This window comes from Coregonus lavaretus, assembly GCF_964263955.1.
Source record: "Coregonus lavaretus genome assembly, contig: HAP1_SCAFFOLD_2733, whole genome shotgun sequence".
NCBI classification, from domain to species: Eukaryota; Metazoa; Chordata; class Actinopteri; order Salmoniformes; family Salmonidae; genus Coregonus; species Coregonus lavaretus.
Genome location: NW_028164354.1, coordinates 10,126 through 75,282, shown reverse-complemented (window position 1 = coordinate 75,282; position 65,157 = coordinate 10,126). Strand labels below are relative to the sequence as shown.

At 45.4% G+C, this 65,157-nt stretch overlaps 1 protein-coding gene across 1 annotated transcript; it reads left to right on the top strand.

Moving 5' to 3' along the window:
* The first annotated feature begins 14,304 nt into the window (after positions 1–14,304).
* Positions 14,305–44,137, top strand: LOC311117122 (E3 ubiquitin-protein ligase LNX-like). The gene is made up of 9 exons (XM_084192110.1): positions 14,305–15,108; positions 17,076–17,231; positions 24,564–24,769; positions 25,047–25,466; positions 29,933–30,067; positions 39,726–39,903; positions 41,364–41,622; positions 42,724–42,882; positions 43,108–44,137. The coding sequence occupies exons 1-9, from the start codon at positions 14,778–14,780 to the stop codon at positions 43,241–43,243; spliced, it is 1,980 nt and encodes a 659-aa protein (XP_084048236.1). The 5' UTR covers positions 14,305–14,777; the 3' UTR covers positions 43,244–44,137.
* The last annotated feature ends 21,020 nt before the right edge of the window (positions 44,138–65,157 follow it).

The following is a 65,157-nucleotide window of genomic DNA, read 5'->3' as shown; positions in this document are numbered from 1 at the left end:
CACGGTTAGGCTCAGAGAGGAGGAGGAGGTGGAGGAAGGGAAAGAGGAGGAGAGAGCTCCAGTGCAGAAGGAGAGAGGAAGAGGAAAGCGAGAAAGAGAGCGAGAGAGAGCTGACTGTGTATTGACTATGAAGGCTCTGCTGCTGCTGGTTCTACCCTGGCTCAGCCCAGCCAACTACACTGACAATGTGGGCAACTTGCACATCCTCTACTCTGAGCTGTGAGTACTGTACCACTGTACCACTCAGCATAGACCTGCTGCATCCATTCACCCCCATCACATCACCCCATCACTCCCCTCCAACATCAGCAACCCATGGCAGCCATGCAGTGTGTGTGTGTGTGTATCTGTGTGAGCATGCGATAGTGTATGTCTGTGTATGTGCATGTTTGTGCGTGTGTGTTTGTGTTTAATCTGGCTATAAAGAGAGTGTATGGCTCTATGGCCATTTGCTCTGTTATTAACTTGGATAAAGGTTTCTGTAGCAGTGGCCATTGGTTGCCTTTGCAGCGGGATGCGGTTGCTGTGGCAGGTATAGGGTTTTGTGCAGACAAGGTCTGTTTGGATGCTCCAGAGCAGCACTGCAGCATGGGAGCGCTCTCATCAGGACTGCGGGATGTGATGTGTGTGTGTGTGTTTACTGTTGCTGTGTGTGTGCGGTCTATTGATTTGTAACTAAATGTGAACCTGTGTACGGCTGTTGCTAAATGCTTTGATGGTCTCTGTATGTGTGCGATATTTAGTTATTCATGAGTTATTCAGATGTGGAGTACATACTTGGCCATACCTGTGTGAGAGTGCCTGTTTGATACTTCCTTCATTCTAGTAGGATTGTTTTATAGCAGGTCTCCAGTAGAGCACCTCTTGTACTTCTGCTTGTTCACTGTGTGTGAATAGTCATGTTCACAAGGAGCATTCCAACCAAAACAAAGAGCAAACACTTGCTATATCCACTCAGAGAAACATATTCATCGCTATAAACATCACAGCAACACAAAAACACAGACATTCACCAATCACCACTGCAACAATCATCCAGAAAGATACACAAGATGCACAGCAAACCACAACAACAACAACCATAACCCTTCGGAATAAAAAACATATCCACACACACACAGCTCATTCAGTCATAGTTAATGTGAAACGCACTCTTACTGAGGCACTTTGACACCATGGCAACAACCCCCTCATCTAGCCAGCTGAATTCATCATACTGAGGAATGGATGATGATCTCACTTCCTATTTAATTCCACTGGCTCAGGTTCTCATGTTTTAAAATAGACACCATCCTCCATAAAGTAAGCCTAAACAAGTGCTGCCATAGTTACTGTTGATTTTCATTATAGGTTTGCAAGTGTGGATAATTGCGTGTTGTATGTAGAGATTTGGGCTGTGCAGCTGAATCTTATTTGTGAATATAGGTTTGGGTCTGTGTGTGTGTTTCTAAGTGTGTCTATATCGGTATACTCTTTCTACGGTTTGACTATGTGGGCATTCATTCTCTTTGTATGCATATAGACTGAGTCTTTCTGGGAATAGTCTATATTGGCCCTCAGTGCTTTCTGTCTCTCTCAGTGATATTGGCTATACTCAGCAGACTTGTGAAACCTGGGGCTCACAGATCTCTAAGCTGGTATCCTTCTGTCCTCGCCAGTCCCCAGTCTGAAGGAAATGTCCCATTATGCTGCATGAATACAGGGAACAATGCAACGCTTTACCAATTCTCCTATTCCATTGTGAGGATCCTCTATTGAGTGGAGCTTTAGCTCCTGCAGACACTCAGATCCCCTATTGGACAGCTATGCATCCTAGAGAGATGGGGGAGAGGAGAGGGGAGAGGAGAGAGGAGAGAATAGGATTGGAGAGGAGACCAGGGAAAGAGATGGCAAGAGAACAGGTGGGGGAGGAGAGGTATCAGAAAGGGGAGAGATGGCGAGAGGGGGAAAGGAGAAAGAGGGGAGGAGAGGAGAGGATGTTAAAGGAGGAGAGAAGAGGTGCAATGAGAATAGAATAGAAATAGAAAGAAGGGTATAGAGGAGGAAGGAAAGAGGGGAGGAGAGAGTAGAGGATAAGGTCACTTCCTGGCCCTGCATCCCATCTGTCCATGCATACGGCTGCCATAGCAATGGGACCGTGAGGGGCCCGTTGGGAGCACGTTCAGCATGTGGGTCATTCCAATGAGGGATTGTTTGTAAATACCGTGAGTGCTTTCTCTCCTCTCCTCGTGTGTGTGTGTATCTGTGTGTGTTTCTGTGTGTCTGTGACAGGGGGCATTTGTTGATTATGACACGATAGATAGGGAAAAAAGGAGCAGACAAATGCAGACAGTGTTTTTCTGGCTGGCTGGAGAGCTGGCTGGAGAGCTGGCTGGAGAGCTGGCTGGAGATCTATGGCATACCATTAATCTTTATCCACAGCCCTGACAGCCAGGAGCAGCCTTCAGCTCTGCTCCCTCTGTGGGACCAGCATTTCATCTCTCTCATCCTCTTTAGCTCTCTTCCTCTCACTACGCTTTTCTCTGCCTCTCTCTCGGTTGTCTGCCCTGCATTTCTCTGTTTACCACTAAAGTGATTTAATTATATGAGAGAAATGATATTGTATTGTATGTTATCTTGCACACACATACACAGACAGTATACAGTACAGTAGAGAGAGGGAGAGGGAGAGAGAGAGAGAGAGAGAGAGAGAGAGAGAGAGAGAGAGAGAGAGAGAGAGAGAGAGAGAGAGAGAGAGAGAGAGAGAGAGAGAGAGAGAGAGAGAGAGAGAGAGAGAGAGAGAGAGAGAGAGAGAGAGAGAGAGAGAGAGAGAGATAGGTGTTGTTGTTCCGTATTGAAATCTTTAATAGAGTTACCACCATTGCTCTCTGTCAGCACCAGCCAATTGAAACGTAGCACTGGCACACACACACAAGAGCACCTATGACGTTTCTCTCCATGTGTCCCTGTACATATTGTACACGGGGGGCCAGTATGAAAAATGTATGCACTCACTAATTGGAAGTCACTCTGGATAAGAGCGTCTGCTAAATTACTAAAATGTAAATGTAAATGTACACACACACACGCGCACTAACGCACACACACACGCACAAACAAAAAAATCGCACAAAAGACATGAACGCTGCGTCCACTTACCACCCCTTTAGCAAACATATACATAATCCACTCAATTTTTCCATAACACACACACGCACACACTGCCACACACGTCTCACCCCTCCCCCAGCACACATGCCCTCTACTCCCCTGATAATCACATTGCAGTGCTATCGAGTGTTAATTATGAATCTGTGTTCATTTCTGGGGCCTGGGCTGGCTTGCCTTAAACACTATGATTGGTTTAGCGTCCGTCCTTTCAACCTGAATCTCCAAGGTGTTTGATCTCCCCTAAAGCTTGACGTAGAGAGAGCTGCGGCGTACTCCCAGTGCTCCCAGAGCCTTCCGCACTGACGTATCCTAACAGGATTAGCCGCCGCCTGGCCACAGAGTAGGGGATCTGAACGATAAGAGGCATTTGTTTATTCCAGGTCCATCCCATCCCCAGTCAAAGACATACCGTACCCTGACTACCATCCCGGCCCAGGCCCATCTTAGTCTTGTGGCTGGGTGGAGGGCTTGCTTCACTAATTACACTTTTGTTTGGATTAAATATAAATCATTTTTCTGCGGTCAGGCGGCTCTCCCTGTCTCAGCGCATCTGTCAGGCTGAGGTCAGAGGAATGGAGCAGAGGAGGGTATAGAGGCTATGATTAAATCAGGACAACAGACAAAATCTTATCCAACTGTACACGCAAATGTACTTTCTCACTGGAGACCATTCTGACCACCTGACTCCACATTGTTAGTGGTTGATGCTCACATACCATGCATAAAACGCACTTCCTGTAGCTATACTCTAACATAGGAACATACAGTGCCTTCGGAAAGTATTCAGACCCATTTACTTTTTCTACATTTTGTTAGGTTACAGCCTTATTCTAAAATGGATTAAATAGTTTTTTCCCCTCATCAATCTACACATAATAACCCATAATGACAAAGCAAAAACAGGTTTTTAGAAATGTTTGCTAATTTATAAAATAAAATAAAACTGAAATATAACATTTACATAAGTATTCAAACCCTTTACTCAGTGCTTTGTTGAAGCATCTTTGGCAGCGATTACAGACTTGAGTCTTCTTGGGTATGAAGCTACAAGCTTGGCACACCTGTATTTGGGGAGTTTCTCCCATTCTTCTCTGCAGATCCTCTCAAGCTCTGTCAGGTTGGATGGCGAGCGTTGCTGCACAGCTATTTTCAGGTCTCTCCAGAGATGTTCGATCAGGTTCAAGTCTGGGCTCTGGCTGGGCCACTCAAGGACATTCAGAGACTTGTCCCGAAGCCACTCCTGCGTTGTCTTGGCTGTGTGCTTAGGGCCATTGTCCTGTTGGAAGGTGAACCTTCGCCCCAGTCTAAGGTCCTGAGCGCTCTGGAGCAGGTTTTCATTAAGGATCTCTCTGTACTTTGCTCTGTTCATCTTTGCCTCAATCCTGACTAGTCTCCCTGCCGCTGAAAAACATCCCCACAGCATGATGCTGCCACCGCCATGCTTCACCGTAGGGATGGTGCCAGGTTTCCTCCAGACGTGACACTTGACATTCAGGCCAAAGAGTTCAAGCTTGGTTTCATCAGACCAGAGAATCTTGTTTCTCATGGCCTGAGAGTCTTTTGTGCCTTTTGGTAAACTCCAAGCGGGCTGTCATGTGCCTTTTACTGAGGAGTGGCTTCCGTCTGGCCACTCTACCATAAAGGCCTGATTGGTGGAGTGCTGCAGAGATGGTAGTCCTTCTGGAAGGTTCTCCCATCTCCACAGAGGAACTCTAGAGCTCAGTCAGAGTGACCATCGGGTTCTTGGTCACCTCCCTGACCAAGGCCCTTCTCCCCTGATTGCTCAGTTTGGAAGAGTCTTGGTAGTTCCAAACTTCTTCCATTTAAGAATGATGGAGGCCACTGTGTTTTTGGGGACCTTCAATGCTGCAGACATTTTTTGGTACCCTTCCCCAGATCTGTGCCTTGATACAATCCTGTCTTGGAGCTCTACCAATAATTCCTTCGACCTCATGGCTTGGTTTTTTCTCTGACATGCACTGTCAACTTTGGGACCTTATATAGACAGGTGTGTGCCTTTCCAAATCATGTCCAATCAATTGAATTTACCACAGGTGGACTCCAATCAAGTTGTAGAAACATCTCAAGGATGATCAATGGAAACAGGATGCACCTGAGCTCAATTTCGAGTCTCATAGCAAAGGGTCTGAAAACTTATTTAAATATTTATTTGTTATTAATTTGCACAAATTTATAAAAACCAGTTTTTCGCTTTGTCATTATTGGGTATTGCGTGTAGATTGCTGAGGATTTGTATTTATCTAATCCATTTTAGAATAAGGCTGTAACGTAACAAAATGTGGGAAAAGTCAAGGCGTCTGAATACTTTCCGAAGGTACTGTGCAATATGTATGGATGAACAGACAACTGTGATGTGTGATATCACTTCCACCCAAACATGAATGTAAAGGACACACTTAGAGAGAGAGAGATACTGTATCTGCACATACGCACGCACACGTGCACATAGACGCACACACACACACACACACACACACACACACACACACACACACACACACACACACACACAGAGGTACACATTATCACACGACCCATGCGTAGCCTACACATACACACACACAAAAGCAGTGATTAATTATTTCAGAAAATAATTAATGCATGAGAGAAAGAGAGCAGAGGGTAGTCTTTGTAACTTTGAGAGTCTTCTCCTCTAATGTCATACAGACATGTTGAGCATGGCCCGCGGGAGACTAGGTTAGCTTGGAGGACAAGGGGAGGCGATGAAGATTGGGTGGTTAGAGAGATGCAATGTCTATGCAAGGCAGAGTTCTATTAAATATACTGTGTTGATTGGGTGGGTATGAATGTTGCAGCACATATGTTTGTTTGTGCATGTATACTGTAGTACTGTAGTATTCTACTGCCTAACTGTAGCGTAAAATAATGACACATACTGAAGAATGACAAGGCATTCATACCATCCTGTTGAATAGGACTCTGGTCTGCCTGTATCAGTGTGTCTCTGGTCTGCCTGTATCAGTGTGTCTCTGGTCTGCCTGTATCAGTGTGTCTTTGGTCTACCTGTATCAGTGTGTCTTTGGTCTACCTGTATCAGTGTGTCTTTGGTCTACCTGTATCAGTGTGTCTCTGGTCTGCCTGTATCAGTGTGTCTTTGGTCTACCTGTATCAGTGTGTCTTTGGTCTACCTGTATCCGTGTGTATATTGAGCTGCAGCCTGTTCTACAAGGTGGATATCTCTCCTCTGCTGACTGTCTTATCGGCACGGTCACGTTCCTTATGAGTGGCCAGCACAGACAGTGGAGCACAGCTATCTCAGAGACAGAGAGAGAGAGGGAGAGAGAGCGAGACAGAGGAGAGAGGGAGGAGAGGAGATGAGAGGAAAGCAGGAGCTAGTCTAATCTGTCATGTCAGTGATGTGATGTGATGCCCTGGCTGCCTCGTACCACGCCCCCTGGCCACGCCCCAGGCCACACGTCACCCAGCGACCGTGGCGCGTAGCGGGAAACAAATAGGGCCCAGCGGAACTATGGTAAGGCACTGCAGGGATAGTTTCTGTGGTGACCTTGTTTCCATGGGGGGTGGACAGGCTGGTGGAGGCACGGGTTCCACGGCAACACGGCCCACCAGCCCGCTCTCTGACCATGTGACCATGTGATAAATGAGACCATAGAGAGCAGAGGCATGCAGAGTGGCACCTAGAGCACTGTGGGATACTAGCAGAAAGGGAACACATGACTCCACTTAGCAGGGGGTAATATTGGAGTGTTACCCATGACACACACACAGAAACACAATATTGCACATTCTGACAGAATACCAGATATGTGAAATGTTTTGTATGCTAGGCTACTCTGGCGCTATATTAGTAGCATGTTAGGGGAAAGTAAGCTAATCACTTTAACGAAATACAATACAAGTCTAAGTTAATAGGAGATTACAACAGAGATACATCTATTATTCATATATACTCTACTAGCACACTCACGTACATATAACTATACACCCACACCCACACACAGGCCTCTAAAGTCACAGTGAATAGAATATATAATTCACCAACAGGTCCTCTGGAGGCTGTCCTTGACTGCCTTTTAACATTAAAGGTTCTCACGCTCACACATACACACACGCATGTAAAGTGCACACACATACACACTCACAAAAACCTCCACATACTTTACCTAGTATGTGTGTTTCCCTTAGTGTGTTTCTCAAACACATCAAAGACTCTCACAGTGCTGGAAAAGAATGATACAGACATAATTCCCACTGCAGTCATTCTTGCCTGCCATGGTATTGGCCTTATAGACTTACATTGAAGCACTGACAATTCCCAGAATTTCAATGAAAGATACCTTTGTTATGTAGTGGAGACATGGCTGTTATTGTAGCGAGCTCAGAGCCAGCTACTCTCCCGAGCCGAGGAGGAGAGAATAAATCAGCTCTGTACTTGCTGTGCTGTTCTCCTCTGACAGAGAAAAAGAGAGAGAGAGAGTTACAAGGTGGAGGGAGAGAGAGGAGGAGAGAGCAGAAAGGATGGATGGAGAGAGTACAAAAGAGAGAACAGGATGGAGGAGAAGGAGATGAGTACAGAGAGGCAGACTGTTGGTTGAAACACCACACTCATACAATGACTGCTGCATATACTGTACATCTTTCCTGGCTGATCATGTCAAGTCATGGCTTTGGCTGATGATGGGACTCTAATATTGATTGGAGAAAAGGCCTGATTCAGAGCTGAGGCTGATGACCTCATTGACTAAGGGCTGGGCTGGGCTGTGTCCCTGATGGGGTGTTTTCTTTTAGATCATTACATTTTAGTCATTTAGCAGACACTCTTATACAGAGCAATTTACGGGAGCAATGAGGGGTAAGTGCCTTGCTCACATCGACAGATTTTTCACCCAGTCGGCTCTGGGATTCGAACCAGTGACCTTTCGGTTATTGGCCCAACACTCTTAACCGCTAGTCTACCTGCCACCCCAGGGTTGGTGAACCAACCCTGCCAAACCAGATCAGCCAGACTTACAGTAGCTAGCACAGCTGAGCCACCTGATTTTGTGTTTGTGGGTGTCTGTGATATGAGCCCTGCATGTGTTTGTCTCGGGCCTGAGGGGCTTTGTTGTTAAGTCACACCCTATAGCTGAGATTCAACCCTATTCAGTCGTTGAGAATTTCAGCTGATGCTTCATCATAGCTGACATTTCCTCTGAGCAAAAGCAGCAGAATCCAATCAACACACCAGCACGTCTACTGATAAATGTTCTTTCAGTTCATTAATTCTCTCCCCCTTCCTTCCCTCCCTCTCTCTCTCCCTCCCTCCATCCCTCCCCCTCTCTCTTTCCCTCCCTCCCTCCCTCCCTCCCTCCCTCCCTCTCTCTCTCTCTCTCTCTCTCTCTCTCTCTCTCTCTCTCTCTCTCTCTCTCTCTCTCTCTCTCTCTCTCTCTCTCTCTCTCTCTCTCTCTCTCTCCCTCCCTCCCTCTCTCTGTATATTGTATATGGTCTACTCTAAAGAAAGAAAGCTACTAGTAATTGATAAACTGATCTAATTTAGAAGCCAGTGAACACAGATGTTCTCTTCTTTTCTCCAGGCCTTTGTCACTATGGATTTAATTAATAAACAATATCCCTCCCCATGTCGTGTCTGTGTGTGTGAGTGTGAGTGTGTGTGTGTGTGTGTGTGTGTGTGTGTGTGTGTGTGTGTGTGTGTGTGTGTGTGTGTGTGTGTGTGTGTGTGTGTGTGTGTGTGTGTGTGTGTGTCCATGCCCCAGGTGCTCCCATGTGCTCCTGTGTTCTCTCATCCACTAGGAGAGGAACTAGGGCCTAGGTGCTCGTTTCACACAGATTCCTGTGGGAAAGAAAGGAAGGGTTGGGTTTTATTTCTTCAAACAGTTTAAAGTGAGTTCCTCTGTGATGTGTCAAAAGCTCTCCCAGACAGGCAGACAGTTTCCTGTCAAAAGTTGAATCCTTGGGACAGTGAATTACTTTTGGAGAGTAGGAGAAGAGGTTTTTTCCCTCTTCTATTCTTGCGATTAGTGAGATTTTGAGTATCTTAATCCAGAGGCTTTGTTGCCGAGGCAATTAGTTTCAGTTTCATCTTGTGATAAAGCATAGATAGAGATTAGAAAGAGTATACTCCTCAGTTCAGAAGATAAGAAGGTTGATTAACAGGAACGCTCAGGAATGATGGTATATCACCAACATAGGCCTCCTGGGCAGAGCTATTGTCAGTCCCAAACTACTCTCTCTTTCACAGTGGCATAGATACGTTTATTTTCTCTCAGCCTCTCTTATGTCAGGAGTTACACTACCGGTCAAAAGTTTTAGAACAGCTACTCATTCAAGGATTTTTCTTTATTTTGACTATTTTCTACATTGTAGAATAATAGTGAAGACATCAAAACTGTAGTAACAAAAAAAAGTGTTAAACAAATCAAAATATATTTTATATTTGAGATTCTTCAAAAAGCCAAGAGAATGCCAAGAGTGTGCAAAGCTGTCATCAAGGCAAAGGGTGGCTATTTGATGAATCTCAAATATAAAATATAGTTTGATTTGTTTAACACTTGTTTGGTTATTACATGAGTCCATATGTGTTATTTCATAGTTTTGATGTCTTCACTATTATTCTATAAAGTAGAAAATAGTCAAAATAAAGTAAAATCCTGGAATGAGTAGGTGTTCTAAAACTTTTGACCGGTAGTGTATATTCCAATGTGTTTTAAGATCTGAGCTGTCATGGAGTGAGCTGGGAGAGGATTGCACTGCAGGACTCCTATAGTCTGGATTAACACTGCTGGATTCTCTACTGCCAGAAGCGGAGAAGGGCCCGGCGGGGGACTGGGTTGGTTCCTATAGGACTCTCAGTAACTCAGTAGCCATCAGAGAGAGGAGAGGATACTATACACCAACCTCAGAGTGGATACGCCCATCAGAGATCAGGTCACAACACTGGACCATCCTTGACTGTTGGGAGAGAGGATACACTCTGGGTATTCAAGGCCATTCATGCACACACACACAAGTACACACACACACAGAGACACACACACACATATATATACACACACACACACACACACACAGACAGACACACACACTCTGGGAACCCTGTGTCCGTACCTGACTGACTGATCTAGCTTATATTTTAATAGTGGCCTGGTTATTTGTGGTGGCTATGTATTCTGTGCAGATATGCTTCTGTGCTGCGCTCAGTGAGGGATAGGAGAGGAGATCGTAGCGTAGTGTAGCGCAGCGTATTTAGGTAAGGGAGGATAATCCACTCAACCCTAAAGAGGATTGAAGAATCTCACAGGCTTTGATAAGTTGTGAGCTGGTGTTTATTTCACATCATATGAACAGAACTGTTTGTGTCACATCCAGCCAGGGCGCTTCCTCCCCTCTCCCCTCTCCCCTCCGCCACCGCCACCTCTCCCATGGCATGCTGGGTAATTATTATTGTGCTAGAGGGGAAGGGGGGAGGGGGGAGGAGGGGAGGAGGAAAAGAAAGGAGAGGGAGGGAGGATGGGTGAGAAGGTTTTAGGTTTAAGGAAGGGGTTAGTGTTGCTGTTCCTTAGCTATCTCTCTCCAGATCACAGGGTTGAGGGAGATTATGTGATAATTGAAGCGTCTCTCTGTGTCTGTAACTGTGGAGAACTAGGCCTGGTGTACTGCTGCTGAGGCAGGCAGCTAGTGCTAATGTGCCAACACAAAGCTTTTCCATGATCCCCGGAACACAAATCACTCACTGACACACACAGGGGAGGGGACAGAAAAACACAATTTACTCTACAGTAGGAGGTTGTGTTTGTGTATTAGATAGGAGGGCAGACAAAAACAAAGAGTAGTTGGTTCTGAAGAAAATTATGCGAGATTTGTCTTTTTGTTAGCTTGTATACTCATAGGATACTTTGTGGGCTCTGGGGTCCGCAGCTGCAGGACCACCCTGTCTGTCCCTCTGTGACTTGGGGACTGTTGTCTGGGTTGCCTGTTCCTGGCCTCAGACTGGAGAGATTGTGGCCTTAATTCCTCCAGACAGCCATTAAAGCTCTAAGCAGCAGTGGAGATATGCCTAAGTGGCTAAGGCAGCACTGTGCCTCTGATCCCCAGAAGGAAAGGGATTTGATTTAAGGGTAGCCAAATCCCTTAACGACAAGGAACACACGAGACAATGACTAGCGTGTCATCTCTGAGGGGAAGACCATATTGTACCGTGAGTTTCCGCTCTAATAGATAATGCCTTCTAGTTATTTTCAAACCACCTGGGTGATGCACTGGTCACACACCTTGGGTGAGCTTATTACTTGGATAATATTTGGATATACAATAAATTTGATGGTACAGACTCTACAGCTTATTTCATACCCGGCAAGACTGTCTGGTGACTTGCAGGATGAAGACAGGAAGACAGACAGGTACACCCACAGATGGACAGACGGGGAGACGGACAGACAAACAGACAAACAGACAGGGAGTCAGACGGGGAGACAGACAGGGAGACGGACAGACAAACAGATGGGGAGACAAACAGACTGGGAGACAGACGGGTAGACAGACAGACAAACAGACGGGGAGACCAGGACACCGGTAGACATAAGAAGTAGCCTTTGACAGACCTGATCAAATGGTATGTGTACTTTTATTAATGGTTATTCAAATATGGCACCAGGATTAAAAGGAAATTGCTGGTTGGGTGGTCTCTGAGATTTACATACCTGAATGGAAACTTCTTCATCACTCTCTGAACAGCTCTGTTAACTTGATTTTCCACTGCCGAGGGTGAAATAATATTATGGGAATGTTGTCTAAGGATTTAATTGCTTACTGTCAGCTTGGCCCAATGTACTGTACTACAGGCTTTACCATCTGTAGGTGTATCGCAGTGTCTGTCTGTGTGTGTGTGTGTGTCAGTGGCTGATGTGGATGTGGTGTAGGAGTCAGGCGCAGGACACAGAAGCTACTTCCAACAGACTTTACTGGAGGACACGAAATACAAAGAAAAGGGTCTCAACAAAACAAGGAGGCGAGCGATTACGCAACAGTGCGCAAAAACACTCCAATGCACAAGCAATACGCAAAAGTGCGTCTGGACTCTAAAACACAATAGAGCAAAATACCAGCACCTACGGACAGGCGGAACAATTACACACAACTCACTACAAACAAAACGAGACACATATAGGGAACATAATTAACACTAACAGGAAACAGGTGAACAAGGAAGACAAAACCAAACAAACATCGATAACATACAACGGTGGCAGCTAGTACTCCGGGGACGACGACCGCCGAAGCCTGCCCGAGCAAGGAGGAGGAGCAGCCTCGGCCGAAACCGTGACAGTGTGTGTGTGTGTGCGCATTGTACATTTCCTAATGTCTTGAATTAATTCATTTAGCCCCACTTGAAGCACGTAACATGCTGGTGTAACAGCAGTATTTTATGGCTGATGTGCATGCAGCTTTAATTACATTAATTGATGTTGAGTGACATGTGAAAGGCTGCCTCTCCTCTCTACTGGAGTAGGGCTCAGTGTTGTTGACTGAAATGTTGTTCTTCTATCCAACCACTTCCCTTGCTTAAGTGGTATATTGCTGACTCGACACGCTTGATGCGATTCAATATATTAACTCTGAATTAAGGTGAGTTTCCAGCAGAGAGAGAGACACACACACACACATGCACACACACAAACGCATGCACGCACGGACACACACACACACGCCTCCCTCCATCTGACAGGCTGGTGGAACACAGGTGGAGGAGGGGGGAGTTAGTAACCACAAGTATCCCTGCATAACAGAGCTCTGACTGGGCCACAAATCATGATCAATGGGCCTCTGCTTGGCTCCACTGTCTGAAGCTTCATCCTCTTCTTTGAATGTCAGTCACCACACCCAAACTGAATCGACTGCTCACCAAACTCTCTGTGTGTCTGTCAGCCTAGTGTTAGAGCTGACTGGCGAGAGTCAAGCCCAATGGCTGGAAAAGTAAGATATAGAGGCCAGTTCAGGATGAAATGTCTCTGTCTGTGATGTATGGACACAGAGCATGACCTGCTCAGACAGACCTCTGATTGAGACAAAATGCTGGAGCCCCCAGAGAGCCAACGGCTCTCACCCTCAGACACACACAGCCTGTTTCTGGGCTCCCATCACTCAGCGCCATCTAATGCTATTTCCTCTATTTGTGTCCTCCCAAATGGAGCAAGAGGCTGATGGCCACCATTTTAGCTATTACTTTATGTCCTCCAGTTTGCCTTAAATGCATCCTGTCCTCCATATACAGTAATAACACCTGCTGCTGTAATGAGGATTTATGTAGAAATTGATCCAGTTTGCTGTGTATGTCTGTGTGTGAGTAGAAGCTCTAACTGCGTCTGATCCAGCCCATAAAAACACAGTTAATGTTTGTTCTTATGGCTCCACAGAGATGCAGAGGCAGGACAATGTTATTTCAGCTTCCGTTGTTGGAGCTTCAACCAAAAGCCTTTATTATGGAAGAGAAAGACACAGAGACAGTTATTTGCTGTCTATATGCAAACACACTCCTGACATTATCAGTTTGTGAAGATTTCAAATGTAGGGTTGTGTGTGTGTGTGTGTTTGTGTGTGTTTGTGTGTGTTTGCGTGTTTGCGTGTGTGTGTGTGTGAATGTGCACGTGTGTGTGTGTGTATGTGCACGTGGGTGTTTGTGCGTTTGTGGCTTTCGAGTGTTCTGTTTGTGTTGCAGAGCGAGTGTAGGTACGGGAAAGAAGAATAGTGGGAATTTGAGAATGTGATTAGTTTCATGTGGGACAATATGACATTGATATCTGCGTGGTGTTTTGTATTCCTGATGTCTCTTCTGTTACCTGTTCTATACGTTTGTTTGGTCACATCATTATTCAATCTGTTAGCCGATCTTATCCACAGCGACTCACAGAGCAGCATAATGCATATCATTATACACTGAATGAATAAAACAAAGAAGCCAGGAAGGATGAAAAGAAGCAGAGAATCAGTGGTGCAGTATGACATTATCAATCCACTTTTTATTACAGAAGAACATCCATTAAATACAAATACAATGATCAGGGATGTATGAAAGAAAATATGCTATTATTTCACTAGCAGGTTGTGTATTGAGTGTGTGATGTTGTTGCCCGAGGAGGAATCACTTGTCAAGATGATGACCTCAGTCGTGAGGTCAGATAGATGTCGCCTCAGGGCAGCTTGGATCAGGATGTAGAGGTGAGGAGGTGGACACAGCCAGAGGGTGATGGGTTGGAGGTCACAACACTTTAACAACTGCTCCTGAGATGGCGGTGACCTTTAACCTTTACCCCTATGGTTTAATCCCTGTCCATATTATCTCTAACTGGACTGTGTTGTCAACCGTTGTCACTACTGATCCACTGAGGGTACAGGAGGATTCAGACAGTGTTGACATGTTGTCAGCTGTTGTTGACCGATGGCTAACTCCATCCTGCTCCGTGATAAAGTGGCTGTTGTGTGTTCAGCGCATCATAATTCATGACACATGGTAATTGGTGATGAGTCATTGAGAGCAGAATAATGGTTCCATCCATCACAGGCTCCACACACCTCACTGTTCCACTATCCCATGGTTTCTTGGTGGGTTGTTGTTGTTGTTGTTGTTGTTGATGCATCACCTCTCCCAGCTGGGCCTATGGTGTGTGTCTCTGACTGACTGTACTTCTCTCCCTGTGTGTATTTGCAGGTGTAAAGGTGCGTCTCACTATGGCCTGTCTGCGGACAGGAAGAGGCGTTCCCAGGAGGGTGACTGCACTGACAGCACGTCAGAACTCACCGTCGCCACCCTGCCCGGCGATGGCCCCAACTCCGCCGCTGTCGCCCTCCTATCAGATGATCCCGGCCTCGTCAACCCCGCCTTTGACCCCAGCATGGAGGATAACAGCCAATCAGGCAGCACCACCAGCCTGGCAGCCCGTAGCAGTACCAAAAAGAGTGATTGTGAGTGTGCGTACGTACGGATGTGTTTGTGTGTGTTTGTGATTGTGTAGTTCTGCACCAAGTAACCTTTCTCTGATCTATAAAGCACTGTGTGTGTGTGTGTGTGTGTGTGTGTGTGTGTGTGTGTGTGTGTGTGTGCGTATCGAACTGTTTGTCAGTGTGACTGTTTGAAAATCAATAGAAAGCAGGGAGCCAGCGGAGGCTTTCTAGTCACAGTTTCATAGTCCCTCACTCACGTAGATACCACCAGTAAACACTATTCAAACATCCATTTTACAACCTCATACCCACACACAGGTAAACATCCCAGAACCCATGATCACTTAAACACAGTATCTGTACTACTTAATGATTTTTGATAGAAATCCTATTCTTCAATTAGCTTTTGTAGCATTGCGTTTTTACTGATCTTTTTTCACACAGAGAGAGAGACAGGGAGAGAGAGAGACAGAGAGAGAGACAGAGAGAGCGAGAGAGAGAGCGAGAGAGAGAGCGACAGACAGACAGACAGACAGACAGACAGACAGGCAGGCAGGCAGGCAGGCAGGCAGGCAGGCAGGCAGGCAGGCAGGCAGGCAGGCAGGCAGGCAGCAGGCAGGCAGGCAGGCAGGCAGGCAGGCAGGCAGGCAGGCAGGCAGGCAGGCAGGCAGGCAGGCAGCCAGGCAGGCAGGCAGCCAGCCAGCCAGCCAGCCAGCCAGCCAGCCAGCCAGCCAGCCAGCCAGCCAGCCAGCACAGCCAGCCAGCCAGCCAGCCAGCCCAGCCAGCCAGCAGCCGCCAGCGCACAGACAGACAGACAGACAGACAGACAGACAGACAGACAGACAGACAGACAGACAGACAGACAGACAGACAGACAGGCAGACAGGCAGGCAGGCAGGCAGGCAGGCAGGCAGGCAGGCAGGCAGGCAGGCAGGCAGGCAGGCAGGCAGGCAGACAGACAGACAGACAGACAGGCAGGCAGGCAGGCAGGCAGGCAGGCAGGCAGGCAGGCAGGCAGGCAGGCAGGCAGGCAGGCAGACAGAGCAAGAGAGAGACAGAGAGAGACAGAGAGAGACAGAGAGAGACAGAGAGAGACAGAGAGAGACAGAGAGAGACAGAGAGAGACAGAGAGAGAGAGCATGTAAAGAGAGGAAGTGGGAGTGGTAGGAATGAGGATTTAACACAGTCCAGGTCCATTAATGCTGAATGACGTGATAGGCCCTCACCATCCACTCATCCCACCTGTGAACCCTGGAGCCACTCACGCCTGTTGCACTCACTCACGTCCCCCCTCTCAATGTGAACACGCTGCCGGTGGGGACACCAAATAACGCTGCAACAGCACTTTTGGCCCAGTCCGCCGAGCGGAGCACCCACCGCCATGCAGAGCCACTGCTGCTGAACAAGCTGTCATCTCCAGAAGCACTGGGTGCTTTTAAAGAATAATGTGGCTGTCAGGAGGCCTTTGCATCTCTCCAGGCCCGCAGAGCAAGGGGCGTTGCAGAGGCTCACTGCCCGCTCTCAGGGGAGCCAGGCTGGGACTCACACTCCAATGCAGCCTGCTCCGCTCTGGTAGAGCCAGGGACCCACACTCCCTGTCAGAATCTCGGTAGACTATAGTAGGGTCAGACTGGTGTATTTATACTGCACCTAGTTTTAGCTGTTGATTACATGAAACATGACTGCTGCAGTTTACGAAGCTCATCACCCCTGCAGAGTTTATAGGCCCCCTCCCTCCAGCTGTTCCTCAGCTTTGACATAATGACAAACAAATGAGTGTTTGGGGAATTCATGAAGGATTTTGATTGGATTCTCTAAAACAGATGTGTTCAAGCTGTTGTCATGGACTTTGTTTTTGAGGCAGAGTGAATGAGAGATCTCAGGCATCTGATTGGCTGTGGTGAGGCAGGCTCAGAGACTTGTCCAGGCATGTTCAGTCAGTACAGAGCTGATTTATAAAGTGTGCCCCTGTCTCTCTTTCCCCTCAGTCCGAAACTATGACCGCACCTCGGTCAGGAGCCGCTCCTTCAGGCGGTTGAACCGTGCATTCAGTGTCCTGCGGAGGACCAAGAGCGGCACCTCCGTGTCCAATGAGACCGCAGAGGAACGAGACAATGTCAGGAACGCCAGTGTGCCCCAGGAAGGTATGTGTGTGTTTGTTTGAGTGAATGCTTGTGTGTTTGTTTTTCTACACTATATGAAATATGTGTATGCTGTCAGTGGGGGTTGTGTTTAGTTCAGTATGATGTCAGTGAGGGTTGTGTTTAGTTCAGTATGATGTCAGTGGGGGTTGTGTTTAGTTCAGTATGATGTCAGTGGGGGTTGTGTTTAGTTCAGTATGATGTCAGTGGTGGTTGTGTTTAGTTCAGTATGATGTCAGTGGGGGTTGTGTTTAGTTCAGTATGATGTCAGTGGGGGTTGTGTTTAGTTCAGTATGATGTCAGTGGGGGTTGTGTTTAGTTCTGTATGATGTTAGTGGGGGTTGTGTTTAATTCAGTATGATGTTAGTGGGGGTTGTGTTTAGTTCAGTATGATGTCAGTGGGGGTTGTGTTTAATTCAGTATGATGTTAGTGGGGGTTGTGTTTAGTTCAGTATGATGTCAGTGGGGGTTGTGTTTAGTTCCGTATGATGTCAGTGGGGGTTGTGTTTAGTTCAGTATGATGTCAGTGTGGGTTGTGTTTAGTTCAGTATGATGTCAGTGGGGGTTGTGTTTAGTTCAGCATGATGTCAGTGGGGGTTGTGTTTAGTTCAGTATGATGTCAGTGGGGGTTGTGTTTAGTTCAGTATGATGTCAGTGGGGGTTGTGTTTAGTTCAGTATGATGTCAGTGCTCTTTATGCTGTGTCTACAGTTTATGTGAATCCCTGTAGAGGGTATGAGATGTGTGTGTGTGTGCTTGCATTTTTGTGTGTCTGTGTTTATGTAAATGTGTTTGTGCGTGAGTGTTTGTGTGTGTGTGTGTGTGCATGTATGTGTAAGCAGTTCCTTTGGCTCTGTGCTGAGGTAACACGGCTGATAGCCCACAGCGTAACTGCAGCAACATATGTTCCTTTAATAATTCAGCTGCACATTGCATAAGAATCCACTGGTCCCCCAGAACAGAACAGAACAGAACAGAAGAGAGTGATCAGATGGGAGAGTGGCAGCCTGTGGGCTAGGTTGGAGGAGAGAGAGGGACCTCCAGGGGACAGGGACAGGGACAGAGAGCTGCTGGTCCCCCCACCACCACCTCCCCTAGCCAGGGTCAACCAGGCCAGATGACAGGGTGATTAAGGAGCCCCTGGGGCTAATAGCAGGCCTGTGATGGAACACATGATTTGTAGAGGGATACCGTGTTACTGTGTTTATTTCAGAGGCATACAGAATCTATTTCAGAGGGATGCAGTATACAGGACGACCCTGGAGAATGAGAGGGATGGAGGGTCGTGAAGAGTAGGATGAGGAGAAGGAGAAAGGAGGATGAGCCGTAATGTTCACGATGGGGTTGATGTGGACCATGGGACTGTGTGTGAGAGAGAGAGAGAGAGAGAGAGAGAGAGAGAGAGAGAGAGGAGAGAGAGAGAGAGAGAGAGAGAGAGAGAGAGAGAGAGAGAAGGATATTAGGAGAGAGGAACTGTATAGTACAGAGTGGGATACAGAGGAATACAGAGGGGGGATAAGAGAGAGAGCGAGAGAGAGAGAGAGAGAGAGAGAGAGAGAGAGAGAGAGAGAGAGAGAGAGAGAGAGAGAGAGAGAGAGAGAGAAGGATATTAGGAGAAGAGATACTGTATAGTACAGAGTGGGATACAGAGGAATACAGAGGGGGGATAAGAGAGAGAGCGAGAGAGAGAGAGAGAGAGAGAGAGAGAGAGAGAGAGAGAGAGAGAGAGAGAGAGAGAGAGAGAGAGAGAGAGAGAGAGAGAGAGAGAGAGAGAGAGAGAGAGAGAGAGAGGAGAGAGAGAGAGAGAGAGAGAGAGAGAGAGAGAGAGAGAGAGAGAGAGAGAGAGAGAGAGAGAGAGAGAGAGAGAGAGAGAGAGAGAGAGATAGGTTATATAACAGCCACAGGTCTGTGTGTTAATGTGCTCTTCTCCCTGAAGCAATGAAGAGAAAATATTGACTTTGGAAGGGAGAAACTGCAGCGTGATTAGAACTAGGGACTGGGGCTATGGAACAAGAGAGATGGGGGGAGAGAGTGGGCCAGAGAGAAAGAAAGAGAGAGAGAATGAGCAGGGAGGGCGAGATTGAGTGATACAGTGCCTTCAGAAAGTATTCATACTCCTTGACTTAATCCACATTTTGTTGTGTTACAGCCTGAATTCAAAATGGATTAAAAATAAATAAATAAATCTCTCCCATCTACACACAATACCCAATAATGACAATGTGAAAATATGTTTTTAGAAATGTTTGCAAATTTATTGAAAATGAAATACCACCAGTAAACACTATTCAAACATACATTTTACAACCTCATACCCACACACAGGTAAACATCCCAGAACCCATGCTCACTTAAACACAGTATCTGTACTACTTATTGATTTTTGATAGAAATCCTATTCTTCAATTAGCTTTTGTAGCATTGCGTTTTTACTGTAAATATTCAATGAGTACTTTTTTTATTACCCACCTACCAATAGGTGCCAATTTTTTCGAAGCGTTGGAAAACCTCCTTGGTCTTTGTGGTTGAATCAGTGTTTGAAATTCACTGTTGTACTGAGGGACCTTACAGATAATTGTATGTGTGGGGTAGAGAGATGAGGCAGTCATTCAAAAATCATGTTAAACACTATTATTGCACACAGAGGGAGTCCATGCAACTTATTATGTGACTTGTTAAGCAAATGTTTACACCTGAACTAATTTAGGCTTGCCATAACAAAGGGGTTGAACACTTATTGACTCAAGACATTTCAGCTTTTCATTTTTATTTAATTTGAATTTTTAACAATTTGAAAAACATAATTCCACTTTGGCATTATGGGGTATTGTGTGTAGGCCAGTGACATTTCTGAAGGCACTGTAGAATGGCTGATAGATACAGAGCGATAGAGATGGTGTTTTTACAGGGTTGGGGAGTAACGGATTACATGTAAACTATCTCTCTCTCTCATGTAATCTATTGCAAGTAACTGATTCCCCAAAATATTCAGAAAGGATGTTTGCGAAAAAATTATCTGACACCTTTCTGTTTTCTAAATGACATTCAAATGCATTGAAAAAAGGTGCAAGTTTAAGTTTGTTCCACTTGAGCGAGTCTGACAACAAGTCAGAGACCACTATGATGACTCCAACACCACGACTCCAACACCATCATTAAGTTTGCCGACGACACAACAGTGGTAGGCCTGATCACCGACAACGATGAGACAGCCTATAGGGAGGAGGTCAGAGACCTGGCCGTGTGGTGCCAGGATAACAACCTCTCTCTCAACGTGATCAAGATAAAGGAAATGATTGTGGACTATAGGAAAAAAATGACAGAGCATGCTCCAATTCTCATCGACGGGGCTGTAGTGGAGGTTAAGAGCTTCAAGTTCCTTGGTGTCCACATCACCAACAAACTATCATGGTCCAAACACACCGTGAAGAGGGCACGACAAAGCCTATTCCTCCTCAGATCCTCAAAAAGTTATATAGCTGCACCATCGAAAGCATCCTGACTGGTTGCATCACTGCCTGGTATGGCAACTGCTCGGCCTCCGACCGCAAGGCGCTACAGAGGGTAGTGCGTATGGTCTAGTACATCACCAGGGCCAAGCTTCCTGCCATCCAGGACCTCTATACCAGGCGGTGTCAGAGGAAGGCCCTAAAAATTGTCAAAGACTCCAGCCATCCTAGTCATAGACTGTTCTCTCTGCTACCGCACGGCAAGCGGTACCGGAGCGCCAAGTCTAGGTCCAAAAGGCTTCTTAACAATTTCTACCCCCAAGCCATAAGACTCCTAAACAGCTAATCAAATGGCTACCAGGACTGTTTGCATTGTCCCGCCCCCCTACCCCCCACCATTTATTTTACGCTGCTGCTACTCTCTGTTTATTATCTATGCATAGTCACTTTAACTATACCTACATGTACATATTACCTAAATTATCTCGACTAACCGGTGCCCCACACATTGACTCTGTACCGGTACCCCCTGTATATAGCCTCGCTACTGTTATTTTTACCATTATTTTGCTGCTTTTATTTTTTACTTATCTATTGGTTTACTTAACATTGATTTTCTTAAAACTGCATTGTTGGTTAAGGGCTTGTAAGTAAACGTTTCACTGTAAGGTCTACACCTGTTGTATTCGGTGCATGTGACAAATAACATTTTATTTGATTTGATGACACACGTGCATTTGATGGATCGCGGGAAAAGAGCAGGAATAGGCTTTTGTAGTCTACAGTCCAAGCTATGTTTTCCAATGGTGCTACTGCTGTCGGCATCCAAAGATTAGCCAACTTGAATAGAGCCCCACAGTGAAGGTGTCATAATACCCATAACACCTTGTGGTCAAACAGAGAAATGGTTCCAATCGTTTTTCCACAATTGATTTTTCCCATAGAGAATTGTAGAAACACTTAAAATAAGGGCTGTGTTTCGTGTAGGCTTACCCTGGCGTGACGTTTTGATAACCATATAAATCTCTCTTGGACAAGGTGAATTTTATCAATATATTCGGCTCTATTTACTCTCAGATTCGAAAATGTCAATTAGCATCAAAGTAGACATCATGCAAGACTACAAATCCCTACAAGCTCCTGCATGTCATCTCTAGCTGTTACCTTTGCTAACAGGTATTGTGTCAATTTAAAACTTGCACAAGACAGTTCACAGAATTGTCAATTTAAATAAATGTTGCCAATTTATACATTACTAAATGTAGCTAACATTAGATAATTAATCCAGAGATTCTTAACTTTGCCTCGATTCGGCAGGCTCATCCAGATCATCATGGCATGTGTAGTTCTTTATGATAGCCACATTAGCAGCTAATTAGCATTTCAGTTTTGGGCGGTAGATACAGGCAAATATATTGATAAAAGTAATCTTGTCCTAGAGAGATATACACGGTTATGAAAACGTCACGCCAGGGTAAGCCTTCTTCTAATGCACGTGTCAAACTCATTCCATGGAGGGACGATTGCCTGCAAGTTTTAGCTCCTCCCCTGTACTTGATTGATTAATTAAGGTCACTAATTAGTAAGGAACTCCCCTCACCTGGTTGTCCAGGTCTTAATTGAATGGAAAAACCAAAAACCAGCAGACACTAGGCCCTCCATGGAATGAGTTTGATACGCCTGTTCTAATGCCTCTTAAGGGGAAAGTAAGTGAAATTAATCAGATTACGTTACTGAGTTTGGGTAATCCAAAAGTTATGTTACTGATTACAATTTTGGACAGGTAACTAGTAATGGTAACAGGTTACATTTAGAAAGTAACTTACCCAACCCTGTACTGTATATAGCACACATTGTCCGAGGTAGCTGTGAGCTTGTTAGCTCTTGGCCCAGGCTGTTGGCAGTATTAAACGGACACACTGACACCAAGGGAGAACAAGTTCAAGGCCGACAACGGTACTGCAGGCTGTTGTTTCCAGAAAGCAGGATCCCCATTATAGTGAATGTGAAAATGGCAATCTTCGTGGTTAATATTAGTGTAAATAATATACAAATTAGAAGACAATCATGGTACCAATAATTGCTTCTATTACACCAGATGTATGTCCTTGAACCACTTTTTTTTTTTATCTCACAAAGAAGAAGATATAAGGATAATCTACACTGAACAAAAATATAAACGCAACTTGTAAAGTGTTGGTCCCATGTTTCATGAGCTGAAATAAAAATCCCAGAAATGTTCCATACACACAAAAGCTTATTTCTCTCAAATTCTTTGCACAAATGTGTTTACATCCCTGTTAGTGAGCATTTTTCCTTTGCCAAGATAATCCATCCACCTGACCGGTGTGGTATATCAAGAAGCTGATTAAACAGCATGATAATTACACAGGTGCACCTTGTGCTGGGAACAATAAAAGGCCACTTTAAAATGTGCAGTTTTGTGACACAACCCAATGCCACAGATGTCTCAAGTTTTCAGAGAGCGTGCAAAAAAACTCATTCTGATTGGCTGGGCCTGACTCCCCAGTGGGTGAGCCTGGCTGCCAAGTGGGTGGGCCTATGCCCTCCAAGGTCCACCCATGGCTGCACCCCTGCCCAGTCATGTGAAATCCATAGATTAGGCCTAATAATTTATTTAAATTGACTGATTTCCTTATATGAACTGTAACTCAGTAAAATCTTTGAAATTGTTTCATGTTGCATTTATATTTTTGTTCAGTATAGTTGCTACCACCAGCCTGCAGTACCCTGGTCGGCCTTCAACTTGAGATACTCAATGAGAGGGGGCAGCCCTGAGCTAGCCTGCAACGTCACTTCCTAGAGTAGCTCAAACTGTGCATGCGATGTTTCCAAAAACTCCCCCATTAAGGAACAACACTTTCTGATCTTCAAATGCACCACAGACTTCACATAGGAAACAATGGGGTGACATCATTGATGGCTCCGTCCATTTTCTTTTTACAGTCTATGACTGACACACACCAGTCCCTCCCTTCCCTATCTAATGGTACAGTCCAGGCAGGGTGTGTCTGCTCTGCTCAGGCCTGGGAAACAGGCAGGAACAACTCTGTATGTGAGAGGCTGAAGTTAGACCATCCCTTTGTTGACAAAGGGATTGACTTTCACTCTTACATAAACACCTGAAAGCTTCCCACTGACACTGTTTTTTTGTTTGTGTGCATATGTATATGTGTGTGTGTACAGTATGAGGCTGTGGTTGTGTATTTGTGAGAGCTTTATATCTCAGTTCTCTGTCAGTACAGTCAGTGTGTATCTGTGTAAAAGTATGTGTGTTTTTATCTCCACCCAAGCAATAACCTTGTAGAAAAGTCAATGTGAGGGTTTTCTCAAGCATACTTGGTACAGATATATGTGACTAATGATACAAACATGTGGAAGGATGATCAGCCAAGTGGATTTTCCCCTTAGGGTTGTACAAGCTTGTTTTGCTAACTTGGGGGAGTAGAGACAGCTGCTTCAACACTAAACCTTTCTACGCGGTCTCTCTGGCTTCCTCCCTCTGTCTATTTCTAGCTCTCTCTCTCTGTTTCTTTTGCTTTCTCCTTGGCCTTGCATTCTGCCTCTGTGCGAGTTCCTTTTCATCATAGAAATCAGAGTAACACACTATTTCTCTCCCTCCTTCATTATCTCACTCTCTCTTTCTCTCTCTCTCTCTCTCTCTCTCTCTCCCCCTCTATCCCCACTCCCTCCCTCCCTCCCTCCCTCATTCTCATTATCTTTCTCTCTCTCTCTCTCTCTCTCTCCCTCTCTCTCTTTCGCTCTCTTTCGCTCTCTTTCTCTATCTATGTATATATATATATATATATATATATATATATATATATATATATATTTATATATATTTCCCTCCTTCACTCTCTCAGTGCTGGCTCTACCCCAGCTCCATCACCTGATCCCTGATGGTGAGGTCACCAGTATTAAGATCAACCGGGAGCCCTCGGAGCCCCTGGCGATCAGCATCGTTGGGGGCAATGAGACCCCCCTGATGCGTATCCTCATCCAGGACATCTACAGGGAGGGGGTTATCGCCCGGGACGGACGCCTGCTGCCCGGAGACATGATCCTCAAGGTCAGTGTGTGTTTTTCTTCAGAGTAAGGTGGAGTACTACTCGCCATGTATGTGACTGATGGGCGGCAGGTAGCCTAGCGGTTAAGAACGTTGGGCCAGTAACTGAAAGGTCGCTGGTTCTAATCCACGAGCCGGGCGCCTGATTCAGAGGGGTTGAATGCATTCAGTTCTGCAACTGACTAGGTATCCCCTTTCCCTGTATGGGTTGTGTGTTTGAATGTATTTATCACAGCATATAATCTGAGATTTAACTCCACCTCTACATCTCTCCCTTCAGGTGAATGGCATAGACATCAGCAATGTGCCCCACTGCTACGCCCTGGCCACCCTCAAACAGCCTTGCCAGCTGCTGCGACTCACAGTGCTGAGAGAGCAGCGCCACCATTACCGCTCACACTCCGGGCACCACGGGCACCCCCACGACGCAGCCGGGGGCTACCCGCCTCACGGCCTCCCCCATGGCCAGCCCCTGAGGGACGACAGCATCCATGTGGTCCTGGCTAAGAGCACCCCAGAGGAGCAGCTGGGCATCAAGCTGGTAAGACGACCAGAGGAACATGGAGTCTTCATCTTCCACCTGCTGGAGGGCGGCCTGGCGGCACACGATGGACAGCTCAGCATCAACGACCGCGTCCTCGCCATCAACGGACACGACCTGCGCTACGGAGCGCCAGAACACGCTGCTTTACTCATCCAGGTCAGTCTACAGGGGTTAGAGGTTAGGGAGCATTGGTTGGTAATGGTGTGTTTGGTGTGTTTCTTGGATCTGGGTCCTGGTATATTATGGCTAATAGTGGTTCTGGTTAATTGCACTCTGTTGGCTGGCTTTGTCCCCGTCCATTGCAGTTAATTGTGGTTAATTGTTGTGTGTCTGTGGTTGACTGGGCGCTGCTCTGCTGCTTGGCTGACGCTCTGCTTCCTGGTGGATGCTGGGTATTTGCGGTGGTGTGTTTCTGGTTGATTGTGGGATGTAGCTGTAGCTGTGTTCTCTTGGTTGTTGTCTGAGGAGACTGGTTTGCTCTTGGGGGTCTCTGAGGACCCAACATGGCACACAGCAGACTGATTCTGACAGAGATTAAGAACTGGCGGGAAACCGATTAAATTAGTCAAATTAAGGCGATAACGAGCTGGACTGGGTAATTTAGGAGCCAGCTCTGCGGCACAGAGAGCACAGGCACTCTCAAATGAGCAACACAGGAGGGCGAGCTGTGTGTGTGTGTGTGTGTGTGTGTGTGTGTGTGTGTGTGTGTGTGTGTGTGTGTGTGTGTGTGTGTGTGTGTGTGTGTGTGTGTGTGTGTGTGTGTGTGTGCGTGTGTACTCATGAATGTGCACTCATGAATGTGTGTGCATGCGCCTGAGTGTGTGTGTGCGAGAGTGTGCATGTTCATGCAAGTGAATGAGGGAGTGAGTGAGTCGCTGTGTGAGTGGGTGGACATGCAGCCTGAGAAAGAGACAAAAGAGAGTAATAAAGAGACAGAGTGTGAAAAAGAAAGTTAGAGGAAAGGTTGTAGAGAGGGGAGAAATACAGATTGTTAGAAAAAAAGTTTAAAGGTGAGTTTTGGAGTTCAAGTTGGAAAAGTCAGATTGAGAGGGTGAGGGCTGCAGAAAGACTGCAGTATGATGAGAGAGAAGACAAGAGAAAATGGGGGTGAGAGTCACACTAAACAGGCTGCTTCCTGAAGCAAGTAAAAGGGTGCAATTGAAATGTGTGTGTGTGAGTGAGAGTTTTGTACACCACATCTGCTTATTATTGGTGTTAATTTCTCAGGGGTAATATATATTTTACTGCCTGGCCAAGCTCTGTGTGGGTGATATTTTCTCTTGAGCTCTCTTCAGGGGGTGGTAGGATGAGGTAGAGAATGTCCACAGGTTTACCTCAGGGCATTTCCATGTAAAAGGACCCATGAGCACCAACATGTGAAGTTCAAAAGAGCATATCAAATTGGGTGTCAAATGAAAGCTAAGAGAGAAATGAAGGTAAAAAAATTAATAATCCAACTTAAAAGTAAAGGCTTTGATTTCTGAAAAGACAGATGGAAACGGTGTCTTAGAAAACATCTACCAGAAAAAGTTTTAAAAGAAATACATCAAAGTACAATCATGTTGACATAAAGACCCCTGATAACTAATATCAAGACTTATATTTAGTTTTGAAGAAATTGTTTACCTTCTGTAAGTTTAGTTCCATTTTTAGATATATATTTTTTTCGATTAATCAGGGGGTGAATGGTATGAATGGTGGACCTACCAATTAGTTATAGTGATTTTACTGATATAAAATGTGTTTATGAATTATTACGTGATTAAAACTCGTAATTCCGTTACCAAATTTGTAGCGAAAGTACAGAAAAATCAGAATTTCTGCATCTGAATTGGCTACAATGGGAAATCATAATAGTCACAAACCACAGTTGGGTCACCTGCTTCTGTCCTCCCTTCCACTGGCATACTGTTATGTTCAGCTGATAACTGTTTTCTTTGTCTTTCTTTCGTCTGGTGGTCAAACCAAGAGTGTTAAAACAGTCTGAGTCTGGACAACCCCTCCCTCTCTCCCTCTCTGCCTTTCTCTCTCACTCTCCAATTAATGTCAACTCTCGTAGCTCATACTGACACCTACCCATGAGCCCCCTCTCTTTCCATTTACTGTAACCAGCATCCTCACCCACTGAGCAACGACCAACACCAGACGTCCATGGACGTTTAAAAGTAGTTGAGATTTGGTCAGTCTACTCTGGCCTTGATGTTAATGTCACAATGGTGACGCTCGGATCCACCTCTATGCGGACGACGCCATTTTGTATACATCTGGCCCTTCATTGGACACTGTGTTAACAAACCTCCAAATGAGCTTCAACGCCATACAACACTCCTTCCGTAGCCTCCAACTGCTCTTAAACACTAGTAAAACTAAATGCATGCTCTTCAACCGAACGCTGCTTGCACCTGCCCGCCCGACTAGAATCACTACTCTCGGCGGGTCTGACCTAGAGTATGTGGACAACTACAAATACATAGGTGTCTGGTTAGACTGTAAACTATCCTTCCAGACTCACATTAAGCATCTACAATCAAAAGTTAGATCTAGAATTGGCTTCCTATTTCGCAACAAAGCCTCCTTCACTCATGCTGCCAAACATGCCCTCGTAAAACTGACTATCCTACCGATCCTTGACTTCGGCGATGTCATTTACAAAATAGCCTCCAACACTCTACTCAGCAAATTGGATGTAGTCTATCACAGTGCCATCCGTTTTGTCACCAAAGCCCCATATACTACCCACCATTGTGACCTGTATGCTCTTGTTGGCTGGTCCTCACTACATATTTGTCGCCAAACCCACTGGCTCCAGGTCATCTATAAATCACTGCTAGGCAAATCCCTGTCTTATCTTAGCTCACTGGTCACCATAGCAACACCCACCCGTAGTCTGTGCCCCAGCTGGTATATCTCACTGGTCATCCCCAAAGCCAACACCTCCTTTGGCCGCCATTCCTTCCAGTTCTCTGCTGCCAATGACTGGAACAAACTGCAAAAATCTCTGAAGCTGGAGACTCTTATCTCCCTCACTAACTTTAAGCATCAGTTGTCAGAGCAGCTTACCGATCACTGCACCTGTACACAGCCATTCTGAAATTAGCCCACCCAACTACCTCATCCCCATATTGTTATTTATTTTGCTAATTTGCACCCCAGTATCTCTATTTGCACATCATCTTTTGCACATTTATCATTCCAGTGTTAATACGAAATTGAAACTATTTTGCACTATTGCCTATTTATTGCCTTACCTCCATAACTTACTACATTCGCACACATTGTATATATATTTTCTGTTGTATTTTTGACTTTATGTTTTGTTTACCCCATATGTAACTCTGTGTTGTTGTTTTTATCGCACTGCTTTGCTTTATCTTGGCCAGGTCGCAGTTGTAAATGAGAACTTCTCAACTGGCTTACCTGGTTAAATAAAGGTGAAATAAAAAAATTAAAAAAACAGATGGACTGGACCAAATCTGAACCTATCATAGACGTATGTTTCACAAGTCTGGATAACACAGTACAGTACAGTAGAGTACAGTACAGTGAGTAGAGCATAGTAGAGTACAGTACAATACAGTACAATACAGTACAATAGAGTACTGAGTACAGAGGGTACAGTACTGTAAAGTGAGTAGAGCACAGTAGAGTACAGTCCAATACAATACTGTAGTACAGTACAGTACAATACAGTACAGTACAGTAAAGAAAAGTATATTATAGTATAATACAGTACAGTAGAGTACAGTATATACTGAACTGTACTGTACTGTACTGTACTGGACTATACTGTACTCTACTGCACTGTACTGAACTCTACCCTACTCTGCCCTGCTGTGCTGTATTGTACTGCACTGTACTCTACTTTGCTCTGCTGTGATGTCCAAACTTGTGAAACATGAGGAGAATGACATTCATATCCATAATGATGCATTTATGTGTTGTATAGATCAGGGATGTCATTCCTTTACTGAAATTCCATTACCGGGTGTAAATCCACTTCACTTACTGTCGTAAAACAACCAAAATACATTTTTTCAAACTCAGTGTGCCATGTCATAGCTTACACCACATTCTTTCTGCAGACATGGTCGCATAAAAACCTGAGAGAGAATTTACCATAATTCCGTTACCAAAGTTTGCTTCTGCACAGTTCTTCCACAAAATTAATTTATGTAAATGTTACAGTCTAAATTGTTGAAAGTAGTCCTTGAGCATAGAGTTATATGGTTTGTTAAACTTTGAAATCAATGGTTTTTGTTTGTCATACATTTTAAAGTGAAAAAACGGAGTCAAAGTCTAATTCCGTTATCATGGAACTGCCCCTCATACTCATACATACATACCCTCAACACAGCATCTGGGATGAGCAAGATGGGCCTGTTGGAGCTGTTATAGTTTCTGTGTCTGACTCTAGTTATGTGGCAGTGAAAGTTGTTTTTATTAAGTGCTTGTTTGGATATCTGGATCAACTTCAGTGAAGCTGTGTTCAGTGTTTATTTATGGGGTTCAACCATAATATTCTTCTAAAAAGTGACTGTTTTGAGTTTGTCATTCTTTTTTAATTGCTGTGTGTGTCTGTCTGGTTCTGAGCTTGGTTGTGTTTGTCTTTTTGTCTCCTGTAGGCGAGTGAGGAGCGGGTCCACTTCATAGTGTCTCGTCAGATCTGTTTGCCCACGCCTGACATCCTGCAGGAGGCTCCATGGGGCATGGACGGCCCCCCTCCATACTCCCCAGTGGACATGGAGCATACGCTACTGGTTAGCAATACATAAAACGCATGACGCACGCACAAGCATATGCACACACACAAACAAACACAAAAACACAGACATAGCTTTGAAGAGCTTTTCTTCAAGTTGCACACACACATGAAAACCCCAGACATTGGGCTCTATTCAATCCGTATTGCGGATGTTCAGCGTTACAACGTGATTGAAATGTAAAGGCAATGTTCCCGCATTAGCGGAGACTGCATTCACGGGAAACGCTGCATATGTCGGCTCAATCGGAAATTACCTTAACATTTATATTGCGCAATCTGTAATGCTTCAGCAACACAGATTGAATAGAGCCCTTTGTTTTCCTGCCTCTTCTTCTCATGTTAAACATTCCCTTTTACAACTGAAGTCGGAAGTTTATATACACCTTAGCCAAATACATTTAAACTCAGTTTTTCACAATTCCTGACATTTAATCCTAGTAAAAATTCCCTGTCTTAGGTCAGTTAGGATCACCACTTTATTTTAAGAATGTGAAATGTCAGAATAATAGTAGAGAGAATGATTTATTTCAGCTTTTATTTATTTCATCACATTCCCAGTGAGTCAGAAGTTTACATACGCTCAATTAGTATTTGGTAGCATTTCCTTTAAATTGTTTAACTTGGGTCAAATGTTTCGGCTAGCCTTCCATAAGCTTCCCACAATAACTTGGGTGAATCTTGGCCCATTCCTCCTGTCAGAGCTGGTGTAACTGAGTCAGGTTTGTAGGCCTCCTTGCTCGCACACGCCTTTTCAGTTCTGCCCACAAATGTTCTATAGGATTGAAGTCAGGGCTTTGTGATGGCCACTCCAATACCTTGACTTTGTTGTCCTTAAGCCATTTTGCCACAACTTTGGAAGTATGCTTGGGGTCATTGTCCATTTGGAAGACCCATTTGCGACCAAGCTTTAACTTCCTGACTGATGTCTTGAGAGGTTGCTTCAATATATCCACATCATTTTCCTTCCTCATGATGCCATCTATTTTGTGAAGTGCACCAGTCCCTCCTGCAGCAAAGCACGCCCACAGCATGATGCTGCCACCCCCGTGCTTCACAGTTGGAATGGGGTTCTTCGGCTTGCAAGCTTTCCCCTTTTTCCTCCAAACATAACAATGGTCATTATTGCCAACAGCTCCATTTTTGTTTCATCAGACCAGAGGACATTTCTCCAAAAAGTACGATCTTTGTCCCCATGTGCAGTTGCAAACCGTAATCTGGCTTTTTTATGGCGGTTTTGGAGCAGTGGCTTCTTCCTTGCTGAGCGGCCTTTCAGGTTATGTCGATATAGGACTCGTAGGATACTTTTGTACCTTTTTCCTCCAGCATCTTCACAAGGTCCTTTGCTGTTGTTCTGGGATTGATTTGCACTTTTCGCACCAAAGTACGTTCATCTCTAGGAGACAGAATGCGTCTCCTTCCTGAGCAATATGACGGCTGCGTGGTCCCATGGTGTTTATACTTGCGTACTATTGTTTGTACAGATGAACGTGGTACCTTCAGGCATTTGGAAATTGCTCCCAAGAATGAACCAGACTTGTGGAGGTCTACAATTTTTTTTCTGAGGTCTTGGCTGATTTCTTTTGATTTTCCCATGATGTCAAGCAAAGAGGAACTGAGTTTGAAGGTAGGCCTTGAAATACATCCACAGGCACACCTCCAATTGACTCAAATGATGTCAATTAGCCTATCAGAAGCTTCTAAAGCCATGACATCATTTTCTGGAATTTTCCAAGCTGTTTAAAGGCACAGTCAACTTAGTGTATGTAAACTTCTGAAAGACTGGAATTGTGATACAGTGAATTATAAGTGAAATAATCTGTCTGTAAACAATTGTTGGAAAAATTACTTGTGTCGTCATGCACAAAGTAGATGTCCTAACCGACTTGCCAAAACTATAGTTTGTTAACAAGAAATTTGTGGAGTGGTTGAAAATGAATTGTAATGACTTCAACCTAAGTGTATGTAAACTTCCGACTTCAACTGTATTTGAAAATGATCCTGAGCCGTACTATTCCTCCATCAAAGAGGAGCGTGTCATCCCTGGCTGTGCCAAAGTGTTCCGCTCCTCTCAGAGAGCCATGTGCGCTGGTCCAGAGCAGCCGCCTCTCTCTCTCTCTCTGAGCCTATTATCCATGAAGAAAACATCGGCGCCACCCTACAGGATTTGCACCCCCACCCCACCCCCCCCCCCACCACACACCTCCACGCTTAAACAGGATTTTCTCCAGCTCATTATTGGAGCTGACGAATTCCCTTGTTCTGATAATGATCAACATCACAGCTCTGGTCTCGCTTTTTTCTCACTTTCTCTATTTGAGGTGCTAATTCTCGCAGACACATTGTTAAAAGTGGAGAATGTGTGACGTCGGAGTGGTACTGTATTCTTCAGATAAAGTCATTGGCATCAAAGCTAGTAGAGAGAGAATGAGGCTGTAATAGAAAGAACCCTGCAGAGATAGCAGGCAGTAACAATAACAATGTATTATTGTTCTGAGATAAGGCAAGCCACCTCCAGCAGGATCATATTTAGACTAAATCTAACCAGGCCTTTATATTGTGTTTTAATATTGGTCTTAAAGCCCCCATGCAGTCTTTGTAATTTTATTTTTAAGTCATCACTGTTTGTCTAATAAATTACTGTGTGTGTTCGTTTAATGAAAATAACTCCAAAATACACTGAGTGTACAAAACATTAGGAACACCTGCTCTTTCCATGACATAGCCTGACCAGGTGAATCCAGGTGAAGCTATGATCCCTTATTGATGTCACCTGTTAAATCCACTTCAATCAGTGTAGATACAGTGAGGGAAAAAAGTAATTGATCCCCTGCTGATTTTGTACGTTTGCCCACTGACAAAGAAATGATCAGTCTATAATTTTAATGGTAGGTTTATTTGAACAGTGAGAGACAGAATAACAACAAAACAATCCAGAACAATGCATGTCAAAAATGTTATAAATTGATTTGCATTTTAATGAGGGAAATAAGTATTTGACCCCCTCTCAATCAGAAAGATTTCTGGCTCCCAGGTGTCTTTTATACAGGTAACGAGCTGAGATTCCTCCTAATCTCAGCTTGTTACCTGTATAAAAGACACCTGTCCACAGAAGCAATCAATCAATCAGATTCCAAACTCTCCACCATGGCCAAGACCAAAGAGCTCTCCAAGGATGTCAGGGACAAGATTGTAGACCTACACAAGGCTGGAATGGGCTACAAGACCATCGCCAAGCAGCTTGGTGAGAAGGTGACAACAGTTGGTGCGATTATTCGCAAATGGAAGAAACACAAAAGAACTGTCAATCTCCTCAGCCTGAGGCTCCATGCAAGATCTCACCTCGTGGAGTTGCAATGATCATGAGAACGGTGAGGAATCAGCCCAGAACTACACGGGAGGATCTTGTCAATGATCTCAAGGCAGCTGGGACCATAGTCACCAAGAAAACAATTGGTAACACACTACGCTGTGAAGGACTGAAATCCTGCAGCGCCCGCAAGGTCCCCCTGTTCAAGAAAGCACATATACAGGGCCGTCTGAAGTTTGCCAATGAACACCTGAATGATTCAGAGGAGAACTGGGTGAAAGTGTTGTGGTCAGATGAGACCAAAATTGAGCTCTTTGGCATCAACTCAACTCGCCGTGTTTGGAGGAGGAGGAATGCTGCCTATGACCCCAAGAACACCATCCCCACCGTCAAACATGGAGGTGGAAACATTATGCTTTGGGGGTGTTTTTCTGCTAAGGGGACAGGACAACTTCACTGCATCAAAGGGATGATGGACGGCGCCATGTACCATCAAATCTTGGGTGAGAACCTCCTTCCCTCAACCAGGGCATTGAAAATGGGTCGTGGATGGGTATTCCAGCATGACAATGACCCAAAACACACGGCCAAGGCAACAAAGGAGTGGCTCAAAAAGAAGCACATTAAGGTCCTGGAGTGGCCTAGCCAGTCTCCAGACCTTAATCCCATAGAAAATCTGTGGAGGGAGCTGAAGGTTCGAGTTGCCAAACGTCAGCCTCGAAACCTTAATGACTTGGAGAAGATCTGCAAAGAGGAGTGGAACAAAATCCCTCCTGAGATGTGTGCAAACCTGGTGGCCAACTACAAGAAACGTCTGACCTCTGTGATTGCCAACAAGGGTTTTGCCACCAAGTACTAAGTCATGTTTTGTAGAGGGGTCAAATACTTATTTCCCTCATTAAAATGCAAATCAATTTATAACATTTTTGACATGCGTTTTCTGGATTTTTTTGTTGTTATTCTGTCTCTCACTGTTCAAATAAACCTACCATTACAATTATAGACTGATCATGTCTTTGTCAGTGGTCAAACGTACAAAATCAGCAGGGGATCAAGTACTTTTTTCCCTCACTGTAAAGGGGAGGAGACAGGTTAAGGAATGAGACATGGATTGTGTATGTGTGCCATTCAGAGGGTGAATGTGCAAGACAAAAGATTTAAGTGCCTTTGAACAGGGTATGGTAGTAGGTGCCAGGCGCACCAGTTTGAGTGTGTCAAGAACTGCAACGCTGCTGGAGTTTTCACACTTAACAGTTTCCCGTGTGTATCAAGAATGGTCCACCATCCAAAGGACATCCAGCCAACTTGACACAACTGTGGGAAGCATTGGAGTCAACATGGAACGTTTTCAACACCTTGTAGAGTCCATGCCCCGGTGAATTGAGGCTGTTCTGAGGGCAATCGGGGGTGAAACTGAATATTAGGAAGGTGTTCCTAATGTTTTGTACACTCAGTCTATATTGTTAATAATTTATTTCCCTGAGCCTTCTTTGGCCCTTGAAATGCTTAGTCTGATCATGTGGGCGTTAGGAAACAAATTTGAAGATATATACATACAAGCCTTGTTTGGCTGATAGGATGGTCTAGAGCCCACCCCCTTGCCCAGATGAACAGTCTATTATAATCACATCACATTGTGACAGCATGATGTGGGACAAAAGTTCCATCCCACCTGAACAGGCTGAAATTCCAGAAATCTTTTTTCAAACAGAGGTGCGTGCAACAAGGCTTCTGTTTGCGAACGCTCGTGGCAAACTATGTTTGTTTTCAACAGAGTTTGTTAAAAGTTTTTTTAAGACAAACATTCCATTCCGTTAGTTTTAGCTACTCTTTCTGGTAAAACAATGGATAGACCACGTAAAATGTTGATTTTAGCTGCAATAATCGATGACTCTTTAGACCCTGATACTGATGTCACATATTGGCTACCTAAACTCAGCAAAAAAAGAAACGTCCCTTTTTCAGGACCCTGTCTTTCAAAGATAATTCATAAAAATCTAAATAACTTCACAGATCTTCATTAAACTTCTTCGTTAAACATTGTTTCCCATGCTTGTTCAATGAACCATAAACAATTAATTACATGCACCTGTGGCACGGTCGTTAAGACACCAACAGCTTACAGACTGTAGTCAATTAAGGTCACAGTTATGAAAACTTAGGACGCTAAAGAGGCCTTTCTACTGACTCTGAAAAACACCAAAAGAAAGATGCCCAGGGTCGCTGCTCATCTGCGTGAACGTGCCTTAGGCATGCTGCAAGGAGGCATGAGGACTGCAGATATGGCCAGGGCAATAAATTGCAATGTCCGTATAGTGAGACGCCTAAGACAGCGCTACAGGGAGACAGGACAGACAGCTGATCGTCCTCGCAGTGGCAGACCACGTGTAACAACACCTGCACAGGATCGGTACATCCGAACATCACACCTGCGGGACAGGTACAGGATGGCAACAATAACTGCCCGAGTTACACCAGGAATGCACAATCCCTCCATCAGTGCTCAGACTGTCCGCAATAGGCCACCAGATACTGACTGTAACTTTTTATTTTGACCCCCCCCCCCCCTTTGTTCAGGGACACATTATTCCATTTCTGTTAGTCACATGCCTGTGGAACTTGTTCAGTTTATGTCTTAGTTGTTGAATCTTATGTTCATACAAATATTTACACATGTTAAGTTTGCTGAAAATAAATGCAGTTGACAGTGGGAGGACGTTTCTTTTTTTGCTGAGTTTATTTTAGTGTGTGTATTGACAAGAATAAGTGAGCAGCCGATTGGAAGAGTCGAGGGTTATGTGGAGGAAGTCATCCCTCGGTACAACGACTTTGCCTTTCGGATTCATTTTAGGATGAGCCGAGAAACCTTTCAGTTAATTTGCATGTGTAGATGATCTCTGTGTTTTGATTAAACTAGCCTAAATAAAGTTAAGTGTCACAAAAATCCCCAATGATGAACCCTAGCCTCTTAGTTAGTTGACCAACCAGACAGCTGGGTGGGTGGGGTGTACAGTCAACCAACCAGACGGCTGGGGTGCAGCCTAATAGCTGATATAATCAATCAAATGGTTATTTATGTACATTAAGCATATTATTTACAAGGCTCCTTCTCTATCGACAGTTGCACAAAGGGCAAATAATTCAAATGTTAAAATGTTAAAGTACAATGTAAAAAAGTACAATGTAGCCTATAACGAACAATACATCAAGGCAGTTCAAAACTCTAAGATGAATAAAATCCAATTTTGCTTAAGCAAAGGCAATTTGCACCACCAACTGCTCCAAATAGTAGATTGCCAGAACCAGCTGATGCCCACCTACATCAAGTGGCCAACACCCAGATTCCAGTTCTGGAGGCTGGGTCCAGGGGATCAGAGGGTTCCCTGGTGTGATTGGGTGCATAGATGGCACCCACATTACCATCAGGGGGCCCTCCGAACATCGGGATGCCTACATTAACCGAAAAGGCCAGCCCAGCTTCCAGCTGCAAGCTGTGTGCGACAGCCAACTTCGCGGACAACGCTGGTTCTGTGCATGATGCAGGGTGTACAGGACCAGCGACCTGAAGGCTCACCTAGATTCCCAACCTTTTATCCCCTAAGCCTAGAACTTATTGTCCCATTCAGCGACAATGGTCACCTAGTGGACGAGCACAAGCGATTCAACGCGATTCACAGCTCCATCCTAGTCCAAATCGAGAGATCCTTTGGCCTCTTAAAGTGCAAGTGGAGGAGGCTCCAACATCATGACATGCTGCTGCTGGAGAAGATCCCAGATGTCATCGACAGTGCCTGTGTCCTCCACAACATGGTCCTCATCCATGAGGGCATAACAGAGGACTTGGATGAGGACTATGTTGTGGCACAGGCATGTAACATCGAGCCAGTCCCTGATCCTGCAGACAACAGAGTCGCCCTACTTAACCAGGCTGTCCAGAAGAGGGACAATATAATGGACCGGCTCGAAACAATAAAATAATTGTTGTTGCACAATGAGAAAATTGTTCTGGTGTCCATTTTTTAAAGAAATAGCACTTTTAATGGTTTAGATGAATGAAATAGAATGTAATAGAGTAACTTTATTCCAGAATGAAATTGCATAGAGAACAAAAAAAGAACTGACAGAATGTTTTTGTTTATATGTATATTGTCATTTAGCAGACACTCTTATTCAGAGCGACTTACAGTTAGTGAGTGCATACATTTTTCATACTGGCCCCCCGTGGGAATCGAACCCACAACCCTGGCGTTGCAAGCGCCATGCTCTACCAACTGAGCTACACGAATATACAATTTTGAAACATACTCACTACTTATTCCAAAACTAATTTGCTTCAATAACAATCACTGCTCATTCAAAAAACATTTACTTCAATTAACAATCACTGCTCAATCACTGCTCATTCAAAAAATGGATTTACTTCAATTAACAATCACTGCTCAATCACTGCTCATTCAAAAAACATTTACTTCAATTAAAAATCACTGCTCAGCGATACCCTGCAAAGCAGGAGTGCACTTTTCCAAGAGAGAGTTCCTGTCTTGCTGAATCTGGGTGTAGGTTCTCGCGGCTGTGTGTGGGTGTCAGTGTGAGGAGTGTGAAGGTTGGGTGCTGTATGTGCTCGTGGCTGTGCGTGGGTGGAGTTGTTGGGGTGTGTTTCCGTGTGAGGGTTGAGTGCTGTATGTGCTCGTGGCTGTGTGTGGGTGGAGTTATTGGTGTGTGAGGAGGGTAAGAGTTGGGTGTGGGCAGTTTTTTGTGGATATACAGTACCAGTCAAAAGTTTGGACACACCTACTCATTCAAGGGCTTTTCTTTATTTTTACTATTTTCTACATGGTAGAATAATAGTGAAGACATCAAAACTATGAAATAACACATATGGAATCATGTAGTAACCAAAAAAGTGTTAAACCAAGTATTCTTCAAAGTAGCCACCCTTTGCCTTGATGACAGCTTTGCACACTCTTGGCATTCCCTCAACCAGCTTCACCTGGAATGCTTTTCCAACGGTCTTGAAGGAGTTCCCACATATGCTGAGCACTTGTTGGCTGATTTTCCTTCACTCTGCGGGTCCGACTCATCCCAAACCATCTCAATTTGGTTGAGGTCGGGTGATTGTGGAGGCTAGGTCATCTGATGCAGCACTCCATCACTCTCGTTCTTGGTCAAATATCCCTTACACAGCCTGGAGGTGTGTTGGGTCATTGTCCTGCTGAAAAACAAATGATAGTCCCACTAAGCGCAAATCAGATGGGATGGCGTATCACTGCAGATGTTTGTGAACTATTCCCCTTGTTGAACGTGCCTCAGCTATTACACAAAAAGGGCATCATCATCGTTTTCACAATTTCAGAGTGTTATTTCGACCTCAAAGTGTGGAAATATAATTTTTAAAAACTGGAAATCATGTTTTTAACTGCACTGCCCCCATAATGAAGTTGGCTTCATATTGTGTTTTAATATTGGTCTTAATGAAGTTGGCTTCTAGTGGCTATGTTTTTGTCTGTTGGAAGGAAACCAAGCCAAGACTAGGAAGGAACTCCATGGCCGTCAGCAATCTTAGTTTTACTGGAAGAAAAACAGGACCGTACACTCATTTAATTTGAACACAGGCACATGCACAGAGATACAATTACAGATACACACACACAAACACAGACACATACTTACATCATACACCCATGGGTGGTTCTCTGTAGCTCAGCTGGTAGAGCACGGTGCTTGTAACGCCAGGGTAGTGGGTTCGATCCCCGGGACCACCCATACACAAAAATGTATGCACGCATGACTGTAAGTCGCTTTGGATAAAAGCGTCTGCTAAATGGCATATTATTATTTACTGTACAACATGCACACTCACACACCCCTGCAGTGTGCAGTACTGGTCAGTGCTTGTGACAGCTGTGGTTAGTGTGGTGTCCTGGGTTGGTCATGCCATGTGACTGAGGGTCAGAAATGTGTGAGTGCAGCACATTAGGGAAGCAGCACAGGCCACATCACATCAACCCCAATGTGTCCACGTTTTACTCACACTACTCTACGCCCTTTGACTCTCACACACATACACACGCACACACACACACAAACACCACAGGACAGATACACACTCTTTCTACAGTACATACACTCTCTCACTTCCACAAACCACAAATATTCCAAACCATAATGAATATCACATACTTAGCCTTACACACTAATTCTCACACAAAACACAAGAAAACACATAGGACGCAAACAAACAACATGAGAAACACTCTATCGCGAACACACATCTATTACAGTGTAACCCTTAATTCAACACATTTCTCACATTGCACCCCTCCCCTCTGTCGTGTCCCCTCTGCAGGACTCATGTGAGAAGCCGGCATGTTATGAGAAGACGGTGACGCTGTCCAAGGAGCCCCATGATTCCCTGGGGATGACAGTGGCAGGGGGCATGTCCTCCCGCGGCTGGGACCTCCCTGTCTACGTCACTAACGTGGATCCCAACGGAGTGGTGGGACAGGAGGGATCCATCCGCAAAGGTACCAGCCTGATGATAAACCTTATACATCACAGTCTCACACACACTCACACAGTCCCACACACTCATACAATTATACACACTCACACTCTCTCTCTCTCTCTCTCTTTCACTCTCACTCAGTCATACAGTAAATCAAATCCAATGTTCTGGCAGGGAATTTAGCTCATATTTACCTGAATTGCTCCAAAATGGATAGTTTCTCTGTTCCATGCAGTCCCTGCTGGTCTCCATGATGCCAGAGCTGGTACTGCAGACAGGCTTAATTTGTGTTTGTGACATGTCCCTTGTGTAGAACAGACAGGGTGATTGAGATAAACACTCAGACTTGTGTTTCATTACCAAGGTTATTTATCCAACAGGAAACGCAGGGGTGGTGTTACTGTTCAGGGCTCGCCAAATTAAGTATAACACACATACACCCACCAACACACACAACCACTGACACACACACACACCACACTCAGATTGTATTAAGTAGCTTCCAGAGGAAATGACAGGCTGCACTTTATCAGCTCATTATACAAAATCAGTCAGCTCTGAAATAGACCAAACACAAACAAAATAATTGGATACACTTGTGGTAGGCCTGTTACGGCTATATACTGCAGTGTGTGAGAGTATAGGTGTATGTATGCGTGTTTGGGTGTCTGGGTGTGACGTTAGAACATCCGAGGGAGCTCTCTGTGCCGGGCCAAACATCAAAGGGCAGTGGAGGCATTTAAACCCAGAACCAACTGCTCATTTTAGGGATCCGCCTCAGATAACCACAGTACAGAGAGACCAGACCTGGGTGTACCACTTGTCTGTCCATCTGAACACACAATCCCCTACATCTGTGTGTGTGTGTGTGTGTGTGTGTGTGTGTGTGTGTGTGTGTGTGTGTGTGTGTGTGTGTGTGTGTGTGTGTGTGTGTGTGTGTGTGTGTGTGTGTGTGTGTGTGTGTGTGTGTGTGTGTGTGTGTGTGTGTGTGTGTGTGTGTGTGAGGAGAGTGAGGATGTGTGTATGATATTTAGTGTTATTCCCCTAGGCATAATTCTGAGTGTGTATTCCTGTGCATTCCTGTGTGTATCAGTAACATGCATATGTTTGTGAATACAGCTGTCTACATAATAATTATCCATATTGTACCCTAGTGTGTGTGTATCTGCATAGTGCATCCTAATCAAAGGGGGTGGATGTTGTCCTTTGAGCGAGCCTCCACTCCAGATGGCAGCTGGCTGTGCAGTGTGATGCAGTGCAGTGCTATGTGTACAGTACTGTCTAAGCCCACCTTGATTATCTGGAAGTTATTTGGTCCCACTGCTTTGTGTTCCTGCGAGAGGGGATTGAATATTCAATAGGCAGACGAGACAAGTCCCTGGGAACTTTTGCTTTTGAAAGGCATCAGAATCAAACAGTGGTCAGGGCAACAACACTGTGCTGAGCGGTGCTGTGTTCTGTCCTCCCCTCTGCCTGCAGGTGACATCCTGCTGAACGTTAATGGGCTGGACCTGACGGGTGTGACGCGGGGTGAGGCTGTGGCCAACCTGAAGAACACCACCTCCCCCGTGGTGCTCAAGGTGCTAGAGATGAGGCCTCCGGAGGAGAGTCAGCCAGATTGCCCCTCGCCACCTTGCCTCTCACCCTCGCCCACCGACAGCACCAAGCAGAGCCTTGCCACGCTGCCACACACCGACGACTACTCCCCACTGTGGGTGTCATGGTTGCAGCTGCCCAGGTGAGAAGCAGTACCCCTCCAGCCAGCCTTCTTATTCGACATCTCAGTCACATCTCAGAAGCCTTGCACTTGTCTTTTCCTACTAGCACCGTCTTTGCTGATAACTTCTTTATTGAGGAAAAATTTACTATGACTGTGATATGTGGTTGTCTCACCTAGCTATCATAAGATGAATGTACTAACTGTACATCGCTCTGGATAAGAGTGTCTGCTAAATTACTAAAATGTAAAATGCACAAATGTTCTCTTCTCCTATATCAGTCTCTCCTCCCCTCTGTCCTGACTAGCTCAGGCTTTGACAGGGCCAGATGGGAGAGGAGGAGAGGAGGAATGCTAATTATATACACTACACTCCAAGGTTTAGAACTCAGTCTTATCCATACTGTTGGCCAGACACCAATAGCCACTGTTTGGCATATTTTTAAGCCCCTTTTGACAGACCAATGTACTTAATGAGCTAATGAACATAGTTAGGTGTTGGCTTCCTACTTGAGTGAAGGCCCTTAATGAAAAGCACTAGCCAACAGCTATGGGAGGGTACAGAGAGACCTAAAGAGGTAACAGGCTACATTACAAGGCCAATATGGGACAGTGGATGTGGAAATGGAGGGTGATGACAGAATGATGAATAGACACTAGTGTACACAGCGTCTGGCCTTCTCTCCATGGCCTTCACCGTCTCTCGCTCATCCTCTTCATCACATCCCAGTCTCAGACAGTGGTCACTCTGACACTCTCCATCCCATGTCCCCCTCCCTCCTCTCCTTCTCCTCATGCTCCTTTAAACAGCTCACGGTGCCAACTTTAAAGGGATTTGCTCATCAGACAAGCCTTCCCATCTCTCCTGGGGTGTGACTGTTCTTACGTAAAGAAATAAATAATTTTCTCAGCACTGTATTTTCACAGCTCTGCCTCACCTGGGAGGAAAAGTCATGTCCCCATTCTCATTGGACAACAGCCAAGCCGTTGTTTTTTCTGACAGACTGCCACGGGACTCTGCATTCTCACTGCTGCATATGTGCACACAGTACAGGCTGGGCACACATTTGAATGCTGGCAGCAGTCTAGAGATTTCCTAATTTCCCTTTTTGTCCATTGCAGGCACCTGTACTGCTGCAAAGACATTGTGCTGCGCCGGAGCACCTCAGGCAGCCTGGGCTTCAGCATCGTGGGGGGGCAGGAGGAGGTCAACTGCAATCAGTCCTTCTTCATCCGCTCCATCGTGGAGGGCACACCAGCATACAACGATGGCAGGATACGGTACGGACTACTAAACCTATGTCTTACACAGGACCTATATCGCTGCATGTCTGCTGAATCTTCTATTTTTCGGTGAGAAATTATATCCAGTATTTACCTAATCGTTACAGTAGTCTTGTATTTACACACTGCTAGCATTGCTATCTGGGCCTCCTTTACTATACTGAGTCCATCTCTATGGTTTTTAAACCCTGCATTAACCCCCCTCCCTCTCTGTGTGTGTAGATGTGGGGACATTCTGCTGGAGGTGAATGGCAAGAGTACGTGGGGGATGACCCACACAGCCCTGGTGCGTCTACTGAAGGAGCTGCGGGGCAGAATCACCCTGACCATCGTGTCCTGGCCCGGAAGCCTGCTGTAGCCCCGCTGAAGCCACGGGGAGGGGCCAACACTGACCAAGGAATGTGGACGGAGCTTTAGACTGGATTACAATGCTGAGCCCTACCGTATGGGATGGGCTTACACTAGTGATGTAGCTATGGAAGGCGGACCTTAGAAGCCTGACTCCTGATGGACAGCTGAGACTTTGCCAGGAGTTCAGAGGAGGCCAACCAACCATGTGACTGGAATTTCACCAAACCCCCCAGACACACTGAGCTGGGAGGAGCTGGATCTGTGGCCCTACCCATGGGATGTACAGAGCAATCTGATTGGTGGAGAGGCTCGTTCTATGACAAAGCATCCAATAAGGGGGGTGGGTGGTTGGGAGGGGACACCAGTTGCCAATTCCATTAGTTCTATGTTAGAGTATGCATTTAATTGGACTCACATTTCTTTATTGTAAATGTTGGCTGTCTAAAAAACTACTGATTCAAGCAATTGTACTATGTTTCTATATTTCTTTCTTTCTATGTTTGTTTGATGGCCTTTGAATATAGGCTTTATTACGTTTGTACTGACAGTGGTTATCATCTTCATCTGTTGGACTGAAGACACATTGCCAAGTAGTCGTCTGTGTTGAGATGTTTTCAGAAGCTGTTGCTAAATTATCAAACCACTGGCAAAAGTATAGTAAAAAAAAATAAAGTACAAATGTGTTCATAATCTGTTCAAAGTAATATTAAGGTGACATCGTGGAGGCCTTACTGATTTTCCTACTTTTGAAAAAAAAAAAACCTGACTTTGTTTCTGTGTGTGTTTCCGTGGATGTGTCTGCTCTAGGACCATCTAACGCGGTTCTGTCACACGCTTTGGCCTGCGTAGTATATCTGATGGTACCTTTGGTAAAATAATCAATAAAGTCATTCGAAAAGGACACTTGTCTGAGAGTTTGGCAAGGGTTGGGGGTTTGGGTTCACTTTAAATTACCTGGGATAAGATATTATTTAACACAGCTCACTCAAATTCAAACTATTCAGCTGAGGTCCAGTCAGCTCCTTTATCCAAACGTCTCTCTTAAATTCAACAAAGCAAACACCTCTCTCAGGTGAGTCAAAATATACAGGTTGTATCCAACGTAAACATAAAACAATTATTTACAGTCCAGTCTCTGATAGGTTAAACAGAATGCCTGAGGGTCACAACAGGGCCTCCTATTTGCTGGTGAGAGGGACAGAGTCACTCTGTGGGCTCAGATTGGTTCTTCTGGTTAGGGGAGAGTTCCTGGCTTGGCTCCTTGTCCTCTCTGCTCATCTTGGCCTTCTTGTGTTTGTCTCCGATGGCTGTCCCCCTCCTCACTCTCATGTCTCCTCCTGCTGCTACTGTTAACACACACAGACAGACAAACACTGGTTACTGTCTACCTCAACATGTCTGTGTATACAACACATGTGTTAGGAGTGTGTGTGTTGTACTTGCGTGAGACTGTGTGTCTCCCCTCCTCTTTGTCTCTGTGTCTCTTCTCTCGGTGTCTCTCTTATTTCTCTTGGGTGGATCTCTCATGGTGGTGGTGCTCATATCCTCTCTCCCTGTAGTCCCTGTGCCGGTGGCGCTTCACCTCACTGCAACAACAACTCGCACTGGTCAAAAACCACAAACACTGCTTCCTCACTGGACATCACTGAAACAGTCTTCTTGTTGGACAATGGAAACTAGAGAGTGGCAGAAGTAATGTGATAAGCCAGGTAACATTCTATTGGCCCATTTTCTTTGCTCTCTCTCCTCATGTGTTGCAGGGTCATTTCTGTAGAAATGCTTGGCCCAGGGGACCAGACGATAGCAGCACCTTTACCCACAAGGCTCTCTGTTTGGCTTTAGTTTAATAGCATCCTGTGGTGAACACAAAGCCCACCTCTGTCCTCCTGTGACCTTTAGATGAAAGCAGCACCATCCCCCCCTCTGGTCTCAACAAACAGCTCCATTATTTACTGGAGGACTCCTGGTCCCACAGGGCCACACTCTTTCACACCATCATTCACTAATTCACACCATCCCCCTCCCCTCTCACAACCTCAGCACTCTCTTTGTCCACACATGTACGCGCACACACACGGTGGAGGGGTGTTTTATGCTGCAGAGCAGGTAGGACATAGTGACAGAAGCTGAAACAGACATGCACCTCCAGCCTCCTAAAGTATCCGTTTCTAAAGTGCAGAGAATACACACATGTATTAACTTTACAAATAGACACATATGGTGCTCAAAAGCCATCTGACATAGAGAGCTCATCCAATTGGAACGTGAAAAACACCCTTGCCAAAGCAGAGAGAGAGAGAGAGAGAGAGAGAGAGAGAGAGAGAGAGAGAGAGAGAGAGAGAGAGAGAGAGAGAGAGAGAGAGAGAGAGAGAGAGAGAGAGAGAGAGAGTGAGCGGTGGAGTTGAAGGACTCATTAAATATTTGGGCACTGGGAGTTCTTCTATTAGTAGTGGGAGTGCAGACCTGAGGGCCTGTTTGCAGTCTTCCACAGTTGTTAGCACTAACACACTTATACCCACTTCACACAGAGTCACTGCAACTGGATGAATAAGTGTTCGCTTCCTAGTGCAGGTTTAATACAGGAAAACATTGTAAGTGTATGCGTGAGAATGAGCTTTGTGTTCCTCTAAGCCTGGGGATCAAGAATGTTTCTAAATTCAGTCTCTATTAACACTGAACAGATAGAAGAACCCTGTGCATGTGTCAGAAAGAGAACGTTTGTGTCACTTACATATTGGTTACCATTAATAACACCCAGAACACTAATACAATCCCTGTGTGTGTGTGTGTGTGTGTGTGATGCCCTGCCAGCTGGCGAGATGACAAGCCCCTCCATACTGAGCTACAGGGATGAGATGAGATCACATTCAGAGGACAAGTGTTCACCAAATGGCCAACCAGCTGCCTGGGCTGCGTGCACCAGCCAGAAAGGGAGAGATTGAAGGAGGGATGAAAAGGAAAATAATTCACTCTACAAAAAATGTGCCAGTGAGTGTCAATGTGTAAGGGGTGTCTTTGGGAGGGGGTGAGTGGGACTGTTCTGTGTTGCATTAGCCAGAGTGTTAGCCTAGGTGCTAACTCCCAAACATGCCTGGCTGGTGGTTGTGCCAGAGGCTGGTGCCCAGAGAGGGCTGTCCCAGTCAGGCTGTGACTCAGAGGGTATCAGTGGTGCTAAGCAGATCCCTTTAAAGAGCAGTATGCAACCAGAACACACGTTACTGACACCTCTACACAACCAGGGTGGCCATACACCAGAAAGGTTGAGCCTCTACTCTGCTAGCAACATACACACAGAAAATGTAATTCACTACTAAAATGTTCATACTCAAAATAGATACCATCAGCAGACTTTCATGTACCCAATATGCATCATGCCATGTGATCAGAATGAAGGGCGTGCACACTACGGTTGAATAGCAGGAACCCGGTTATCGAGTTTTACCGCCCTAAATCACTCCCTTTTCCCAGGATAAATAACTGCGAGAAACCGGTAAATTATAATAAATGATTTATATGAACAGCATGGCCCGAAATGGAACTGTTAAATTATATGCGATGGCTAAATCTGGCTTCTCTATGGCCTCTGCATGATGAATCAACGCTCAGGGTGTGGACAGACAGCCCATCTCAGTATGGAGCGCGGTTCACAATGCATGTAGAACGATCATCTCATCATGGTAACTTTTTTTTCTTGTGACAGGTAGGCCTACATTTGCTAATATAAAGACCGAATGCGCATCTAATTTACCCATCTCCATCTGGCTTTCGCGGGTCACATTTATTTTTTCAATTTTTCAAGATTATATATATTTTTATTTCAGCTGCCCAGTTTTAAAACAGCCTATCACTTGAATATCGTTGCTTTAAATCAGTGCACGCACAAGCACTCTCTCGCAGTCTTTCTCTCGCTCCATCAACTCCATTCAAATAGGTAATCCTGTTCTAGATTGATATATAGCCCTATATATAGATGTCCTAGCCTATCTCTTTCAGGTAATACATTCAATGCAGTATTAGCCTTATATTTAGCTAATTAATTATGGGTTATGCATAATAAGCTTCTAACTTATAGCCTCTGTCTCTTGCGCAATACGCACGCACCTATGCTCCGCTGGCCTCTCCTTAAAAAAACGCTCCTTAGCTCTTGGAGTACCATGCAGGAAAAGCTAGACTTGAATAGCTTGCTGGACATAATTTTTTTAGCATTTCTTATACCAATAGACTATTCGAAGAGGGACGCAAGCTCTTTTTTGCTGAATGTTAAATACAGCAGCCAATAGAACTCACAGGTAGTTTGAAAGAAGAGCGAACACGCACGATGGCGGTAGGCTATAGCAGTTATTTATTCAGACCCATAACCATTCAATCTTCGTGAAGAGAACTGAAACCCTTCTGCATCTAATTCTAGCCCTATATTATTCAAGGATGTCATCAGAATAATAAAGGTAAGGACAACAAATCTTATTTCATTTAACTGTTGAAAGCGAGTAAGGAATGAAACAACAATAGAGAGAGAAAGAGGAGATAGGCTAATAACATTAGGGGAAATATTATGAAATATATATATGCGTCAGCCTACTAATTATACAAATAGGCTCTATTATATTTCAGAATTAAAATCAAATTTGCTAGCCTATACTTGTAACTTTGTAGGCCGCATGTGCTGCACCAGAATCGCATGTTCTCTCCTGCTTTATCATGGTTTGAACCATAATACAGTATAACACAGTACAGTAATACAGTTCAAACTCAAAATGATTAGCCTACTGGAGCTCGTTTCATTTATTTACCCAAGAGAGCATATATCTAGCTACATCTATGGGCTTTTATGTTTTTATGATGTCTGTAATGTGCAGTAGCCTATATCATACAGTACCAGTCAAAGGTTTGGACACACCTACTCATTCAAGGGTTTTTCTTTATTTTTACTATTTTCTACATTGTATGAAATAACTATGAAATAACACATATGTAATAGTGTGGTAACCCAAAAAAAGTTAAACAAATCAAAATATATTTTATATTTTATATTCTTCAAATAGCCACCCTTTGCCTTGATGACAGCTTTGCACACTCTTCGCATTCTCTCAACCAGCTTCACCTGGAATGCTTTTCCAACAGTCTTGAAGGAGTTCCCACATATGCTGAGCACTTGTTGGCTGCTTTTCCTTCACTCTGCCATCCGGCTCATCCCAAACCATCGCAATTGTCATCTGATGCAGCACTCTATCACTCTCCTTATTGGTAAAATAGCCCTTACACAGCCTGGAGGTGTGTTGGGTCATTGTCCTGTTGAAAAACAATTTATAGTCCCACTAAGCCCAAACCAGATGGAATGGCGTATCGCTGCAGAACGCTGTGGTAGCCATGCTGGTTAAGTGTGCCTTGAATTCTAAATAAATCACAGACAGTGTCACCAGCAAAGCACCCCCACACCATAACACCTCCTCCTCCATGCTTTACGGTGGGAAATACACATGAGGAGATCATCCGTTCACCCACACGGCGGTTGGAACCAAAAATCTCAAATTTGGACTCCAGACCAAAGGACACATTTCCACCGGTCTAATGTCCATTGCTCGTGTTTCTTGGCCCAAGTAGGTCTCTTCTTCTTATTGGTGTCCTTTAGTAGTGGTTTCTTTGCAGCAATTCGACTATGAAGGCCTGATTCACACAGTCCCCTCTGAACAGTTGATGTTGAGATGTGTCTGTGACTTGAACTCTGTGAAGCATTTATTTGGGCTGCAATTTCTGAGGCTGGTAACTCTAAACTTATCCTCTGCAGCAGAGGTAACTCTGGGTCTTCCATTCCTGTGGCGGTCCTCATGAGTGCCAGTTTCATCATTGCGCTTGATGGTTTTTGCGACTGCACATAATAATAATATTAAGCCATTTAGCAGACGCTTTTATCCAAAGCGACTTACAGTCATGTGTGCATACATTTTTACGTATGGGTGGTCCCGGGGATCGAACCCACTACCCTGGCGTTACAAGCGCCATGCTCTACCAATTGAGCTACAGAGGACCACACTTGAAGAAACGTTCAAAGTTCTTTAAATGTTCTGTATTGACTGACCTTCATGTCTTAAAGTAATGATGGACTGTCATTTCTCTTTGCTTATTTGAGCTGTTCTTGCCATAATATGGACTTGGTCTTTTACCAAACAGGGCTATCTTCTGTAAACCCCCCCTACCTTGTCACAACACAACTGATTGGCTCAAATGCATTAAGAAGGAAATAAATTCCACAAATGAACTTTTAAGAAGGCACACCTGTTAATTGAAATGCATTCCAGGTGAATACCTCATGAAGCTGGTTGAGAGAATGCCAAGAGTGTGCAAAGCTGTCATCAAGGCAAAGGGTGGTTACTTTGAAGAATCTCAAATATAAAATATATTTTGATTTGTTTAACACTTTTTTGGTTACTACATGATTCCATATGTGTTATTTCATAGTTTTGATGTCTTCACTATTATTCTACAATGTAAAAAATAGTAAAAATAAAGAAAAACCCTTGAATGAGTAGGTGTGTCCAATCTTTTTACTGATACTGTATATGTATTGGATATCAATCATTTGGGCTTTTTTGGCCTTGGGCTCATTAAATGTTGTTAATTTAGGGCTCATCAAATATATTTAATATATGGCTCTTTAGGCTCAGGTAGCATCAGGTTTGAATGTTCATGCTGATCAAAGCTCTAATCAAATCCAGACATATGTATATGTTTTATAATGCTTTTGAATGACACACCGAGTTACCCATGAGAAAAGTGATTTATCCTCGGGATGGAACATTTGTAAAATACCGGGAAAATATTCAACCCTATTGCGCACACAGCCCAACACCCTGGAGTTCTAAACACCCTGGGAGAGAGACACGTAAACCGGAGCTCTCCATGGGGACCAGAACAGAACCACAGAGCCAGATCTGTCTGTCTGTCCCAGTGGGCCTGTCACACACATGGCTGTCCCTCCCTCCCTGACTTCCTCCTCTCCTCCTGTGGTTACATTACAGCTTTCCAGCTACCCATATGTCCCACTTCCCTCATATAACCTGGAACACAGCTGTCCCCAATATGATCCTCAGCATGACCCACTGCAGCAAAGAGTTAACATTTACATTTACATTTACGTCATTTAGCAGAAGGATTACTTTATCCTATCCCAGGTATTCCTTAAAGAGGTGGGGTTTCAAATGTCTCCGGAAGGTGGTGAGTGACTCCGCTGTCCTGGCGTCGTGAGGGAGCTTGTTCCACCATTGGGGTGCCAGAGCAGCGAACACTTTTGACTGGGCTGAGCGGGAACTATGCTTCCGCAGAGGAAGGGGAGCCAGCAGGCCAGAGGTGGATGAACGCAATGCCCTCGTTTGGATGTAGGGACTGATCAGAGCCTGAAGGTACAGAGGTGCCGATCCCCTCACAGCTCCATAGGCAAGCACCATGGTCTTGTAACAGATGCGAGCTTCAACTGGAAGCCAGTGGAGTGTGCGGAGGAGCGGGGTGACGTGAGAGAACTTGGGAAGGTTGAACACCAGACGGGCTGCGGCATTCTGGATGAGTTGTAGGGGTTTAATGGCACAGGCAGGGAGCCCAGCCAACAGCGAGTTGCAGTAATCCAGACGGGAGATGACAAGTGCCTGGATTAGGACCTGTGCCGCTTCCTGTGTAAGGCAGGGTCGTACTCTCCGAATGTTGTAGAGCATGAACCTGCAGGATCGGGTCACCGCCTTGATGTTAGCGGAGAACGACAGGGTGTTGTCCAGGGTCACGCCAAGGCTCTTCACACTCTGGGAGTGTGTTAAGACAGAGAGACACTAGATTAAGAAGAACATAACTAGTCATAGTGTGTGTAGGAGGGAGAGAGTAGGTTGATAAGCTGCACAAGGAGGAGTGCGTGAGTAAGAGGCAAGAGGCAGTATGTGTGTCATACTTGGCACCTTCTTTAGGAAAACAGCCATAATGTTGGAAACAAACAACTATAGCACACAATAGTTTACATACAGCAGGTTTTTAGAGAACCAAAAGAGTTATAGTCTGCTTTGTGTTTTCATTTTTGCCATGGACGAAATAATGCAATTGTGGAATCGTCCCAGCCCTACTGTGTGTGTACGGTGTGTGTTTATGCATGGCACATGTGCTTGCTAGCTGGCAGACTGTAGGGCAGTAGAGTAGGACATTGTGTGAAAATAGGAGCTGGGATCACATGGGCGCTTGTCATCAGCTGGTCATCAGCAGAGAGCTACAGTACAGAGAAGACAGACGGGGCTCATCTAGAAGAGAACAGCAGAGACCCTGCACAGATCTACCAGACTGGAAAACACTGGGACATTTGGTTGAAAGAATATAACTTCACTGACAATGTGTTGTGATCTTGCCATCTCTACCCATGCTGGCCCCTCAGCACCAGAGAGCCTGTGTGTTTTGTAATAGTTCCTTCTCTTTCCCAGCTCTATTCCGCCCCCTGTGGCAGCAGCAGCTGTATAGCAGACACCCAGGGGTTCCACCCACTACCCAACTCCAACTGCTGTGCCAGATCCAGTACAACACCCCTGCCTCCACCCTGCACCTCCCCTCCACTTCTCCAACACTAGCACCTGGCAACCCTCTAGTCTAGAGGACTGCATTCAGTGTTTCTCTCCTGTCTATTCTGTCCTCTTTCCTTCTCCTCAAATTGCATTCTTATCATGGTGTTTCCATAAAGAGTCCTAGTGCCAATACTGAGGTAAAACCTGCTTCTCAGAGAACACAGCCTGGAAGGAAGGCCTGTGTTCCCTCTCCCTTTCTTTCTCATGTCCGTGTTCTCTGGTTCTGTCTCTTTCCTTGTGGCACTCTCGCTCGCTATCCCACCGTGCATTGTATTCCCAGGCCTTGACACTGTCAAATACCCCGGCCCAGGAGGCTGCTGCGCCACCCGGGGGAGGAGGAGGGTACGCACCTGAGGAGGGGCAAAAGCCAGGCCAGTCAGCTGATTGTATGAGAGCCAATTCTATTATACACCTACACATGAGTGTTCAGCTTCCAATAAAAATTTGAAAAAATTGCTAGGACTTATCTAGAAGTCATTATGCAGTGAGGACAGCTATTATGAGCGATTTTATTCAACTTTCTGCAAGGAAACTTAACAATGAAAGCTCAATAAATTAACAATGTAACTTCAGAGTGTAGTGCTTCATCAAAATGAATGATCTTTCAAACAGCATATTTAGGACACACAACAGAGGCACAAACACGCCAATCTAACTCAAACAGCATATTTAGGACAGGTAGCTGAGCCCACTGTAGGAGGGAAAGGGAACAAATCAAAGTTGTGTTCAAATTATTTAGCAGACTGAGTATTTTTTCAACATAGCAAAACATCTCAGAGCCTTCTCTTACACCTAACACACAGCTCAAGATGTTTTGGCCAATTTTATTCAGAAAGAAATATCCTCATTTTCCAAGTCCCATGAAAGTTGGAAAAAATGTCAGAGGAAGCAGGAAAGCAGGAAATAGTGTGAATGACTGAGTGTGGGTTATTCCACTGAAGGAACCTACTAATGTCTCATTATAACACATGGCTTCAGAGGCATGACTGCCACACACATTGACCTTTACATCCTTGCCATTAGTGTCGTTGAGGGTGTGAAAATGTCTGTATTACAAATAGGCATCTTTGCTTATGCTATTTTCTGCACAGAACTGTTGAGTTAAAAGGTCAAGATCATTTGTTGTAATATACACACTGCTAGATGTGAATGTGAAATCCTCTATAATTTCCACTCTCTGTACTCTAGGAGAGGCCTACCTGGAGGGAAGGGGGGGTACGATGGAGCTGAGCTACCATCATAGCCTCCAGAGCATCCACTGGTAGGGAGAAGAAGGTCACATATCATATCACACACACAACATCTACACACAAACAACCACACAAACCAGAGCACGCAACACTCAGTCCACTCTAGGAGGAACACATTTATGTTCTCATGTGCATCTGATTAGTTTTCCTCCTCATCTTTTGATCATTCAGTACTGTATCTATTTTAAACCTGGACAGACATAACAGCAGAATAATTGCTACAGTATACAGTTGAACGTTCCATGGGAAATTAAAAACAGGACCGTGGTGGTCCTTGATGGCTGGAGTTGTGTCCGATGATCTAGTAGGCCACGTAGACCTAATGTTCAGTTTTCCCCTCCAACCTCTGGTTGACACCACACGTGGCTCGTCTCACACATTCTACTACACATATGGAAAACTTGAGGCATACACTTCACGGATAAAATAAGAACAAATAGCGTCTAACAATTGGACTGAGAGTAGCCAGTCAGCCCATGGCAGTCAGAACACACAACGCAGGAAGTCATTCATTTTAATGTGCGATAAAAGAAAGGTGAATAAACTTCTGGTGTAAAAAATAAAAGAAGAAAGGAAGGTAAGGTAACTTAAATGATCAAAGAGCTTTTCCAAATTCAGAGTTCCATTTCCCTCCTGTTTGTTGTTACTGGCTCGTTGTCAAGGCGCAGCACATGCCTGCCAACCAGGGGGGAGGAGGCGGGAGTGTATTACTGATATTGGCAGGGTCCTCTGCCCATCCGCACCGCCACGGCCTGGCGACACGCCCACTTAGTTCCGACTGAAAACTTCCGTGCGGGCTGAAGGTGAAGTGGGTGTGTGAGGCCCGTCCAAGAGGACTGCTTCCCACCAGGTGTGTGTCCAAACACACTGATCTATAAATACTTTGGCAGAGATTGCGCCCAACCTCCCGCCTGTTCCCTCTTTCAGGCCTGGCCAGCTTCTCTCTGTGGAATGACTTGTAAATGAGGACCAGTGGTAGAAGGCTGATGGATGGGTCTATTTGTGAATGGACATCTGCAGGATGAGTTGGCTGTGGCCCTTACAGCTGGGGATCATTACTGTGGACAGTTTTTAATGGTTAATTAGTGCTTAGGACTGCCACACACCACTCTGCCTGTGGCCCCAGCATATAATCACCATAAAACACTAATTAATTCAAACTCAATCTACAGTATGCAGGAACTGTTGTGCCTTTAGAGGTGGACTGTCATAGGGGAGTACAGAACAGAGTGCAGTATAGAAACATGGAGTGAGGAGGCATGTTCCTCTGTGGCTGATGAGTCAGAAGAAGGAGGAATGGGTCAGAGAGGACCAATTGGGGTTCCATGGCTATTGGCCCTCAGAGAAGAGAGAGAAGTAGGGCTCAGTATGTGGGATCAACATCGTCGGCATCGCAGTCTCGGGAGACCATAGATGTATTGTGCCTTGAGGGGTTAGGTCTTAGCGCAGCATCTGCTGTGGCTGTGAAGTCCACTCTGTGAGAGGCAGACTCGGCCACAGGCCCGGATGTTGTAGATGTTGTGGTGGTGTCCTGATATTCTTTCCTCTTTGCTTCTCAGTGTTGAGCCAGGATTGTTTCGCTTGTCAGCAGCCCGTTGCGAAGTTCCTGCTGCCAGTGGAGACGGTCCTGGGCGGCATCTTCCCAGGTGTCAATGTTGATGACTGTCACGATCGTCTGAAGGAGGAGACCAATGCGCAGCGTTGCGAGTGAACATGATGACTTTATTTACTTAAAGCAACCACGAAGAAAAAACAACAAATGACGATCCGTGAAGTTCTATACAGAATACTACTAACAGCAACAAAGAAACAATAACCCACAAAACAAAGGAGAAAACACACAGAATATATATGGCTCCCAATCAGAGATAACGAGCCGACAGCTGACACTCGTTACCTCCGATTGGGAGTCATAGACCAATCACCACATGACACAAACAAAATGAGACTCACCCATTCCCAACACCACCAAATGAAATACACCCAACACAAGAAAATGAACAACCCTGGCTCAATATAAACGTCCATAGAGCCAGAGTGTTACAGTACCCCCCCCTAAAGGTGCGAACTCCGGGCGCACCAGCATACAGTCTAGGGGAGGGTCTGGGTGGGCGTCTGTCCACGGTGGCGGTTCTGCTTCTGGTCGTGGTCCCCATCCCACCTTAGTCACTCTCCGCTTCCGTCCTCCCTTCCTCATGACCACCCCCCAACTCAACCCCACAGGATTAAGGGGCGGCACCGGACTCAGGGGCAGCACCGGGATAAGGGGCAGCACCGGGACAAGGGGCAGCACCGGACTACGGGGCAGTACCGGACTAAGGGGCAGCACCGGACTAAGGGGCAGCACCGGGATAAGGGGCAGCACCGGGACAAGGGGCAGCACCGGACTACGGGGCAGTACCGGACTAAAGGGCAGTACAGGACTAAGGGGCAGCACCGGGCTAAGGGGCAGTACCGGACTACGGGGCAGCACCGGACTAAAGGGCAGCACCGGGCTAAGAGGCAGTACCGGACTACGGGTCAGCACCGGGCTAAGGGGCGGCACCGGACTCAGGGGCAGCACCGGACTAAGGGGCAGCACCGGGCTGAAGGGCAGTACAGGACTAAGGGGCAGCACCGGGCTAGATGGCGGATCCTGGCTGGCTGGCTCTGGCGGATCCTGGCGGGACGGCTCTGGCGGATCCTGGCGGGACGACTCTGGCGGATCCTGGCGGGACGGCTCTGGCGGATCCAGGCTGGACGACACTGGCGGATCCTGGCGGGACGGCTCTGGCGGATCCAGGCTGGACGGCTCTGGCGGATCCAGGCTGGACGGCTCTGGCGGATCCTGGCGGGACGGCTCTGGCGGATCCGGGCTGACCGGCTCTGGCGGATCCTGGCTGGCCGGCTCTGGCGGATCCTGGCGGGACGGCTCTGGCGGATCCTGGCGGGACGGCTCTGGCGGATCCGGGCTGACCGGCTCTGGCGGATCCTGGCTGGCCGGCTCTGGCTGATCCTGGCTGGACGGCTCTGCAGGCTCATGGCAGACGGACGGCTTTGCAGGCTCAGTACAGACGGGCGGCTTATGCAGCGCTTGGCAGACGGGCAGTTCAGACGCCCTAGGACAGACGGCAGACTCTGGCCGGCTGGCGACGCACATCGTGAACCTGGTGCGTGGAGTAGGAACAGACCGGCCCGTACCGGGAACACCCACCACTGGCCTTAACTGGGGATCAAGAACGGACCGGACCAGACTGGGAACACACTTCAGTCTCTCATGCCGTGCCACAACAACTTCCCCCTTTCCACTCGCCAATGGCTCCCGTACTCCGAATGCCTTCTCTCCAGCTCTACCTGTGGCAGCCTCCTGCTGCCCAGGCGCCCAAGCCATGTGCCCCCCCCCAAAAATTTTTTGGGGAGTAACCACGGGCTTCCAGCCTCGACTCCGCGCTGCCTCCTCGTACCACCTCCTCTCGGCTGCAGCCGCCTCCAGCTCTTCACGAGGGCGGTGATATTCCTCCATTTGTGGCCAAGGACCCTTTCCAGCCCGTATCTCCTCCCATGTCCATGAATCCGTTGGAGGTAGGTCCTGTTGCCGCTTGTTACGCTGCTTGGTCCTCTTTTGGTGGGTTATTCTGTCACGATCGTCTGAAGGAGGAGACCAATGCGCAGCGTTGCGAGTGAACATGATGACTTTATTTACTTAAAGCAACCACGAAGAAAAAACAACAAATGACGATCCGTGAAGTTCTATACAGAATACTACTAACAGCAACAAAGAAACAATAACCCACAAAACAAAGGAGAAAACACACAGAATATATATGGCTCCCAATCAGAGATAACGAGCCGACAGCTGACACTCGTTACCTCCGATTGGGAGTCATAGACCAATCACCACATGACACAAACAAAATGAGACTCACCCATTCCCAACACCACCAAATGAAATACACCCAACACAAGAAAATGAACAACCCTGGCTCAATATAAACGTCCATAGAGCCAGAGTGTTACAATGACAAAGGAGTTGAGGTCTTGCTTGCAGACATCTTTGTAGCACAGCTGTGGGCGGCCAGTTGGTCTCTTTCTAGAGGACAATCCTGCATGGAGAATGTATTTCGGGATTCGTCCGTTGTCCATCCGACGGATGTGGCCCAGCCAGCGAAGACGTCGCTGCCTCAGGAGAGAGTACATACTGTGCTCTCTCCAAGACTGCGGTATGGGTGATCTGGTCCTTCCAGGTGATGCCCAGTATTCGCCTCAGGCACGCAGGTGGAAGTTGTTTAGCCATCGCTCTTGGTATTAGTATGGTATCCAGGTTTCGCTGCCATACAGGAGCATGCTGGTGTCACAGGCTTTGTACACCTGTACCTTTGTCTGTACTCTGAGTTTGTGGTTGTTCCATACACTAGATGTAAGTTTACCAAAGGTGGAGGCTGCTTTTCCATTGCGGCTGCTGAGCTCGGCGTCAAGTGACAGGTTGTTGGTGATGGTGGACCCAAGGTAAGTGAAGTTGCTGACATCTTCCAGTGTGTAGTTGTTGATGGTAATGGAGGGGGCTTGTTCTTGTCCCATCGTTTTTGTGGTCAGGCTTAAGTCCTGGCATGCTTGGGTGAACCGGTTCATGAGGTTTTGTAGGTGCTCTTGGGAATGTGCCGCTATTGCCTCGTTGTCTGCAAGATTGAATAGTTTCCTGTCCATTCTTGTATGTAGGTAAACTCCCTCAGTAGATGTCCCAAAGGCTTGCCGGAGGATGAGGGAAAAGAATAACCCGAAACAAGGTGGGTGCCAGCACACATCCTTGCTTAACTCTGCCACAGATTCTGAAGGGGTCTGAAGTGGACCCATCAAACTGGATGGTGCTTTGCATGTTGGTGTGGAAGGACTGAAGAATGCTGAGGAGTTTTGGGGGTAATCCCATCCCTCGAGAGGAGTGAAGTGTGGTCTGATCCTCTCCCTGGGCCTCAAAGTCACTGGCTGAAGGAGCAAAGTTCAGGACCATGCCAGTACTACCTGCTGTTCCTAATATTCCACACAATATTATAGTCAGGAGTGAGTATACTGTATATATGTGTGTGTGTGTGTGTGTGTGTGTGTGTGTGTGTGTGTGTGTGTGTGTGTGTGTGTGTGTGTGTGTGTGTGTGTGTGTGTGTGTGTGTGTGTGTGCGTGCGTGCGTGCGTGCGTGCGTGCGTGCGTGCGTGCGTGCGTGCGTGCGTGCGTGCGTGCGTGTGTGTCTGTGTTTGTGTCTGTCTGTGTGTGTGTGTGTGTGTGTGTGTGTGTGTATCAGTACGAAAGAGAGACGTTTGAAGTAAAGGTAAAAGAGGAAATGATTCATAAATGCGAGTGGAGATGGCTGGCAGAGTTCAGACAAACGGAAAGCCCTTGAAGGATGAGACGATTTGGCAGAGGACAGAGATGTGAGAGGAATCATCCTTTAGACTGGAAACTGGTGAGTGGTGATTGAATTCAGACACAGATAGATACAGCAAATTAGGGGAAAGGGGAACATTTGTATTTAGAAGAAGAGAAAGACTGAAAAACAGACGGCCAGGAAGCAGGAGAGACAGACTAAGAAAAGAGAGATAAGAAGAAAGAGAAATCATTAAATCCACAGTGGGCAGATAGATCCACCATCCAAAATAAATAAAGCAACAGAATAAAAGGCAACGATGCAATTAGCCCTGTAAGAACCTCCAGAGAGCCTGAGCCTGCAGCAGAACGTGGCCCTGTGGTGATCTAAGTGGTATAAATCCAAGCGGAGCTGTGGTGGGAATATGCAGAGAGGTTGTGACTTCGGGTTGTTTTGTTAAGGAGGGAGTGGGAACAAGGGAATGAGGGAGGGAGGGATGCATTGGATAGTAACTGATAAACAGGAGACTCCAGTCACAAACAGGAGACTACTCTCTTGGTTTAACAGCCTTATTTGGCCATTCATCCAACTACAAGGTCAGGGATGGAGCACAATGAACGGTGCCTGGCGTCAGCAAAAAAAAAAAAAAAGAGCCAAATAAGTATTCAAATGTTCCCTCTGTCTGTGGACAGGCTGGACACATCACAGGGCTCCAGACAATACTTACCTCAACTCTTTATTTCTACTGAGAGTTTATCCCTGTCAATCAAGCAATGGTACAGATGTAAGATCTTAATTTGACCTACAATGAGTGTACAAAACATTAAGAACAACATGACATAGGCTTACCAGGTGAGTCAAGGTGAAAGCTATGATCCCCTTAAGATTTTTAAGCCTTGAGACAATTGAGACATGGATTGTGTATGTGTGCCATTCAGACAGTGAATGGGCAAGACAAAAGATTGAAGTGCCTTTGAACGGGGTATGGTAGTAGATGCCAGGCTCACCGGTTTGAGTGCGTCAAGAACTGCAACGCTGCTGGGTTTTTCATGCTCAACAGTTTCCTGTGTGTATCGAGAATGGTCCACCACCCAAAGGATATCCAGCCAACTTGACACAACTGTGGGAAGCATTGGAGTCAACATGGGCCAGCAATCCCTGGGGAACGCTTTCAACACCTTGTAGAGTCCATGCCGCGACGAATTGAGGCTGTTCTTAGGAAGGTGTTATTAATGTTTTGTACACTCAGTGTATATTGTCACAGAAGAATAATCCTGCAGCAACAGAATTTGAACGTTTAGCCCATATACCGGTTGGCTGACAACATCGCAAAAATTATTAGAGCATCAATGTGGCCGGAAGGCGTGCGTTGTTATGATCTGAACGGTCAGATAGTTAGCAACAATAACAAGAAGCTGCCATGTGGGGAATCGTAGGTGGCTCGTTTCAGATCGTTGTATCTCGTTATTGATACCATGTCTTGTTCTGAGGTGTTTTGACTGATGTCATGTCTATGCTAATATGGCAAAAATTCGCTAGCTAACTAACCAACAACTTAACGATGTATGAGAGACAACAAGTGCTCATGTGAAAATGTATTTATGTTTTAATAAACATTTGCAGACTAAATATAGTTTCCACGTTGTCCACAGTCCAAGCCAACCCCGCCAACCCGTCTATTATGTTGCTTGATTGGTGATAAAGCTATTAGCTGGCCAAAAATAGGCAACATGAAAAGTTCAATACTGTTAATATAACCGTGTGTTAGTTTTGGTTTTCAGTTAATTCATGTAAATCAAGAAACTAATCTGCATTTCCTGCAGTGCACAGAAATTCGCAGCAATAAAAGTGATCAAATTAAGATCCTACCTCTATAGCTGTCTATCACTTATACTATACTGTCAAGAATCTCTCTACGTACATTAATCTCCTTCTCCTGACTTGTATCTTTCTACTTTATATTCTATCCTTTTCACTATCTCTTGCCTGTGTGTTCTCCTGGCTCCAGTCTCTCTGGTTGGGGAGTAGCTGTGTTCTCGCTCCTCTCTCGCTCTGTCCCGGTCTCTGTCTAATCTCCCTCTCCTGCTTCTACTCCTAATGCCCTTGTAGTGCATCCTGTACAGACAGTCAGAGCGCCAGCATTCTGTAGACAGACACACACACACACACACACACACACACACACAGGACAGAACAGAGACTCACCTTTCTAAGGTAGGGATCAGAGAGGGAGGGGGGGCTCCAGGAGGGTAGCCTGCAGGAAAGAGGACACTGTCTGTCAGTCATCAAGTCGTGATTACTGTGCAATAAACAGATAATAGAAAATGTGTTTTCCGGACTGCGGATAGGCAATCATTGCCTACCGCATTGGACCAGAATCATCACAACATTGTTAAATATTGCATCAATGTCATTTCTCATAGGCATTAAACATTTCCAATTTCCCTCTTCTCACGATAGTAACTTAAAAGTATTATTGATCACCAACTGTGTGTGTGTGTGTGAGTTTTCACGAAACATTCAGTCTGTGTCAGGATCAAGCCATCAAGGCATCAACGACAACAACCACACCAACATCGGCCATGCACAACATCCAGTGTAGACTAGAGCCAACATCTGTGACACACAACATCCAGTTTCCATCACAGTAGAAATGCTTATCAGGTGGAGGGACATTGATGGGGATCCCTGGAAGGCACATAGACTCGCACAGACACAGTCATAATAATATCAGTTAAAACAACATTATCCCTCCACTCTTCAGCAGAACACACAGAGTCAGTCACTATGGCAGCAGGTTCATAGAGTAGGCCTAATGTACAAATGAAAACACTTCCTCACACCTCAGAAAATACAATATTTTACAACACGAAAGTACAGGCAGTTAGTGAACTCAGATGGCTTTTTATCTGAGGTCATATCACTGCTCGAGGCCAACAACTGTACTACTCATGAGCCAATAATGGGCCTAATTGACCTGTGAATGTGCTTCTTTCCCTTTCAAGGCAATTCCATACGTATCTAGATACATGGGCACCGATACGATACAGGAACGATACGTTTTAGTTTGAAACGATTCGGTGCGATTCGGTTTGATTAGAGATTGAATCGATACGATTCGGTTCGATGTGATACGATGCAATGTAGCCTGTTTGTTCTGAAATCGCCATCACCCACTAATTAACTTTTAATTTTTGCAGATTAAGTGTTTGAGCTAGTAATGTATCAATATTGATGGTTTACAAATTAGCCATGACATAGGCAATTAATATATAGCGCAAGGATTTCACCCCACATCTCTAAATCGAATGGTTTTGACCGTTTAACGGGGTGATCTTCTCTTCTCCTCTCGCATCGACCATGCAGTGCGCCTCCCAAAAATGATTGCTGTCCTCGTTATGAAATTATCAACTTTACCCTGTATATCTAAAAATGACCATATACACTGACTGTTTAGAGCAAAACTACCAAAACTATTGCTGATGGTGAACCTGAAAAATCTAAATAAAATCTATTGTAAACCCCCTTCAGCAGGTACAGTCATGGCCAAAATTGTTGGCACCCCTGAAATTTTTCCAGAAAATGAAGTATTTCTCACAGAAAAGTATTGAAATTACACATGTTTTGCTATGCACATGTTTATTTCCTTTGTGTGTATTGGAATAACACAAAAAAAACAGGAAAAAAGCAAATTTGACATAATTTCACACAAAACTCAAAAAATGGGCCGGACAAAATGATTGGCACCCTTAACTTAATATTTAGTTGCACACCCTTTGGAAAAAATAACTGAAATCAGTCGCTTCCTATAACCATCAATAAGCTTCTTACACCTCTCACCCGGAATTTTGGACCACTCTTCTTTTGCAAACTGCTCCAGGTCTCTCATATTGGATGGGTGCCTTTTCCCAACAGCAATTTTAAGATCTCTCCACAGGTGTTCAATGGGATTAAGATCTGGACTCATTGCTGGCCACTTCAGAACTCTCCAGCGCTTTGTTGCCATCCATTTCTGGGTGCTTTTTGAAGTATGTTTGGGGTCATTGTCCTGCTGGAAGACCCATGATCTCGGACGCAAACCCAGCTTTCTGACACTGGGCCCTACATTGCGACCCAAAATCCTTTGGTAATCCTCAGATTTCATGATGCCTTGCACACAGTCAAGGCACCCAGTGCCAGAGGCAGCAAAACAACCCCAAAACATCTTTGAACCTCCACCATATTTGACTGTAGGTACTGTGTTCTTTTCTTTGAAGGCTTCATTACATTTTCGGTAAACAGTAGAACGATGTGCTTTACCAAAAAGCTCTATCTTGGTCTCATCTGTCCATAAGACGTTCTCCCAGAAGGAATTTGGCTTACTCATGTACATTTTGGCAAACTGTAGTCTTGCTTTTTTATGTCTCTGTGTCAGCAGTGGGGTCCTCCTGGGTCTCCTGCCATAGCGTTTCATTTCATTCAAATTTCGACGTATAGTTCGCGCTGACACTGATGCACCCTGAGCCTGCAGGACAGCTTGAATTTCTTTGGAACTTGTTTGGGGCTGCTTATCCACCATCCGGACTATCCTGCGTTGCAACCTTTCATCAATTTTTCTCTTCCGTCCACGTCCAGGGAGATTAGCTACAGTGCCATGGGTTGCAAACTTCTTGATCATGTTGCGCACTGTGGACAAAGGAACATCTAGATCTCTGGAGATGGACTTGTAACCTTGAGATTGTTGATATTTTTCCACAATTTTGGTTCTCAAGTCCTCAGACAGTTCTCTTTTCCTCTTTCTGTTCTCCATGCTTAGTGTGGCACACACAGAAACACAATGCAAAGACTGAGTCAACTTCTCTCCTTTTTATCTGCTTTCAGGTGTGATTTTTAGATTGCCCACACCTGTTACTTGCCCCAGGTGAGTTTAAAGGAGCATCACATGCTTGGAACAAACTTATTTATCCACAATTTTGAAAGGGTGCCAATAACTTTGTCCGGCCCATTTTTTTAGTTTTGTGTGAAATTATGTCAAATTTGCTTTTTTCCTGTTTTTTTTTGTGTTATTCCAATACACACAAAGGAAATAAACATGTGCATAGCAAAACATGTGTAATTTCAATACTTTTCTGTGAGAAATACTTCATTTTCTGGAAAAATTTCAGGGGTGCCAACAATTTTGGCCATGACTGTATAGCAAGATGAGAGTTGTGTCTCCGGTAGCTTACTTTTATTCCTGTAAAACACCATGTTCAACAGCGCATAGATAACAATAACCTAGCAAACTAGATAGGTTGTCACTCAACTAATAAAGCCTAATATCATTCAAGCCATTTTAGCATTTGAATGTGGAAGATGCCGCGCAGATGTACAAGATAAAAAAAACAGGCCGCCTACCTCTCGTGGTTAGCGCGCGAAGCTGGGCACAGTGCGCAGTTCGACTAGGCCACTGATTTGCCTGGATTGTTCCGCATGCAAAATGACTTGTAGATCAATGAATGTCAAGACAGTTACATGCAGTTTGACACTGAAGGAGAGGACGCATCAGTTGTCACAAAAGATGAGAGGTATTTTCGGAAGGTAAACAACAAATAGTGAACTGGCAATTGGTAATGTTTTAATCACATTTCTGACCAATGTGTGCTACATTTGGATCGGGTCCGCGGACATATGCACTTGCATCTTAAACATTTGAATCGGGGACCGATGTGTATCGGTGAATCATTACATCCCTAGTGTGCACAAAAAGCATGCAAGCAGACACTCAATCTGCCACAACATTATCATTTATTAGGCTTTATCGTCTTTAGGAGAATTATGTTTAAGACAGAGAAACTTGAAACATGTATAGCTATATTGGGGAGGTGTCAGAATGTCACAACAACAGAATCAAACGTTCCTTTAACATTAATAAAACCAGCCCCAGTCAAATGCTTGAGTGCACTTCTCATGGCCCCACTGTTTTATACTAGAAGCTTTCATGTCTGGGCATGACACACAAACTGCCCTTTAAATAGACACACACACACAGACCTTTGAAGAGACACCATGCATTTCTGTTTTTCCACAAATACCCCTGATGTGAATGAGTTTCAGAGCAGTTTTCATCAACAGAAAAAAAGCAGAAAGGTTTGAAACGAATGAAAGAAAAATAAGTGAAGTAATACAAAAATTAAAAAAGAGCATGCAGCAGCTCCCCTGCTTTGAGAGTGAAATGTAGAAGCGTCTTCCTTCCCTCTCACAGCCGTCTCACTGTGGGAACAGGGGCTGAACTGCTCACTATGGAGGACCAAGCTGTCAGCTCCCCTCTGGCGCTCTGATTAGCCGGTCTACTGAGCCACCGGTCTGAGTGCACCACCTCGGCAACACCGGAATGGAAACCCAACGCACCTTAATCACCTCCAGCGCACCTGCACCTCATCACCACCCCTATATAGCCCAGGACTGTTCAGTGTTGTGTTGTGTGTGATTGTCGTGTACGCGCGCTTTGTTGTTCTCTTGCTCAGTGTTAAGTAAACCTTTACATTGTTGATTCCTGCGTCTGCGTCCTGCCTCTTCGTATCCTCAGTACTCGTCACACAAGCAAAGCCTTTGATACCTCAGGCACCACCTGGTAACCCAAGGGATGCACACAGCTAGTCAGATAGCAGATGAACATCCTCAGAGAAAATATAGTCCTTCCTCCAGAGAGCCTGAGCCTGCAGCAGAACGTGGCCCTGTGGTGATCTAAGTGGTATAAATCCAAGTGGAGCTGTGGTGGGAATATGCAGAGAG

Excerpts from the sequence above, each read along its gene's own strand:
- LOC311117122 (XM_084192110.1), top strand. The coding sequence starts at position 14,778 with ATGCATCACCTCTCCCAGCTGGGCCTATGGTGTGTGTCTCTGACTGAC. Across the intron at positions 24,770-25,046 it reads CCGGAGACATGATCCTCAAG|GTGAATGGCATAGACATCAG; the intron begins GTCAGTGTGTGT and ends CTCTCCCTTCAG. Across the intron at positions 25,467-29,932 it reads ACGCTGCTTTACTCATCCAG|GCGAGTGAGGAGCGGGTCCA; the intron begins GTCAGTCTACAG and ends TGTCTCCTGTAG.